A 72,089-nucleotide genomic window follows, 5' to 3' on the forward strand; every position below is an offset into this window, starting at 1 on the left:
CGAAGACGGGTCATTAAAAAGTTGACACTGGTCTATATTCGCTAGAGAATCTTTCACATATTTTAGCCAAGGAATTTGTAACCCCTTATCCCTTTGCAAGCAGTCTAACACAATTTCCCTGCTCAAGGATGCCTCCGGATTGGTCCAAATTCTAATCCATGCTATGATTGGCCTCAGCTTAGCATAGTCTGAAATGTATGGCATCCCCAGTTCAGCATGGGCAATTTCCGCAGAGGTGGTATGTGGGATATTTAGGATTCTGCGGAAAAATTTATCTTCCTGTTGTTGCAATTGCTTGCAGTCCCTGAAGCCCCATACCTCCGCACCATACAGGGCCTTTGCCGTGCTGACTGAGGCATATAGCGCCATTATTTGTTCTGGACACCAACGCCCCAGCCTTCGGGCAAAGCCTAATATGGCACCATTCGAAGAAACTAACTTGGTACAATGTTCCTCGAGCAGCTGGCTAAATTGAATGTCACCATCAAATAAGAGACCCAGGTAGGGAAAAGTCTTTACTTTACCCAGAGTATGTGACCCTATCTTAAACACACACTTATTGGCGGGTTTTTTGCCAGCCACCGTGACAAAGGATTTATTTAAATTGACAGATAGATCCAGATCAGCCATAAATTTAACAAATCCATCCACCAAAAGTGGTAAAGCCCTCGGGGTCCGGGCCAGCAGGACTGCGTCATCTGCATACAATAGTACTGGGATTTGACGCGGTCCTACTTTGGGGCAATCCACATCTAGGGCGGTGAGGGCACTCTCTAAAGCATTAATGTAGAGTGAAAAGAGAAAAGGGCCGAGTATGCACCCTTGCCTTACTCCTCCTGAGCATAGAAATTGGTCGGTACGCCCCCCCTCTGGGCTAAAACGGACCCTGGCAGTAGTGTTCCAATGCAACTCTTTCAAGATATTTATCAACCCCTTTTCAATGCCTAACTTATGCATCATGGCCCACAGTTTAGTCCTATTGACATTGTCAAAGGCCGCGGCCAGGTCCATGAATCCCATATAGACCGTGCCTTTGCTGGCTTTTGTATATTTAGCTGTTAGGAGGTACAAATTCAGGCACTGGTCACTAGTCAATAATAGTCCCACCAGAAGACACTTTGGGGGATATTCTCACGAACGTGCGATAATCATCGCCAAAATTGGTTAAAACAATCTTTCATATCGCCGTTTATTGCGGGAAAATAGCTCTGTGTTAACGTCCTATTCACAACACAGCAGCAATATGCGATAGTCTCCCGATAACACGTCAAATGTCCGTGACAAAAATCTAAACCTGAACATGAAAAAAGTTGCAATGGGCCCAACCGCGATAAAAAATGCAGAGATAAGCAGCGCCACGCCAGCAAGTCCCACAAGTCAGGTGGGAAAAATCAGTATAAAAGCGCCATCAAAAAGACAAACAAAACACATACGACTGCAAAGCACCATGGAGGTCGCTGGAGCAAATACAGAGGACAACCAGAACCCCAAAACCCCCACGGAAGACCACCCTGGGACCATCAATGGGGAGACAGTGGCTGGAGTTGGGGGACCGGACACTGCACAACATGACCTGAGCCAACAGCAACATGGTGAGTAATGACCAGGGACCGGGGGGACGGGTGGAGATGGGCTCAATGGCACACATGCACAGGTAAGTATAGCACATCTGCGGACAACCATTCCCAAGAGTCATAACTCCGACCAAGAGCCCAATTTACCCAAGTCTGCAATATCTCAGCATTGCATGAGCACAGAAGTGAAAGGCACACTCCCTGAAAGGGATAAGGGCTAGCCAAATCAGAGCTGAAGGGGCAACACACCCACAATGCAGCACACACACATAGGATTCAGAGCACCCCAACATTGACAAGAATGTGGTACAAACTGCAGCATTTTCACAACAGAACAGAGGACACAACTGCTGCCGCTTCCGTTTAGAACATGTCCATTCGCCTTTGGCATAGCAGGAAATTGTGAGATGACTATATACAACTACAACGTCAAATCCCTGATGGTGTAGAAATGCTAATTGTCCTGATTCAAATAGGCGTCTCCCCATAAACAGTCACAATATACATTGATATGCAGTCTGACAGTAATCTTGTACAATGTGTGAACATACATGTGAACACAATGTTAATCTGCATTTCCCCTTCACATTGCAGAAAGAGAATTAACATCTCCTGCAGAGCAGACCTAACTCCTCAGCACAGATGATGAAAAGGACCTCTCCAACATCTACATTGATGCACTCCAACAGCTCAGGGACAGCTCCGGCACCCCACCTCCAGGAGCAAGGCAGCCCAGCTGACTCCATGAGACCCCACCCCCTGCACAGACCACACAGCAGGAAGCCCCCACCACCACGACTGTCGTCTCCCAGGACCCCCACGACCAACACATGGCCTTCCAACGCCGTGTATTAGGGTGCCAAGAGGATATGTCAGACCACAAGTGGGTTGGGTAGGACCTCATAGCAGTCAAACTAGATGCCATAGGTGCATGTCTAAGACACCCACTGTCCGCTCTTTGCTCTGCAACAGCCATGGCTGACCTAGCTGGAGTCATGACTGTGAGCCAAGAACGACTGTCTAGTCAGAGCTGCCCTAGCGATATCAGCATGGAGTTGCATCACATGCGAATGATCATTGAGAACATGGAGTGGATGCAAGCCTCACAAACGGCTGCACACCAGTAAGATGTAGCTGTGATATTCCATGGACTGCAGATCCTCGTCATGGCAATGCCACCACAAGGTCTGGTGCAGATGAATTATGGTGCTACCACTCCATCCACATCTCCTGCCCCTGAAGTGTCAGTGCCACACAGTGCAGCAGACATTCCACCTCCGGCCCCTGATGTGCCACTGCCACACAGTGATGCAGACAAAACACCACCACCCGCATGTGAGGCACCTGACATATCAGAGGACGAAGATGATGATGAATCTGGCTTTGTGGTAAGAATAAAGTGGTAGCATTCATCTCCACCATATGGCCGGGTTTCAGCTTGGTTCTGCCCTCTGCATCATGCCCTGGAATAACACCTCCCACTGTCCCCTTATCCACTGAGCGACACTCACCTTGGACCTTGACACGGACTGCCATATTTGGTTTGGTCACCAATGACACTGCGGACTGTAGTCTTCCACTCCCTATGAACTTGTCAATCCCGAAAGGACTACGGCTGGCCTTCCACGGGCCAACAATGTAAAATGGGGTTTGCATGGCCCTGTTCTGGTCCAGCATCAACACTCCAATGAATGTGAATAAAACATTCCTAATTCACACAGATGTGTCATGGCTATGATCAATCAAGAATGAAAGTATGGATGAATGTAGGGACAGTGATTCCACAAAAAGGTACTCCCTGGGTAATGCTATCAATGTGCAGGTATGGCCGGGACCCAGAAAGGCATTGAGACACACATTTTCATTCAAATCAACACTTATCACAGTTGAATACAAGTGAAGGTCCGTTGACTTTATCAGCATATGCAGGTCAGTACGGGCAAGATAAGACCCCCAACATGCAGACCAATGCACCAGTATGTCAGAATGAGGAACGTTGCAAAGCACCGCTGTCCACTCCGGGGGAGTGCCTCACCTTCACAGGTGTGTGTTAAGCCTGTTGTTGACCACTCATGTATTCGGAGTCCAGGCGAAGGCAGCCATGTCTACTGTTGTCATGGGAAATGTGAGCAGATCTCCAGATGCAACAAGGTGTCCAACCAGGTGTTCCAATCTGTTGTGGCTGCAGTTGCGTAGTTACTCGTCCATGAAAGCGATTGCAGCTTCGTAGGCTAATATTTCCAACATGAGGTTGTTGTTGACTTCATCAAACAGGAAGGCAAGTCCATCTATTAGCAGGTCCGGACAGATGTACTGCGTCCACCCCCTTTCACCAAATTGCACTACAGGAAGTAGGGGAGCGGATCAATGTGGTCAGTGCACACGAGTATTTGTGCAATCTCCCATGTCAAGCTGCCAGCATGTATGCCAAGTATCAAGGCATCCCATAAACGGGTATCATGGTGGCACTCCTGGTCGTGTGCCAACAGGGGCGCACACACATGTCAAAATACAGTTCATCTACCATCCTGTTGGATAGGCAGACATCCATGCACCACTCGAATATGCACGATCGACAATGCAACACAGGATGAACGCAGGTGACGTTGGTAAGGCGGAAGCTTAGCCGGTAACTGATCCGCATCACTGCCAATGGCAGTGCCCCCAGTATACGCAGCATACGTGCACGGTATAGTTCCACGTGACAGGGGTTATGCCTGTGTCAGGGATGTTCTGCCATTGCATCAGTGGCTCTGGTTGAAGCGGCACTGTTCTAACCTGTGCCAGTTCTGTGGATAAAATGCCACAGCTCGGATAAATGAGTTGTTATAGTGTGCAACGGTTGTCCGCCTGGGATGGTATGGGAATAAGTGTGAAGGACATTCCATGCAAGATAACTTTGAGCAAGGACTTCTGTCTGTGGGGTGTGTATACGTTGTTACTTCCTTGGGCTGTGCTTAGTATGGGAGTCGTCATCAACTGCTATGGTATCTGTCAGGGGGTGCCGGGCACATGCAATTCTGAGGTCAGAGGTGCAGATGTGCTCCCGCCTGATAGTTATAACAAAGGAGCTTTCATCTATAATGTTAGTTTGTCATCTGCTTGCATTCAGGAAATGTAATGTGGCTTGTTGGGGGTGGGATGTAGGATGTGTGCAACTTTGGGATTCATGTTTGACATGTCGTATATGCGGCATATGAGCGGCATCACTGTGTGTTACGTTGCCTCACAGCTGCTTCTCCCTCCCCGAACCCATTTACTTGTGTGCTCTGCGCGATTGCATCACTTGCACTGCTACAGAACAGTATTGTCATGCCTGTCTGCGCACGTCCACAATCCTGAAAACTACACTGTGATGTTGGCCGTTGAAGGTGGTGGGCTATGTGAGTGTAGGCCTATGGTAAGGATAGGGCGGAAACAAATGTAGAGTACATGCCTGGCTGAACTGGCACTGCTATGGTGGCTAGGCATTTGGCTCATGCTGCAGCAATATGGATACACACAAAACTTGGCATGCATGATCCTGGACTCCGAGCGATATTGCGATCCTTCATTACTCCGTTCGTCCAAGCCCGCTCTCTGGTTGCATGCTACATTGCAACATTGTTGCATACAGGGGGGATAGCTTATCTACATGTCCAAGCTTTTACCCACTGCCTGAGGAGACATGGTTGTGTCCGCTGTCCACAGCGCAATGCAATGTGGTAGGGCCCTGGGCCATCATTCATACATAATGACCACACTGACACACTTGGATAGGTAGGGCAACTGGCTACGGGCACCTGCGCCCATCCCTTTTTTATAATAAGGATCAGGAGGTGATTGTGAGGCAGCCCTCAGGGAGTGGTTGGTGCTGGCAACAACTTGAACAGTGATCACTATTAGAGCGGAAACAGAAAATACCAACATAACACAAACAACTGTGAAGCATCATGGAGGTACCCAGAGCAAGTACTTGGAGAAGTGTGGCTCAATGGTTAGAGCAGCAGATCCTGATTCAGAGGTCTAGCAGGTCGACCAGGGTTCAATTCCCCGCCTCGGCGGGTCTTGGGCTCAAAATTCCACGGACCTGATAATTCTCGCCTCGGTGCCTATTCCAATCATGGAGTCCCACTCTGCAACTCTGGGCAATAGGTTGCTTAATCTCCACAACGGCCCCCACAACGCTAAGGATGCCTGGCCTCCACCTTGGGGGTGCCCAGGAGTGGACACCTCACAGGGAAAGCCAGGATGGGTTCCACAGCGGTATTCGTACAAGCGCCTTGAGACCCTTGCGGGTGAGTAGTGCGCTATACAAGTATCAATTTACAATTTTTTACAATTTACAGAGGTCACCCAATATTCAATCGGAAGGGGCCATGATTTGTGGTGCACAGAGGTAGGGGCACCAGAACTGAGGGTGCTCATGTGGAGAAATTGTCAATGATTGTGTCCCTTTGGGATATTCCTGCTGCAGCTGCAGTGGGGTGTGTTACATCTGCCACAACTTCATCATCATCGTCCCAGGTCTTCCACACTGCCTGAGGTGACATTGTTGCGCCCGCAGCAGGAAAACTCAATCATAAAGGGTCCATGGGTTGTGGTGCACAGAGTTAGTTGCACCTGTGGTGCTCAAGGGGTGCGCAGCCAGCGATGATGCGTTATCTGTGAAGGTCTGGAATGGATTTGATGTGTGTGAGCCCTGCTGACCGCAGTATGTAAATGTAAATGTAAATGTATTTATATAGCGCAAATCACCGACCCGGTATCTAAGCGCTTGCTTAGGGAACCCGTCCTGGTATTCCCCTGTGAGATACCCCGGAAGGGTATCCACAAGGTGAAAGCCAGGCATCCCACCGCGAGGGGCCGTAGTGGAGATTAAGCAAGCTATTGCCCAGAGTCGCAGAGTGTGACCCCGTGAGTTGAGTAGGCACCGGAGCGAGAATTGTCGAGTCTGTGGAATTTTTGAGCCCGAGACGGGGAATCGAACCCTGGTCCACGGTCGATCTCAGCTTCCTGGTCTGCCGCCTCTAACCACTGAGCCACGCTTCTCCACTCACTCCACACCTTCTCCAGTATAAGTTTCAGACAGAGGTCAGCAGGGGCTCACAGCCATGTTGCATTGGCTTGTTGTGTACAGAGTTAGTGGTACCTGAAGGGCTCAGGGGGTGCACAGCCAGCGATAATGCGCCATCCATGAAGGTCTGGAATGGATTATATATGTGTGAGCCCTGCTGACCGCAGTTTAGGCCGGTGGCTGAGGTCGGAATGATGTCGGAATTTGTAAAGCGCACAGCTACCTCCACCGGAGGTGTCCCGGCGCTGTCCGTATACCGCTTAGGAACCCTTCCTGTCTTTCCTGGGAAATGTCTACTCCTGGGCACCCCCCAGGTGCAGCCAGGCATCCCAGCGCTTTTGGGGCCATTGTGGAGACTAAGCAAGCTATTGCCCAGAGTTGCAGCGTGGGACCCATGATCAGAACAGGCACTGAGGCGAGAATATCCAGTCAGGGGAATTAATGAGCCGGACACCCGCCGAGGCGGGAATCGAACACGGGTCCCTGGCCAGAGCTCTGCATCAAGGTCTGCCTGCTCTAACCATTGAGCCACACTTCTCCTCAGGTCAGCAGGGGCCCACAGCCATGTGGTGTTGACTTGTAGTGCACAGAGTTAGTGTCAGCTGAAGCGCTCAGGGGGTGCGCAGCCAGCGATGATGCGTCATCCGGGCAGGCCGCACTGGGAGCAATGTCTTTTGCCTACTGAATTCTGCCTTAATAAGGCCACATGGCGTTGACTTGTGGTGCACAGCCTTAGTGGCAACTGTGGTGCTCATCGTGTGTGTAGCCTGCGATGATGCGTGGTCTGGGCAGGCCAGAATGGTAGCAAAGTCTGTTGACTACTGCACTGCGTCATCTGCAATTGCGTCTCGATCTTCATTGTGAGCCCTGCTGTATGCAGTGTAGGTCGAAGGCAGTAGTCATCACAGACATAACTCCGCAGTGCTGTGCCACTGGGTTCACTGGGGGCCTGTGTCAAGGAGGCTGGCAGTCATGGCAGCGGCCTCGTGGCAGGGTGAGGGCCGCCACCCTACCAGATGCGTTGGCCTTCCTAGAATTGAACAACGTCCAGAGCACCGGCCTATTTATTTACACTCCTGCGCTGGACTGGCATTCGCCAGATCAGCCCACTCTGCTTACAGGGGGGGATGACCCAGCTACATGACCGAGGTCTTCCCCACTGCCTGAGGTGAGATGGTTGTGTCCTCTGTCCACAACACTACAAGCACCAACAGTATATGTCCACATGGACAGGTCTGTGCTGTGCATACTGAGCCTGAGGTCTGTCCAGCACATCACCTGCACACTTGGCATTTTGTGTAAGCTTATTCATGGGTGACTTGCCTCCTTCAAACATACTTGGTTCCCACCTCTCCCCACATTCTGCTATTGTGTGGCTTAGGGGCCATGCTGTTTTCGGAACGTCCGCTGTCCTGTTCTGCGCTGGCTTGGTGGTAGTCAGAGGAGGTCCGGGGGGGCATAGGGGTGGTGGCAGTGGGTGTTGTGGCCCTCTTGGGTCTACAAGCTGCATGACCAGTGTCTCCATGACGTATTGGTCTTCAGATGTGGCTCTGGGCTGGGCTCCTTTTCATACTGCAGGTAGTCATCCTGCTTAACACCAGTAAAAGGCAGGTGTTAAATCCCTGCTGCTAACCCGCCTTATTGCCTGTTTTTGGATCGCATCCTAGATCTGGCTGGTCATTGAGAATATCGTGAAGTGGTGTTTTCATGTTTTTTTGCACGGGAGCTCCTACTCTGCATATCCTTAGCATTAGTTGTCGCTCTCATCCGTGGCAATGTTTTTTGCCGAAGCTATCGCTGAAAAACTGGTGATATCGGCAGTTTGCACCCGCACTAAAGTGCCAATAACTCAGCGATAAGTCCTTGAGAATATGTCCCTTTATGAGTAATTTTAGCTGGGATATAGTTTCCTAATCTCCCATTGCCAATTAATAAATCTATATTTCTTGAACCTTCGAGTGAAATCACGCCTCTTTTATTAACCTGATTATTGTTTGGAAACAAGGCAGGATGGATTTTAGTGCTTCGTCTTTTGAGGCATTAGCAAATAACTTTATACTTTGGGTAGAAACTTTGGCTTTCAAGTCACCAATCAGTATTAAATGCCTACAATATTCTCTTTCCGTGATAGTAGAGATGAAAACAAGTAGGTATTTTAATAAATAGGTAAACAAAAAGTCTGGGGGGATATAAGCATTTACAATAAGGAGAGTGCCTAAACTTTCATGTTCTTCCTTAAAATCTAACTTAACCTCCTGAATTAGATTAGAGATGTGGGGAATATCTTTATACGCCCACCTAGAGCTAGTTCAATGCAGTATAGCAATGCCTCCTTTCGCATGTCCTCTTTTCACTGGGAGCGCCAGGCAGCTTAGCACAACTTATTTTTCAATGGACCAATTCTTTACAATCCAAGACTTTTATATGCATTTTATGTCTGCTTCCTCTTCTTTCAGAAATAATAATTTTAGTGCATAAGCAGTCTGCATTCCAAGAGATTAATTTGAAGCCCTTACTAGGAATAATTCCTGTACTTTATCCCTAAAGAGCTATATGTATTAAGAGACCCCGCCACCCACCTCCAATTCCTATCTTTCTCATCAATAGTCAGTTATTGATTATTATCTTTCACAGCAGTCAATGATACTCTCCTTCCATCTTTTCGAGGGAGACCCGCATTGTATGTTTTCTCTCAAGGACAGGGATTTCTAGTGCAGAGAGGTCTAGATGAGTGATGGACTGGCCGTTATGGATAACTTTTTTAGAAGCTTTCCCTTCTTGGGGAATAAGAATATCAATGCCACAGCATCACAGTTCATTGCTATTTAAGATTATTAGATTGGCAGATGACCTTTGAGCAAAAGGTCACTATGGTCCCCCATAAACACCATGATTTTGAACTTGAACCAGTACAAGGTCACTACTCTGAACCATGTGGTGGTCAGGGATTTCATCGAAGCAGCCCAATATGAAGGATCTATTCATGTACAACTTTTGATCAAAAATAAAAGAAAATTCTAGAGAAAGAGGTGCTGAGAGCAGGTCATTAGTCTGGTAGTCTCCTACAGGCATATTCCCAATAGAATTGTACATTACATTACTGTCTAATGTAGAGGAAAATAATGCAGCATTAGGATTCAAATCACACAATGTCACCAATGTAGAACTGATGGATTGTCGCCTTGCGTAATCGAGGTTGAGTCACATAGGTTCCTCGGTGGCGACAGAGAACCCCTTATGATGGCTTCAGCTTGACCTTCTTTCCTCTTTAGAGTAGTCGAGACAGGATTCACAATTAAATTAGGGTCAAAGTGCAGTCATTTTAGTCTCCTTTTTTTATTCTGTGGATTTTTCCCCTTTTTTTTCTACTTGCGAGAAGATTTGCTTTTACTTTTGATTTCATTTTCCTCTGCTGCAGGTTGTTCAACTTTTGCAACCTTTCTTTTTAAAAAGATGGGACATTCCTTCCGTTCTGTGTTTGTTTTTTTTCCTTTTCTGAACATAGAAAGGACAATGGTGTAAGTAAAGGGTTCTCAAGTTCAAAAACTGCTGTAGCAAGATGGGCTGGTCTTCTTCAAATAGGTCAGCAATTTAATTGTCCTTGTTTTTCCTTCAGCCAAAGGGCGGACCTGCCTGAGTACCAACGTCCCTGTGACTATGATGTGAAATAGCTCATGTTTGGGTGAATTTAGTTTAATTCAAGTTACGGCACCGTGCTTGGGACAAAGAATCCCCAATAGAAGGATTGTTTTATATAAGGGAAGGGGGGGAACTTTACCATTTAGTGGTCTTTGGTCAGTGATGATAGATTGATCAAGGACAGTAGAGAAACCAGAATGTGATCAGAGTTATTTACAGATTTCTCCATTAGGGCCAGAATGGATGACAGGACTCTTTTCAGTCAGAACAAAGATTCGGACATCATTATTTTATTCTCTGGATGGTTATTTAGGAGATGAGGACTCAGGGACAAATCAGAGGTGACGGACCCCCTTGCATTAAATAGAGATATTCACTACGTGTACTAGTGAAGAGCTGCATCTTGATGGTAGGGCCAGAGATGGAATCTCTTATACTGTCTCGCAGGTGAAATGACAGTAAGATTTGGCTGAAGAGACTTTTCTGTTCCTTCCTTAACTTTTTCAGGGAGCGGTTCACACTTATTCTGCATACCAGCCACTCTGTTCAACCCTGTCTCTCTTTTAGAGTAGAAGGTGGAAATGGTGTTTAAGCATTTTAGCGTATTTATCTGTATCGACTTGTTCCTTAGAGGAATGGCATTTATTATTTTGCAAGCTCTTATATAAACCAATTTTCCTGAATGCATTTTTTTTGTAGTTATGACTTCACCTTTAGATGCTCTCTGTCACTTGCCCTGCATTGTTTTGTTAATTTCAACCTAGAATACAGAAAACCCAATTTCAACCACCCAATAGCACTCTACTACCTGGGAAAGGGAGAATTGGTCTATGGGAATGAATAGTTGTGCACCAACTTCAACACTTCAGCTCTTCTTGATGGCTCATATTCAACACAGGAAGGTAATCACCTCCTAATCCTATGAGTCAGAGATTAGAACAAGGAGCAAAAAAAGGGTAGCAGGAATAGTGCTGGGGCTACTGCTGCGGCTAGCTGCACCGACCTAGAGCCAGCTGCTTCTGCGGCAATGGCAGAATGGCATGAGAAGGATAGAGAGGCTGAAAACAGGCTTGATATGTTTAATTTGTAGCTCTAAAAAACCCAGGCTTGCGCCTTATTGGTCCTTTGGCCAAAGGCTGTTTTGCCAATTAAAAACTCAGCTCAGCACAGTTTGGGGCTTGACTCTAGTTCAGGTTCTTACACTCTGCACTTTAATGTACCTTCGCACATCACCCTCTTTCTCCCTCTCCTCTACCAGCCTCCTGACCACCTCTTGGGTGCTTAAAAAAAACGCAAAACCTCCTGCTCACAGAGAACGCTGCGTCTTCTCCTCCCTTCTTGATTCAGAAACAACCGGGGGTTACACGTTGCAGCGACTTTCCTGTTCTGTTCTGGTTTTGTGCTGCAGCTGTGTTTTATCGCTACTGTGACATAAAGTCGCCTAGCTGTAAAAGTGGGAGCACTTGCTGAAGCGTAACAATATGGAAATGTTCTGACAGTATGTGCTGTGCCTGGCCCTGAGTGCAGACAAGGAAGTCAAAAATTAGAGGCCAGCAGATACTTGAGGAGGCTTCATGAGAGGCAGAGTTTCCTTGCAGAAGCAGCAAGAGATATGAAACGCAGGGAGATGTGGGGGATTTTACTCTGCCGCTCCACTCACCGAGATGCTGGTGTTCTACACACCAAGATGCTGGTGTACCTGCCTTCCTCTTCAGTGTTTCAGTGTTCAGCAAACAGCAGACACTGCCATTCCGTATTCCACAGGCAACCCTCGGCAGCCACACCCTCACTGTAACCACTCCTTTGCTCCGCTGCTTGCCACCTCCATGCCGCCACCTCCTCGACTCCTCAACACTTTGACGAGGCACATCCAGAAGGTCAGAACCAGAACAGTGCAATCACTTTAGCTGAAACTCATTGTATGAAGTAATAGCAGAATGTTTTACATTGCAAAGGAAATAAAATAATGAAAGCTAAAATAAAGATTGTCTTTTTTGTCTCCCCCCCCAAAAAAAAAAATGTTGTTGCAAAAGTATAACAAAACACCATATTATTAGAAATCAGGGTAACAGAACATGTAGAAGTCCTTTTCCAAATACATTTTTGACCTGCAAAAAAAAGATAAAAAATTCATTGGAAAGATAAAACAGAATCCCAATTTTGGAAATCAGGAGAATTTCAACCATTAAACTGAGTATTGTATTTGATGATACTATCCTTTAAAGCTGAGGATACACAGGCAACGCAACTTGCAATAATGATCTGACTATTCATTATTATAGCCTTACAGCCCGCCGTAGCGGGCTATACCGACTAGGACACTTAGATCCAATGACAAAAAACTTTTGACGGTTCCCAGGATTCGTCAGGCACGTATGGGTGGCCGAAGTTTTTCTCTCCATGCGGCAAAATTATGGAACCGGCTCCCCGACCCCCTTCAGGAAACTGCTGAAGACCTTTCTCTTTCCATGAGTAGCGGAAAAGTTCTAGCTGTCCTAAATGTGCTGGGATGCCCTAGGGTAGCCATGCGCTATAGAAATGCGTCAAGATTAACAACGCAACTGTGGCTGACCAGGGTTTCGCACTATAAATTTCAATATTTGGGAAGTCAGTATGACGTTGTGCACATTAACATCCGGAGCTGGCCACAAAAAGCTCCACTGTCGAGACAGAAATCAAATTTTTAAAGCAAGGGATGGTGCACCAAAATTCAGTAGTCCAAACAGGCTGTTGAATTTTTCAAAAAAGTCCTTTATTATTTTCAATCTTTAAAAAGGCCATCAGCCAACGCGTTTCGTTCCGTACAAACTTCGTCAGGGCTAGAGAAACAGACCTGGTGACAAATGAGGATACCAAGCGTAGTTTGTATGGATTAAGACCTTCACATCAAGATCTCCCAATATATAGATGAAACGTATTATGAGAAATTCCTTAACGCTATTGGGCGTCACCGGGCAGGAGACTTTTTATTCCGGACACGAAAGGACCATGTATCAATTTAAGTAGCAAATGTAAGCCAAGTTACAATATTGTGCCGGGTGTGGATCAGTGGAACTGCTAGTTGAGTACGGATGTCATCCCTCATCAACTTTTAGAAAAGCATATAAAGAGCTGGCATAAAGAGGGGGTAGAAACTGTTGCTTTTAAGCACTCGCAGTGGTCAGAGACATGTGTAAAGACCTGAACCACTAATAGTAATCTCCCCAAAAAAACGGATCGTAATCTCCGTGAACACAGAGTCCGTATCTCCAAACCCGTTTTCTTCAAACGCTATAGAAATGCGTATTCGTTCATTCATTCATTCATACCGGCTATTAAAGGCCCTCTGCAGAGGGACTTTAAAAGCCGGTATAGCCCTGCCACTTGAGGGCAGAATGTTCTAACAAATAAAACAAAGCCTTCAGGGAGAGCGAGGGGATTGACATCCCCTCGGGCACCCTGAAGCCTTTGTTCCACAGCCAGAGCAAAGAAACATTAGAATGTTGGAGCTCCGGGCTTATACCAGCCATTATAAGCCCGGAGCACTCCATCGTTTTCAATGGAGCTACCAACATTCCAATCTAATAAGTTTTAACTCCATGCATGCAGTGCGTTTTTCCGCTGTGCGCTGGAAAATTCAAAAACCCACGGTTCATGACGAGCTCAGCTTGTCATGAGTGTACGAGAGGTGTTCCTCATGACGAGCTGAGCCCGTCATGAGCATCGAAGGGGTTAAAGAGGAATTAGGATTGATAGATTCTCTGAGAAAAGTACATGCTGCTCTTAAGACCTTTAGGTAGACATCAAACTGCACTCTGTATGGATATTTTTTATCACAGAAAATTTTGGAAAATATTCATCACATAGTATGCCTACTTCGTTTTCAGTCTATATTACTGTCCAAATTCATAAAATATTACATTAAAGTCACAAGCAAATTGGCTAGTGGAGAGAGTGACAGATAGCTCGCTATCAATTCAGACCTTAAGAAAATTAAGGTATGCACAAAATTGTTCTTCCAGGAGAATACAGGTACTTATTCACATGAGACACCATGGGAGACTTACAAAGCAACATAGAGGAGATGTCGTAGACTTTTCAATACACCTATAATAATTAGAAAGCAATAATTATAGACACTGCAAAATGCATTAAAACAGACAGAATGAAAACTAAACATTAAAAATAAATTAGATAAACCTTCAAAGCTGAGGAAGGCAAAAGAAAAAAAACACTTTTTATTTTGAAGGGATGTATTAAATTCAATTCGCAAACAGTCAGACAGCAGTCATACAAAGAAGGGGAAAGCATGAGGAAATTGCTAACATGGAAGAAAGGGCTTAATCTATATCTAACACTGTAACTCGAATTATGGGCCCTAATAACCCAGTTACTGAATCTAATAAAATAGTAATTTTGTAGACCATTTACAGAATATATATATGTATATGTAGTACTATTCATGCCGAGCTGTAAAATTACGAAAGCCATTTACCACTCCAGGCACAGTATTACAGCTTTGGATTTGTAAAGTACCATCCAAGCCTTCTGAAATGAATAAAAGCAACCCCTGGCACATGGTTCGCTATCACTACTGCTCTTCATAGAGGTTTAGATTTTTCCAGACAAATGAGAGCACCCGGTATAAGTCAAAACAATACCCTTGCAGGCATGAAGTGACACATACATTAAGCAAAAAAAGAAGCAGAGACCTCCAGGTAGTTCCAAAGTTAAAGACTTTACTGTAGAAAGGGCAAAATACTCTTTCTATCTCGGCGTGGATAGCACTGTGCTAATTCTATGCTTAAAAACTTTGATAGAAAAGCAGACATTTGAGGTGATCAAATTTAGAGTGTCGCTGGTGTTGAGGGTGCTCTATACAAGAGCTGCCGTCCACCTAAACTTGGGAACTACCCAGAGTTCTCTGCTACTTTTTTGCATAATTTATGCGTTACTCAATGCCTGCAAGGGTATATTTTTGACTTATACTGGGTGCTCCCTTCTGTCTGGACGAATCTAAACCTCTCGGAAGAGCTGATTAGAGAGATTAGAAATTAGGGTAACGGAAAATGTAGAAGTGCTATTCCAAATACATGTGCAACCTGCACAACAAAGATACAGAAGCTATTAGAAAGATAGAACAGCATCCCAATTTCGAAAATCAAGAGAATTTCCACAATCATTTTGAGTATTTCATTGTTAGCATTCTTCATATTCTCCACTATTCAATAAATCAATCAATCAAGGGTCATGTAGAGTGTGACTACTCACCCGTAAGGGTTTCCAGTATCTGGGGGTGGGTACTGCTAATCTGTCGAAGGCACTGTGGTTTAGCCAAAGAGCCAGGTCTTGAGGTCCTTCCTGAATTGAGGCAGTGACGGTGATTGCCTGAGTTGGAGAGACAGGGTATTCCAGGTCTTTGTTGCGAGGTAGGATAAGGATCTTCCTCCAACTATAGTCTTGCAGATACGGTGGATGGTGGCAAGAGCTAGTTGGGCAGAGTGGAGGTTTCTGTTGTGTGCGTGGAATGGGAGTCGGTTGTTGAGGTACACAGGTCCCACTTTTTGTAGGGCTATGTAGGCGTGTGTGGGGAGCTTGATTGATTCTTTTGTTGACTGCGAGCCAGTGAAGGTTCTTCTGGTAGCAGGTGAGGTGGCTGCAGTGGGGGATAACTGGTGTAGTTTGTGTTGCCGGAGTCTAGTCTGCTGCTGATGAGTGCCTGGATGACCATCTTTCTAGACTCTGTGGGGATCCAGTTGAAGATATTTTGGAGCAGGCATAGTGTGTGGAAGCAGGATAATGAGGTGGCATTGATCTGGTGGTTCATGGTGAGAGAGGAGTCCAGGATGATGGTGTGGTTTTGGGCAAGTTCTGTGGGAGGGTTCTAAGTGCTGGGGGCCACCATTAGTCATCCCAGGTGGAGGGAGTGGTGCCCAGGTTGAGGACCTCCGTCTTCTCTGGGTTCTGCTTAAGGCAGCTGTCCTTCATCCAGGTGGCGACAGCCTTCATCCCATTGTGGAAGATGTTCATGGCGACTGTGTGTACGTTGGTGAGGAAGAGAATCAGCTGCACAATATTGGGAAAGCTCTTCAATGAAGTACAATGCATGATCTCTGGTTTGCCATGTAACACATACAACTAACCAAAGAGGAAGGGGCATACCTTGGATTGTAGAAATCATTATCAAACAGCCTATTTATTCCATTTACCATGTTGATGTACCCCTTGACAATCACAATATTTGATACTTCAGAATAATCTTTATTTTATTTCAGGCAAATAAAATCACAAATGCAAACATAAGCAGATAAAAAACCAGTTACACATTATTAGCTCCAAAATACCATATATTCTATAGATTCATCCATGTAAGAATACACACAGTCATAGAGATAAAAGAAAAAAGTGATCATAATCTATATATATAAAAACAAATGTATGTCTGTCTGTCTGTCTATTTGTCCTTTATGCATTACTACACCATTCATCGGATCGCCATGAAACTTTGGGAAGTTGTTGAGTACACTCCCACTAAGGTTTCTGGCATAATTTTCTTAAAATATCGGCCCCCCAGGGCCCTCATAATCTTTCGAATACTGATGTACGCACAAGACAGAAAAACACAAAATTTTGTATCCACAAGCACTCGAACAAATAATTAGAGTTAAAACAGCCTTCATCCGATCGCCAGGAAACTTTGGGAAGTTGTTGAGTACACTCCCGCGAATGTTTCTGGCATACATTTTTTTTAAATATCCGCCCCCCCCCAGGGCCCTCATAATCTGTCGAATACTGATGTACGCACCACACGGAAAAACATCAAATCGTGTATCCACAGGCACTGGAATAAACAAATAGAATTAAAACACCATTCATCAGATTGCCATGAAACTTTGGGAAGTTGTTGAGTACACTCCCGCGAAGGTTTCTGGCATAATTTGTTTTTAAATATCGGCCCCCCAGGGCCCTCATAATCTTTTGAATACTGATGTACGCAGAAGACGGAAAAACAAAAAATCGTGTATGCACAAGCACTCAAATAAATAAATAGAATTAAAACAGCATTCATCTGATCGCCAGGTAACTTTGGGAAGTTGTTGAGTACACTCCTGCGAAGGTTTCTGGCATAAATAATTTTTAAATATCGGCCCCCCAGGCCCCTCATATTCTTTTGAATACTGATGTACGCACCAGATGCAAAAACAAAAAATCGTGTATCCACAAGCACTCGAATAAATAAATAGAATTAAAACGAAACTTTGAAATGTTTTCCATATTAAAATGAATAAGTTTCAATAAAAATGTAACAATGTAAATTGAATGTTATCATAACGAGTTTCCTTGAATTTCCTTGCTTCGGAGATCGCAGCAACGCGCAACGGTTAAGCTAGTGTAAGTTATTTATTACAATCAAAGCATGCCCTCACATTTTTTATTTGTTCCAGCTTTCTAAGGGAGTTCAACGTTAATACTTTTCCTCACTCTAAGGGGTGTCTGCAGGGCGGAAAAACAGCTTTTTTCGTCCGCGAGCTGCGGAAGTCACGTCCGTCATATTACGATAGGTTAACACAGGTCATTTCCGGTCCGCCGCGGAGCGCCGCGCACCTTCAACAAAGTGCGCCCAGCACCGCGGCGGTGACAGCCAATCCAGACACCCCGCCATGTGGAATGACGTCCGCCCCGCTCCACATATTAGGATGGCCAAAACAAGTCGATGCACCGCAGCGGACACCCCGCCTAGCCTGAGCTGGCGGAAACTGGATAGCGGAGCATAACAGACGATACCCGGCCCTGAACGCCATGAACCCAGCCCACCATATGCATCCGGTGATGTTCCTCCTCCAACACTGCCGCCAGATGGGCCGCCGCGGACGCCGCCGCAGGTAAGCAACTACATGACCATACAAACACAACACACAGGCATGCACAGGGTCCAAGCACCACACAGACACCCTGCCGGGGGTCACAACATATCCACAAGGACACACACACATCACCCACCTGACAACATGGCACCCCTCATCTTCCGCACACAAATCCTCCGTCGACCAGCAGCAACGTCCCGTACCCGGTCACGTCATCGCCGCGGTCCACACATGCGCAATATGCAGAAGACAGGGCCACTCCAAGGCATGGGCAGTGCACAAACACCACAGGGATACACCACCCCAAATCACACTGCAACACACCCCACCAAGTCACAGGTCAGGTGCACATCCCGTGCACTCCCATGCACACCAACAAGCACTGCAACAACAAGCACAATACACACTCACTGCACCACACAACACACAACCAGGTAGACAGACACTGCAGCAGTGGCTGACAAGGATCAAAAATCATCAGTGCCACACACACAGAAGGCATTCAATCCTAGCCAGCACATACACACACACACAAACACACACCCTGAGTGTAGCCACAAACACAACACACACACAGGGTTGCCACCAAAAATGCATGCACAACAACAACACACAAACACCACAGGAACACATACTGAACTCCAACACAAACATACACGCCCTGTCAGCCAAACTGGGGAAAGGCAAAGGGAACCATCACACAACATGAGCACAGAACATGAGCATTCAGGGACAAGACACACACACCAAAACACATATCACACAACCCAGGCTGCCATATCAAAGCAAACACAGAGGCACACTAAACACCAATCAACAAACACCACATGACAACAGGGAATGCACATCAGGTAATGGCAGGGCCACATACATACAGCACTGCATGCACAACAAGCAGTGTGTGTATAACAAGCACAAAAGCTGCACACAGACATGAATAACACAACCACATCACACACCCCACAAACATGCACAGCACAAATACCACAGGTACAATAGCCATCACAGATTACACCATCATCAGGTACAGTATGGACAGAAGACCCTGTCACCCCTGTGTAAAAATATGAGGCCTGCTAAGAGCTTGGCAATGTTGAAGTGAGACATAGACCATGGTGCACAGCCAATCAAATGCCAACACCAAAAGTACTTAATTCAGCAACGACACCGACAAAACACACAACAGGAGTAACTGTATTTATTCACATATTGCTAAGATGTAGCAGTACAACAATAGTAGTCAACAGCAAGGCACATAATGATGACCAAAAGCAAGATACTATGCACAGTTCAAATACAAACAGGGAGGCCACTGACCATTACACAGGTGAGACAGCAAGTACATGAGAGGCTGCACAGGGGAGAGTACAGCACAGCAGACCAACAGGGCCAGAGTCCATGGCAGGGGAGAGTACAGCACAGTAGACCAACAGGCCCAGAGTCCATGGCAGGTGAGACAGCAAGTACATGAGAGGCTGCACAGGGGAAAGTACAGCACAGCAGACCAACAGGCTCAGAGTCCATGGCAGGGGAGAGTACAGCACAGCAGACCAACAGGGCCACAGTCCATGGCAGGGGAGAGTACAGCACAGCAGACCAACAGGCCCAGAGTCCATGGCAGGTGAGACAGCAAGTACATGCGAGGCTGCACAGGGGAGAGTACAGCACAGGAGACCAACAGGGCCAGAGTCCATGGCAGGTGAGGCAGCAAGTCCGTGAGAGGCTGCACAGGGGAGAGTACAGCACAGCAGACCCACAGGCCCAGAGTCCATGGCAGGTGAGACAGCAAGTACATGAGAGGCTGCACAGGGGAGAGTACAGCACAGCAGAGCTACAGGGCCAGCAACACACCCAGGTCGCAAACAATGATCTTGACTAGCACACTTGTGTGGGGCACAGGCGCATGAGTGTGTTGACAACTCACTCCTGGCTGTCATGCGGACTGGGACCTGGCTGTGTTTTGTGGAAAGCAGGCCCACTTGACTGGGGTGACAGAGGCCCATGTGATGTGGTAATAACAGAGGGCCTGCAAGGTGGAGGGCTGTGTGGACCAGGTGGCACAGTGGCACGTGGAGGTGGAGTCATGCACACCCCTGACACAGTGTGAGTGGGAGAGGTTGGAGGGGTGCCCTTCCACTTTTTGGGAACATGCAATGGCTTCCCTGTCTTGAGGTTGATGGGAAGTGGTGGTGACACCTTCCCACTTCCCCCAGGGGTTGTGTCTACAGTGCCCTCCTGTCCCTTCTTGCCAGGACTGGTCACAACACTGCCCTCCTTTTCCTGAATCACTGGGCTGGTCACAACACTGCCCTCCTTTTCCTGAATCACTGGCCTGGACACAACACTTCCCTCCTTTGCCTTAATTACTGGGCTGGTCACAACACTGCCCTCCTTTTCCTGAATCACTGGCCTGGACACAACACTGCCCTCCTTTGCCTTAATCACTGGCCTGGACACAACACTGCCCTCCTTTGCTTTAATCACTGGCCTGGACACAACACTGCCCTCCTTTGCCTTAATCACTGGCCTGGACACAACACTGCGCTCCTTTGCCTTAATCACTGGGCTGGTCACAAAACGGCTCTCCTCTGCCTCAATGACTGGGTTGGTCACAACAGGGCTCGCCTCCACCTGCCTCGATGTACTTTGTTTTGGGGTTGATGTGGTTAGTGGTTGTGTCCCTGTGCTCTCCCCAGTTGTACCCATGACATGCCACACATCCTCTGTGGGCATAGGAGAGTCAATTTCTGGTGATGCCTCTGCAGCATGTGAGCCTGATGTCTGCCACAATGATCTTCTGGCCTTGGTCTGCTGTGACTTTCCCTTGTCTGTGCATATTGCGGGGGCCCTGCTCTTCTTTGGGGATGGAGTCTGTGGACGGGATGGTTTGGTTTGGGTCTGACATGTGCTCCTAGTGTTGTATCGTTTAGGTGACATAGGTGCCAAGTGGTCACTGTCATCTGATGTGGCCACTGAATGGGTGGTCGTCACAGGCACCTGAGCTGCAATGGGAGTATGTGCCTGTTGGAGGGCTGACTTGACTGTGGCTGACAATGCCTGGACTGTACGGTGTAGCACATCCACGTCAGAGTGTATGCCCTCCATGAATGCAATCACCTGGCCTAATTTGTTTTCGTGGGCACTGAAGGCATTGAGCAGGGCGTTCTGGCCTACTCAAAGTTGGTGCAGGAGCTCTACGCACTCTGCACTGAGGGCAGCAGGGGGGACAGGTGCAGGGGCAGCGGTGTCATGTGTGAATGTCACTCGTCCCCTCTTAGTAACACGGATACGGCCAGCACCAGAGAAAGTGGATGGGAGGCTGGGCACTGTCCGCTGGGTGTCAGATGCTGCAGCAGACTCCCCATCCCCTGTGCCTGCTAACATGGATGCATCCCCGCTGGCATCAGATGAAGTGGTACTCTGTGTCTCAGCCACGGATTCCTCCTGCATACTCATGTCACCCTCAGATGCGCTGGTGTGCTCAGTGTCACTTGGCTCAGTCTCACTTGGCTCCGCTGCTGCTGTCGTGCTGGTCTCGCCACCACTTGTTTCTGGATCATGTTCCGCCGTGGTGTCTTGCGATTCTGCATTAGTGAGAGAAACAGGGTTGTGTAAGTGTCATCATCGGGTCACACGATTTCAGATTGATGCAGCACAGTAGAGGCCTAGAGCTACATGGTAACCACCACACCCTGCAATCACTGTGCAGCTACACACTGTATAGACCAAAACAGTGCCTGTCATGCAGACAAACTGCCAGGAGTGAGGCATCAATCAATCAATCAATCATGGCATTTATAGAGCGCACTACTCACCCAGAGGGTCTCAAGGCGCTTGGGGGGCGGTGGGGGGCCGCTACTGCTCGAACATCCAGGTCTTGAGCTTCTTCCTGAAGGAGAGGTGATCTTGGGTCAGGCGGAGGTCGGTAGGGAGGGTGTTCCAGGTCTTGGCGGCCAGGTAGGAGAAGGACCTTCCTCCTGTTGTTGCTCTTCGGATGCGGGGGACGGCGGCGAGGGCGTGGTTGGTCGATCGGAGGTGGCGTTTGGGAACGTAGAAGTTGAGGCGGTTGTTGAGGTAGCTCGGGCCTTGGTCGTGTAGGGCTTTGTGTGCGTGGGTGAGGAGACGGAAGGTGATTCTTTTGTTGACGGGAAGCCAGTGCAGGTCTCTCAGGTGTCCGGAGATGTGGCTGCGTCGGGGGATGTCGAGGATGAGTCTGGCTGAGGTGTTCTGGATCCGCTGGAGTCTTTTCTGGAGCTTGGCGGTGGTTCCGGCGTAGAGGGCGTTGCCGTAGTCCAGTCGGCTGGTGACGAGGGCCTGGGTGACCGTCTTCCTGGTCTCGGTGGGGATCCACCGGAAAATCTTTCGTAGCATGCGCAGGATTTTGAAACAGGACGCGGAGACGGCGTTGACTTGTCTGGTCATGGAGAGGGAGGAGTCCATGATGAAGCCCAGGTTGCGTGCGTGGTCTGTCGGTTTGGGTGCGGTGCCCAAGGCGGGGGGCCACCAGGAGTCGTCCCAGGCGGAGGGCGAGGAGCCCAGGATGAGGACTTCCGTCTTGTCTGAGTTCAGTTTCAGGCGGCTGGTCGACATCCACTCGGCTACATCTTTCATCCCTTCGTGGAGGTTGGTTCTGGCGGCGGCGGGGTCGTTGGTCAGGGAGCGGATCAGCTGGGTGTCGTCGGCGTAGGAGATGATGTTGAGGTTGTGCTGGCATGCGATGGCCGCCAGGGGGCTCATGTAGACGTTGAAGAGGGTGGGGCTGAGCGAGGAGCCCTGAGGAACGCCGCAGATGACTTCCGTGGCTGCCGATCTGAACGGTGGTAGGCGGACTCTCTGTGTCCTTCCAGCGAGGAAGGAGATGATCCACTCCAGTGCCTTCTCCTGGATTCCGATGTCGCTGAGGCGCTGCACTAGGGTGCGGTGGCAAACAGTGTCGAACGCCGCGGAGAGGTCTAGGAGGATGAGGGCCGCTGTTTCACCGTTGTCCAGCAGGGCTCGGATGTCATCGGTGGCAGCGATGAGGGCGGTCTCGGTGCTGTGGTTGGCTCGGAAGCCTGACTGTGAGGGGTCGAGGGATCCATTCGTCTCGAGGAAGGTGGCCAGCTGCTTGTTGACGGTCTTCTCGATGACTTTGGCTGGGAACGGGAGGAGCGAGATGGGGCGGTAATTCTTGAGTTCGGTGGGGTCCGCTGTTGGTTTCTTTAGTAGAGCGCTGAGTTCGGCGTGCTTCCAGCTCTCAGGGAAGGTGGCTGTGTCGAAGGAGGTGTTGATGATGTCCCGCAGGTGGGGTGCGATGATGGCGTCGGCCTTGTTGAAGACGTGGTGGGGGCAGGGGTCGGTCGGAGATCCGGAGTGGATAGAGTTCATCGTGCAGATGGTGTCTTCTGTGTTGATCTGGGTCCAGGCGCTGAGGGTGGTGGTGGGGGGCGTTGGTGCGGTCGTGGGGAGCGTTGTTCGTGGGCTGAAGCTGTTGTGTATGTCAGCGATCTTGTTGTGGAAGTAGGAGGCGAGGGAGTTGCAGAGGTCTTGCGAAGGGGTGATGTCGTTGTTTCCGGCGTTGGGGTTGGAGAGCTCTTTCACGATGTTGAAGAGTTCCTTGCAGTTGTGTGCGTTGTTGTCCAATCGGTCCTTGAATGCTGTTTTCTTGGTGGTGTGGATCAGTTGATGGTGCTTCCGGGTAGCGAGCTTGAGGGTGGTCATGTTGTCCGGTGTTGGCTCCCTTCTCCAGGCTTTCTCGAGGGCTCGGCAGTTCTTTTTGGAGCTCTTGAGTTCGTCAGTGAACCATGGGGCCTTCTTGCTGCCGGGTCTGCTAGGTGGGGTCCTCAGTGGGGCAAGGTCGTCTGCGCAGTTGCTGATCCACTTCATGAGGTTATCGGCGGCCTGGCTGGGGTTCGCTGAGCTGGCGGGAGGGTGCTGGCTCAGGGAAGCGGCGAGCTGGTCTGCCGTGATCTTGTTCCAGTTTCTTCGAGCAACCTGTTGCTGGTGGTGGTGGATCGTGGTCCTTCTGAAGCTGAAGTGGACGCAGCTGTGGTCCGTCCAGTGGAGTCTGGTGGCGTGGCTGAAGATGATGTCCTTGCTGGATGAGAAGGCATGTTGATGCCACACAGCACTACACCCTGCCCGTGGATGGAGTGCCCACACCCCACATTGACCTGCCCCAAGGACATGATGTGGCCATAACACTCATCACCACTGACAGCCCTACAGGGAACCAGAGGGGACCACACACACCTGTTTTGACTACACATGCCACAATGCCAACTAGGCCATAGCAAGCACCACCGCATCTGATAGAGCCGACTCTCACCCAGTCCCATCCCATGCCCTCTGCCTCTCTTTGAATGATTTCTTTCTTGAGAAGATTGCAACCATCAAACTGAATATTCCTCCATCTTCTTCTCCTCCCCCCCACTCCCCTCCCTCCTCTAGTTTCCTCTCTTAACCACTTTCCTCCCATCTCTAAGGAGTCATTCCTTACTTTGCTCAAGAAAATTAAGTCAGGCTCCCCCACCGACTACGGACCGGCCCGGATTTTAAGGGAGCTGTTCTCCGGCAGTCCTGATCCCCCCTCTCCTTACTCAATTCCTCCATCTCGGAGGGCATATTCCCAGCTTCCTTTAAGTCTGCCACAGTGATCCCCATTCTGAAGAAACCTGGCTCTGATCCCACTCTCTCTACCAATTTCAGACCTATTTCTTTACTCCCTTATTTAGCCAAGATCATGGAGAGCCACATCACCTCCTGTCTCTCGACCTACATCGAGGACAACCACCTTCTGGCTTCCCACCAATCTGGTTTTCGCCCAGTCCAATCGATTGAGTCCGTGGTCCTCGCTGTTTTGGATGAACTGAAGAGTAAGGCTGACTCCAACTCCCCCCAAGCCTTGGTGCTCCTCGATCTGTCCGCTGCTTTTGACACGGTCGACCATTCCATCCTTCTCGACCGCGCCATGGCAGCGGGCATCCGGGGCTCTGCCTTCTCTTGGATCGCCTCTTTTCTTCAAGGTCGGACACAGGCAGTTCATCTCTCCAGTTTCTCTGCCCCCCTTCCCCGGTGCCCTGTGGGGTTCCCCAAGGTTCTTCTCTTTCCCCTCTTCTTTTTAACCTTTACATTTATCCACTTATTGTTTCTCTGTTAAACATGGAGGTCTCCGTATACAACTACGCTGATGACCTTCAGTTGGTTTTTGATCTTTCCCATGACTCTGACCCTGTTCTTAAACTCCATACCACACTGAACTTCAACGCTGGCTGGATGAATCACAATCATTTAAAGCTTAATCCGGACAAGACGGAGTTGGTCCTGACTGGTGGTTCTTCGAGCCCCTGGACCTCTGCCTTTTGGCCTTCCACCTTTGGCCCACCCCCGGTTCCTTCTGCCTCAGTTAGAACCCTGGGAATTAAAATCAGTCAGGACCTCTCCCCTCGTCCTCAGGTCAGCTCTGTTGTCTCATCTTGTTTTTTATCCCTCAGGATCATCAGAAAGATTTCTCGTTTTTTTCTTTTGATGCCCTGAAAATTATTGTTTTGGCCATGGTTCTCTCACGGGTGGACTATGGGAACTGCCTCTATGTGGGCATTCCCGCCTACAAGTTGCGGCGTCTCCAGTCCGTCCAGAACCAGGCTGCCCGCCTTATTTACAGGCTCCCCAAATTCTGTCACATCACCCCCTTATTGAGATCCCTCCATTGGCTTCCCATCTTGCAGAGGACCCTCTTCAAGATGGGTTGCATTGTTTTCATGGCTCGTGCTCGCACGGCCCCCATCTTTATCAACTCTATGATCCCTCACTTCCTCCCCTCCCATAACCTCCGTTCCTCTAGCCAAGCACTCTTAACTGTTCCCCGCTTTCGTAAGTCCAGAGTAGGCGGCACTAGATTTTCCATCCTCGCCCCCCGCTTCTGGAACAGTCTCCCTCTGACCATCAGGTCTATCCCTGTTTACCTGCATTTCTGCAAGGCCCTCAAAACACACCTGTTCTCCTCCGCTTTCCCATCTTATTCGCTCCAAGGTGTCTCACTCTGTTGGTACTGACTTAATCTCCTAGCGCCAGGAAGCCGCTTGGCTACAGAGCGCTCTATAAATATTTTAAACTCCAACTTCAATTTCTAAACTTCATGTGCCAATCTGGGTTCACATTGTCGTTGGATGTGTGGGCCTCAACCATCATGGTGCATGCAAAGTAGACAGACATGGTGTCACACTCATTAAGTGGACACTGCAGTTCGCCACAATATGGACTCCCCACACCATCCAAATGAAAAGTGACCATGTGGCCACAATAAATCTGTCAAGGATTGAGAAATGGAGGCAGGAGCAGCACAGTAAGGCCATGGTGGCCCAATGCCTCATACAGGCACACATCACAGTCGCCACTCACATCACATATCACAGCATGGCAACACACGCACATCACATGTGTCACCGCTGCCACAGGCCCTGTACACATGCATCCACTCCCAAACAAACTCTCTCTCCTCAGATACTCACCATCTCTGTCTTGCTGCTGATGCTCCTTCAGACGTGCATCCAGGTCTGGATTGGTCACTGCCAGTATGCGTCCCATCAGCGGAGTCATGGTGCGCCGTGCCAAACGCCCTGTGCGTGGTAGCATCCCCAAGGTTATCTCTGCCTCTTGCTTAGCCAGCCGGCTGATGTCGTACCACCTCTTGTGACAGTGTGTGTGTCGTCTGTTTGATATCCCCAGGGCTCGCACCTTTGCTGCTATGGCCCTCCACACAGCTTTACGTTGGTGTACCTTGAGCTGCAGGTATGAGAGTAAGGAAGGGGAAATGAACAGTTACACAATGTCAGATGTCAGCATCTATCGGTACAGCAGCCAGACACTGACTCAGGACTCACAGTAACCTCCCTCCCTCCAGAACTGGGGGTACCCTCACAAGGGCACTCTGCATGGCATAAACATTAGTGAATGCATGCACGCATTGTGGTTCCTAGTCTCCATGATATACACACAAATGCATGTTGCCTCCAAACAAATGCATCGACAGCAGTGTGTAAGTCAGAGATTGTACAGGGCACTGATGGGGCATATCTACTATTCAGTGTGAAGCAACTGTAGCAGGTAAGTCGGCTGATGTTCAACGTTTGGCTGTGCAGGCACTGAACCTACTCTGTGGGTCACACTGACTCTGACTACAGGGGCACCCTGAAATGTCCTCTCAAACATTCACTGTCCTGGCATCTAAATGGCTAACAACCATTGGGTCTGTATGCCTGACAATGTAACACACCCCACTCACACATAGGAGTACAGGCCTGGGAAAGAGTCACATTGCAACACACACACTCCCTCGACTTGGAGACAGCTTGTCTGTCAGTGTTTGTCATCAGCCTACATCCCCGGGCATATACTGCAGCATCACAACTACACGTCTGACACCACCCTGCCCTACAGATCCCTTCATGGTGACTTACCACAATATTGGGACCACCAAACAGCTGTGGGTACTGTGCCAGCACCTCGTCCACAAGGACATCCAGCTCCTCACTCGTGAATGGACTGGAGGCAGCAGGCTCTTGAGGCAGTAGCAGGAGAGGGTCCCAGGCAGCAGGCTCTTGAGGCAGCAGCAGGAGATGGTCCCAGGCAGCAGGCTCTTGAGGCTGCAGCAGGAGAGGGTCCCAGGCAGCAGGCTCTTGAGGCAGCAGCAGGAGATGGTCCCAGGCAGCAGGCTCTTGAGGCAGAAGCAGGAAAGGGTACCAGGCAGCAGGCTCTTGAGGCAGCAGCAGGAGAGGGTCCCAGGCAGCAGGCTCTTGAGGAGTGGAAATGTGAGGCTCACTCCCACAGATCTATAGCCCCCTGGGGTCGTTTGGAAGCTTAAAAGCTGCTACAATTGGTTGTCCGGGTCTGCCTTATTCAAAAGCATCCAATGACTGCCTCCGCGGTAGCGGAGCACACCTTCCGCGATTTTCAAATCTGCATCATGCCACCGCGATCATCGCTGCCATTGGCTGTATGCATTGCACCACGGCGGTGACGCACCGCGGGTGCCTAGGCTGCCCTACCGCGATGGTGCATCATTCAAAAGCATCCAATGACCGCCTCCACGGTAGCGGAGCACACCTACCGCGATTTTCAAATCCAGGCGGTAGGTACCGTGACTCATGCGGCGGAGCATACCCACTGCCGTATACACATGTCCATATGCCAATGGCTACCTAGGCTGGGTAGATGGTGGTGCTGGGGCACACCGCCGGGGCCAGGCGGTAGGTACCTTGACTCATGCGGCAGAGCATACCCACCGCCATATACACATGTCCATATGCCAATGGCTACCTAGGCTGGGTAGATGGTGGTGCTGGGGTCACACCGCCGGGGCCAGGTGGTAGGTACTGCGACTCATGCGACGGAGCCTACCCACCGCCATATACACATGTCCATATGCCAATGGCTACCTAGGCTGGGTAGCTGGTGGTGCTGGGGTCACACCGCCAGGGCCAGGCGGTAGGTACCACGACTCATGTGGCGGAGCATACCCACCACCATATACACATGTCCATATGCCAATGGCTACCTAGGCTGGGTAGATGGAGGTGCTTGGGTCACACCGCCTGGGCCAGGCGATAGGTACCGCGACTCATGCGGCGGAGCATACTGACCACCATATACACATGTCCATATTCCAATGGCTACCTAGGCTGGGTAGATGGTGGTGCTGGGGTCACACCGCCGGGGCCAGGCAGTGGGTACCGCGTTTTCTATTACTTAAAATTGCTCTGTCCGTCGTGGACACTGTATCAGTACCCAGCAGCAACATGGTGCAGGGCACAGCCTTGTACACACAATGCCCTTCTTCCATGTCAATCCCACACTTTGGTATGTGGTCCCTGCCATGTTATTTGTGCATTTGTTGATGATGATGCTTGACACTCTCGAGATGGCAACAATGATTTACATGTGATCAATGTGATGTGTGTCATTGCTGACCTTGACAAGGCTTGTGTCACTGTATGGTATGGTCCCAGACTGGTGCATTCAATCAGCTCGTGCACACAACAGACATTTTTCATGCTGCTGTGATGTATGTGTGTTTATTTCTATCTAGGACCCTAATTCAATATTCCTGATTTATGCCCTTATATGGCTATAATAAATAATATCCTTATAAAGGCATAAGAATCATATCCATATTTAGTAATAGCCCATGCAGTCCAAATACGGCAAGGCTACTCCCCTAGACTCCTAGAAAGTACAACGTGTTCTTTAAACAAACCAAACCTCCAGCAACCTGGGAATTCCCCTTGCTTTTGTTTTGATTTGTCCAAGAACTCCGGTGAGCACTGAAAGAACGGCCAGTTCTTAGTGACATCTTTATTGACGTCTTATGTCCAACCTTACGTCAAACCCGGCACCTTTCAGGTATAAATATACCAACGTTGCCTTAAACAAAGATACAGTGGTTTGGAGCAGAGCGGCTATCTACTTGCCCGAGAGCCCACGGACGCCGCCCCTCCCTTTTGACGCACTGAGAAAGACGCTGTCTTTTTCTCCAGCCGAGAAAATCCAGCTCCGGTGTTTCCAGCCACCCTTGCGGGTTGCCGGGATATCGAGTCCTGAGAAAGAGTTACCAGACTTCCTGCTTTTTATTACCCAGGTACGGAGCTGACTAAACCCTTAAAGAGAATTCTTGCTTCAGATTCTTGGCAAAACCAACTTAACTTAAACTGCAACTTACTTACTCCTTCCCACGTATTAGGCTTAGATCAGGTACACCGGGGTAGGCGTATTTAGAAGCACCAGTTGAGTACGTTAGTCAATGTATTTATGTATGTATATATTTTATCTATTTTAAAGTATCATATGGCTAAGAAACCATATCAATGCTTTTACAGTATTATTTTATAATACTCCTTTTACTGTACGCACTTTAATTTACTATAAGTATTGCAATTGTGGCAATTCATTTCTCTTGCATGAGAAGAAGACTGCTCAATAAATAACACCTTTTATTGAAAATGCCCATCTCTCTATTCTCTGCACTCTGGTGAAACTAAGAATGCATGATTGACTGAGTAAAATAGCTGTCTATTGTTTTCACACGACTCTCGAGATACACTCTTATTCTGAGGGAGCAAAGTTGTCATGTTTTATGGTTGTCAGAAGCTAATCCCTTCTTGTCTATCCAGGGAAGTTAAACTCCTCCTTGTTTATTCAAGAAAGTTTCTAGTGACCTTTGAGCTAGCTGGCAAAACGAATTAAGTCTAATATAGTCAGTAGAGACCTAGTCGACCTCAGTTCTACGTCTACACTGCTGTTTATATTATTCCAATGCGGAGAGCCTATTGGGAATATAGGAACTACACTACATGGCGCCCAACGTTTCGTAAGGCGATAATCTAACGCAAGACACTAGAGTAACTCAGTCGTGCTTTTTCACACAGACCCTTTTTCCCGTAAATACTCCAAAAGATGTCTGGAGTGGGTAAAAGGTTAAAATCCGCCAGAACTTAGTAGGATGAGAATCCTATGTATAGTTTTTGGTTTAGTCAACGTTGAAGGATACAGTGTTACAAAATATTGTGCACCTAATCTTTGTTTCCCTTGAAACTTGATCTGCAACAAAAAAACTTTCGGTCAGTAAAAATGGTAGAAAGTGAAGACGAAAGGAAGGCAGCTAGAATAGCAGCTCAACTCCTAGCGGATGACACAAGTCTCCAAGAAAATGACCCGAATGTTATAATCATTACGGTAAATGTAAGGAAAACTATAACTATTAAACTTATAGAAAATGGACTGACATCACGAGGTGGTACAGTCATATTCGTGGTAGAGGCCCTTGAATATCGGCAGACAGAGGTATTCTACTCATGGATAAACTTTCCTGCAGCAAACGCTGTAACACACAAATTCCACTATTATAAAATAGAGGAAACTCCGGATGAATACACTCCTTTCGAGGAGGTTGAAATCCCACTAAATTACCAAGAGCACCTGCTCTGGTTTAAAGGCGCCCTAAAACATCAAAATCACATCACCAGGCTCGGTCCACTAGGAAGACCAGAAGCCACGTGGCCGGTTCTAGCCAGTTACACACCACATCCAGACATTGATAAAATGTCAGACCGGGAACTTTTAGCTCAGCTAAAAATACTAATTAAAATACATAGACAATTAGTCCAATATGTAATGCGGACTTCAACGGTCCAACCAGCAATCAACATTCCACAGCTGACCCCTCATCAGGGGAACACAAACAAAATTACACCACAGAACATACAATCATGTCTTGGTAAAGTACCTACAAAACGGGAACAAATTCCATTCTGGTTGGCTCAGAAAATCACTCAAATAGAGGCAGTATTTCCTGATACTACGCCTACTGAGAAACACAGAATTCTCACTATCTGTCTTCCAATGGGGATTGCACCACATGTGGAGGACTGTGACACTTGGGGCACAGTCTTTGCTTCAATTTACACAAAAACACATGGTGTTCTGTCTATGGCGGTAATACCAGATGTGCTAAGACAGATTAAAAATGTATACTGTCCAGAACCTGCTTTAACTCGGCTCTATTGTTAGCCAACATAAAAGGAGAAGCAGCATCTGTGGCGATTTGCCAGAAATTGAAAGAAACAGATATAGCAGAACAACCATTTGAACTTGCCAGAATCATACAAAAATCCTATAAAGAACTAGGTAGAGATAGTTTGGGTGGGAAACCAGTAAAACCCCAACTACTTGAAAATCCTGAAAAAACATTTATTAAAAATAATCTAAACATTCCAAAAAAGAGTTGGGATGGAAATAAACAATCCACTCCCAGAGAAAAACGATTCCAGTCCAGAGGAAGGTCTCCTCAACGAAGAGATAGATTTCCAGAACGAGGTGACAAGTCTCCCCAGAGGGAGCCCTCTGAGAAAAGATACAACCTTAGAGATAGGGATAAATTGAGAAAACCTGATAGATATCAAGATATTGATACACGTCCTTCTCGATCTTTTCAGACTTCCTCACAGAAATCGGAAAGAAGAGGACGGTCAGAACACAGGGAAGAGCACGTCAAGTCCAAAGACAAGGAACCTGCTCATCAAAGTAAAAAGTTACAATTTCCAAGAAAGAAGGTAGCCAGTATTAAAATAATTAAACATGCAGAGGATACTGAGGACACAATTGAAAAATGGAGAGTGGGCCCAGACAATGCTAGACAGCGCAGCAGAAGTGACCATATCTCGCAAGATCTTGATGAATCTTCTGGAGACAGTGGACACGAATGAATACATTCAGGTGGAAACTGCAGATACCAGAGTTAGCAAACCTCATAAAATATACGAGATAACATTACGTATAGAGGGGGACAAGACTAGGAAAGTAAGGGGTCCCTTTTGGGATAACCTTTCGAAAGGCTATGACATCCTTTTAGCTGAAAAAGACTGGCCACCAGAGTTTGTCAGGGAGTGCCCTCCTGGCCAAGAAATGATTATGCCTGCCTTCTCAAATCATATTCCAATTCATAGAAAATATACATATGCAAGAAAATGGGCAGTGGCCCAAGCTCCTGCATTATATAAAAATCATGTAGGATGGGATGAGGACTCTCCTCCTCACAAAATCCAGTTAAAATGTCAACCCACTGCACAAAGGCAGTACCCAGTTAAACAAGAAGCTAAAAAGCAAGTCAGGGAGATCTTAGATCAACTTGAATACCAAGGGGTGATTGAAACATGCACCTCACACATGAACAATCCTTTGTTTCCTGTCTCCAAACCAGACGATTCATATCGTCTAGTTTTGGACTACAGACACCTTAACTCATGTTGCAAAACATTTGCAGTACAAAACTCACACAGTGCAGCACTAATGAATAACATCGTGCGCAAAAAATACAAAACGACATTAGACATCTTTAATGGATTCTTTTGTCAAAACATTGCACCTGAGAGCAGGTATTTGACCGCGTTTTCAATAATGGGGTCGCAAAAACACTTCTGTCGACTCCCACAGGGATTCAAGAATAGCCCAGGATTATTCTCAGCAAGGGTAACAGAGTTACTACAAATATATGATGATGAAGCATTATCGTATGTCGATGACATCTATCTCACAGATGATGACCTGGATACTCACTTGAAAAGAGTGAACACCATAATGCTTGGGTTCGCAGCTGAGGGTTACAAATTCAACTTTAAAAAGTCACGAATTGCCCATCTAACTGTCCTGTTTTTAGGATATGAATTATCAAGTGAAGGCAAAAGCCTAGCTGACAACTTCTTAGAGATGTGCGCTGTACTCCAAGCACCAAAAACGCTGCAGAACTTACAACCAATACTAGGTTTCCTAAATTTCGGAAGAACATACATTCTAAATTATGCAGAGAGAGTTAAACCTCTCTATGAATTAATAAAACCTGATTTCAAACCAATCATTTGGCCTCAGAAACACACAGAAATGTTAAGATCCTTGCAAACGGACATGTTAGCTAAAACAAAATTGCAAACTCGCGAAAACATAAGCAAACCTCGTAATCCGAGTCATCCCAGGAAGATGCGGATTCACGCACCTGACCTCTTCTAATGAGGGAGAAATGGTACCAATAGCTTACAAATCACACTTGTACACACAAGCTGAAATGAAATTCAGTTCTACAGAAAAAATTCTGATAGCGGTTCAAACTGCTGTAGCAAAAGAAAGAGCCCAAGCCCAAGGCAGAAGGATAACTGTTTTAACAGCAGAATCAGCCCTTGAGGCATTAACAAGCCCACGCAATTTGACTACCGTGGCATTAGATCCAAAATGGATACAATGGGAAAATTCTCTTGCTGCAGAAGACGTGAAGTACTATTTTGACCCGAAAATGAAAAAACTAAAAGATCTAAAATATGAAGAAGAATATCCCTTGCCAATCAAAATTCTGCCTCTAGAACAATACACATGTGTAATCTATATGGACAGATTTGTACAACACTACGATGCAGAGGAAAAATCCTACAACGCAGTGTGCCCGATTGTTAAAGGTTGCTGGCGCTTTGGTAAATTCAGACCATTAATTACCAAAACTGAATCACTCAGAAACTGTTCAACTCAGCGAGCTGAAATAAGATCTTTAAAGATGGCGCTTGAAAATGCCAATCGCGAATTCCCCACACTAATATTGTGCGATTCGCATTACTGCGTCAAATCTTACAATAATGACTTGCAGAACTGGGTTCAAAACGATTACAAAGATGACACAGGTGCCACAATAAAGCATAAAAAGCTTTGGGAACAGGTAGTTCTTTTGCAGAAAGAACTACAAAAGACTCACGTGATGCATACACTGAGTCATCAACGTGATGGCGTTCACATTGCAGGGAATTCATTGGCTCACAGAGCCACAGTGGAAGCAGCTCAACCGGCTTCCGTAGCCACAAAAAAGCGTTCAGATAAATACATAGACGGAGAAACTATGCTGGCGGTAAAAGCGTCTTTAAAAGGCAACTATGCAGCATTACCTCTGAACTATCCACTCAATTATACATACATAATTGATGCAAACTCCGTTCCTTTTGCTCGAATCCCTGGAGTGGGGGATAGAGTAATTCCAAATACGAACAGGAGAGTCTTTTTAATAGCAGACGCACATATGAGATTGGGTCTGAGACACCAGGAGATCCCGAAATCTCTAAAAGAATTACAATCAGAATACTGGTGGCCGGGGATGAGCCCGCAACATAACAAATTTGCAATGGGCTGTCCAAACTGCAACAGAGTTCGCAGTCCTGAACCGACCGGGGTATTGCCAGGACCCTTCTTTTAGAAAGCATAAGGCTATCTATACGCTGAAATCCAGTAGGAGAAATACGTCCCATTTATATTTAAGACTAAATTCACTTTATCGGCACATACGCAATTGGCATGCTACATTCTGACCAGGGTCCTGCTTTTAGCTCTCGAGCTTATAAGGAGGCCATGAGCAGCATGGGCATTGCATTGCAGTACTCTTGTCCATTCCATCCTGAGGGAAATGCGGTAGTGGAAAGAAAAAAACGGGACATAAAGCAATCTATAACGGCGAGGGTATTAGGTTCGGGTGATGGGTGGGTCCAACATTTAACAAGTGTCCAACGTAGTCTTAATAATCTGCCAAGAAATTCTTTAAAAGGTCTCAGTCCGTACGAACTATTGTTCGGTACTAGAATGCACATTCAGGGCCTTGATAGTCACACTTCAGTGGTAGAAGAAAAATGCTTTGATATCAAAGACCGTTTGGCTGTTTTACAGGACTTAAATGAAACAAGGCGAAACCTGAGCAACATAAAGTTAAAGCAAAAGCCAACAGCCACTGAAGAAAAAACACCTGTCCCAGCAAGACCTGTCTGGATTCCAAAGATTGGGGATCTGGTCAGAGAGAAGATCGCGGTAAAGAAGGAATTTGGGCCTTCTTACAGAAAAGCAGTACCTGTCTTAGCTGTCTGCGGAACAAGATCAGTTGTACTACCGCCCCTTGCTGGTAAAAAGGAGAACCGAGTTGTATCCATCGACCTGGTAAAACCACAATCATGTGGCCAATAATAAGTAGTAGGCCCAGTGGACTCCCAAGAAATAGCAGAACACCAACATTTGCTACAAAACAAGAGGTTCAAACTGAGAGACTAATCACATTTGATAAACCTGCAGTGAATTAAAAAGGACTATGCAACAAAGCCATGGAACTTATGCCTCTTGAAACCCAAAGTGCAACAGTTCATCAAGAAACACCAGTCTACAACGATGTAGCCTCAGACTATGCTAATAAAACAAAGAAAATCCAAAAGCAAATGAAAATCCGGAAGCAATTCCAACAATTGACAGAACTGCATCTGGCTACTTCATCAATTTCGATGACTTTTCTGATGATCCAAGTGAACATGAAGAAACGCCAGCAACAAAAACTTTCAAAGATAAAGTAACTGAACTCTTTCATCAACTCAAAGAAACCTATCTGATTTCTCCATGGATTGAATTTTGGATTGTGTTAGGTGTACTTTTCCTCCTGCTTTGGCTCATCATGGTTCTTTGTTTGGGAAAATTCATTGAAGGAAAATACAGTACAATGGACACAGCAAGTCAGAACATCAACTTGGTCCTAAAGCCTCACAAGTCATATCACATCGAGAAAAGAGAACTATCATCAGTGAACGTCACAGCCAATCCAATACCCAGTGGGGTAGCATGGGACAGAACTGAATTTGACATTTTTGGCCCGATTGAGCTCTTGAAATATCCACATCAGTTCAAGGTTTCATTAAGTGACTTTGTAACACCAAGTACTTTCTCTGCTGATTGGGACTTTGAAAATATTAATAATATGATGTCAGATTTCATAATGTCAGCCAAATTCACAGAACATGATTATTTACAGGGTTCATCAAATTATGAAGAAATGTTCTGCTATAATCACTTTGGTCATCACTATTTGCATAAATCTGCACAGCCTAGAAATGTTTTTAGTTATAATCAATGGGAACATTGTGCAACACCACCTAAAAGCAGCTCAAAAACATTCTATGACAAATTCCCATACTTCTCAGGGTTTAACACAAGTGATGCAGAAACTTTTTATTTTAAAATGTTAAATAAGAAAGGAACGAAAACTATGTTGACAAATACTAAATTGATCTATTCTGAAACATTTTATGAAAAAATGATTACATTTGATTTTGAATTCTGGAAAAACAACATTGAAACAAAAACCACCTGGGGTACAAAAGAATGGCAGGTCCAAGATTTAGAAGCATTGTTTAGAGCCTGCATGATCCCAGAACAAATAATATTCTTGAATGACACCATTCAACAGACAACCTGTCTTGGCCTAGCCAAAATTAAAGACTTAAACAAACCATCTATTCCGAAGCCCATACCGAATAGTAATAGCACTACTGATATGGAGATAGACGCATCCCATATTTTATACCAAAACAGAACACATCCTGATTGGAAAAAATGGTTGATCTGGCCCATAGACACAAATAACTGTCAAGATAGATTCCTGAACAAAATACAGGGGTTCAAAATGACCAGGCCAGACCCAAGATACTCCCAGAGACAACATCCAGGGATAGTTACAACATACAGCGTAGGGAAACTATGCCTCGATTGGCTACAAAAATCCACACTGGCAGAAATTAAGCAACACTTGACTTTACTTAAAGACAGTGCTGACTTGCGTGATTTCATTCTGGGACCACGCAAACAGCGTCAAAAACGTTTCATAGCGGCCGGTATATACGCTGCATACAATGCAGCTTGGAAAGTAATGCAAATTGAAACTGCAGAAAAAATACGATAAATTGATTGTATTAATTTGGAAAAATCACTTTCTGTTGCGGACAACGGGTTAACGACTCTGTCCTACAGAATATATTCACTGGACAGTATCGTATCATCTGCTATTGATATAATAGAGCAGGACTTACTAATGTTACCACATGGTCAGTCCCAATTACGTTCTATTGTACAGCTTGGCTGGACGTTGCAAAATCTGCGTTCAGGCTACGTACCATGGCGTTTAATCAACACAACGTCATTATTCTCTATCTTTAACCTTACTGATAAACAAATCAGTTTGGCACAAAAAGGAGCAGACTATACAATTCTGAGCATTGAAAAACTTGAGAGATTACCATTGACAATGTCAGAAAGACCAGTCATTGAATGGATAATACACAGAATAATTACAATCCCGATAACAACTTTCCAATTTAAATATTGCCAAGAGTATATACCAGCGGGCGAGTATGAAAGGTTGGGTAAAGGGTACATCAAGTCAACATGGAAATTACCTTATACACACACATGTTACAGTGAAAAGAAAAAGAATGTATTTCTTAGTGGTAAAAATTGTAAAAGATCACTAAGCGGTACACTTCTGTGTCAAGGTATTAACTTGCATGGAGCCTGCGAAGGGTCTTCTAATAACCTTTCATGTCACCTGCACGGCACTACTGCAACACAGATAGAGCCATTCTTTAGACAACTTTCTAACGGGAGCTATATTCTAATAAAAGACCACAGCTGTTGTGGCATGGTGCCAGGGAAAGCCTATCTTGTAAGCGTGAGTTCCATGGTCACCTGCTGTATGAAAGTATTGTATCCAAACAGCACTCCAGACATGGAGGCGGCATTATGGCCTTATTTGAATATCTCTTCTATTCAAATTGATACTTTAAGCAGAATGAAGTCTATTCTTTTACAGACAACTGTGCCTTTGACCTCGTCCAAGGAAACGTATGATCTGCAAGTTGCAAGGACAACGGCAGAGATACATTCCCTTTTATCAACAAATTGCCCCGCGCATTTCGTAGAAATGCTAAGCCAAATCCTAAACATGTCAGATACCAGTGGCATCAAACATGTATTTAGGACAATTTTTTCGGGACTGTTAACACCCTTCGAAACAGTTCTGGGCATTTTTCCCAATTTTGTCCATTCTGTCTTTGGCGGCCTACCTCTACTTTTGGGACTCGTAGCAGGAATTTTATTTTTGATTCTTCTGCTCCGATATGGCAAGCCAAGCCGCAGACAAGACTCCAGCAACGATGAAAGAAACGATCCTAGCAATGCGCTACCGGGACCGCATAACTAAAGTCCTTGAATTAGCCCGGCTAAGAGATCTGAATATGACCTGGTTTCTTTCATTCAGACCAATCTGGCAAAATTGCATCTTACCTGTGCTTCGATGTATGCTATGCAGAGAAGAATGTGTGTTGGACGTCTGTCTTACACTACCATCAGCAGTACCAATGGATACAGATACCTTGCTAGGTCCTGTAACGGCTCATGCATCGTGTTGTCCCCAGCAGCTACCCATTCTGATGACGGCATTCGTTGAGACTTCCCCACTACGAGTATGTGGCAGTGGAGTACGAGATGGGAGCAGCATCACACAGGTATAACCTTCTGTGATCATTGCTGATCCTGACATCGATGATAGCAATCATTCTCACACATGCACTGTTTCGGCATTTTCAAACTTGGTCGAACTTTCACCTGATGTCGTAGACCAATTTTTTGCGAGTCTGTCTGAACTGATGTTCTCCCCTAAACAGAAAGAATACCTTTTTGAGCAACAAGCACAAAGCGTTCCCTGAACTCTGAATTCGGCCTTCAGCTTTGAAAAACAAAAGCTACTGAAAACAATGAGAGCGAAATTATTTTTTCTCAATTCCAAAATATTTACCTTTTTCTGGCACATGTACTCTGCTTAAAGTAAAACTATTCTTAAAGAACAGAGCTTCTATTTTAGGAACTCTAGAGACAATATTTTACCTCAGCCTATAGCACATGTACAGCATTTGTATTAATATGTGATGGAATGGTCTTGACCTTCTTTTCTGTATTCAGAGCCATTTCATGTGTAAATTTCGCAATTCATTCAGCTGATATATATATGCATTTAACTGAATGATGACACTGCTTGAAAAGCGTACAGTACCAATACTCATTTTCATTTATTTACCATATACCATTTCAAATGCAAAGTATGTATTTTGGGGTGGGTTGGAAAACACATGCACCATTATATGTTTACTATTGCTTAGTTTTAGTAATGAGGGACATTAGATCGTGGAGTGGGTGTTGTATTTCTATCTAGGACCCTCATTCAATATTCCTGATTTATGCCCTTATATGGCTATAATAAATAATATCCTTATAAAGGCATAAGAATCATATCCATATTTAGTAATAGCCCATGCAGTCCAAATACGGCAAGGCTACTCCCCTAGACTCCTAGAAAGTACAACGTGTTCTTTAAACAAACCAAACCTCCAGCAACCTGGGAATTCCCCTTGCTTTTGTTTTGATTTGTCCAAGAACTCCTGTGAGCACTGAAAGAACGGCCAGTTCTTAGTGGCATCTTTATTGACGTCTTATGTCCAACCTTACGTCAAACCCGGCACCTTTCAGGTATAAATATACCAACGTTGCCTTAAGCAAAGACACAGTGGTTTGGAGCAGAGTGGCTATCTACTTGCCCGAGAGCCCACGGATGCCGCCCCTCCCTTTTGACGCACTGAGAAAGACGCTGTCTTTTTCTCCAGCCGAGAAAATCCAGCTCCGGTGTTTCCAGCCACTCTTGCGGGTTTGCCTGGATATCGAGTCCTGAGAAAGAGATACCAGACCTCCTGCTTTCTATTACCCAGGTACGGAGCTGACTAAACCCTTAAAGAGAATTCTTGCTTCAGATTCTTGGCAAAACCAACTTAACTTAAACTGCTACTTACTTACTCCTTCCCACGTATTAGGCTTAGGTCAGGTACACCGGGGTAGGCGTATTTAGAAGCACCAGTTGAGTATGTTAGTCAATGTATTTATGTATGTATATATTTTATCTATTTTAAAGTATCATATGGCTAAGAAACCATATCAATGCCTTTACAGTATTATTTTATAATACTCCTTTTACTGTACGCACTTTAATTTACTATAAGTATTGCAATTGTGGCAATTCATTTCTCTTGCATGAGAAGAAGACTGCTCAATAAATAACACCTTTTATTGAAAACGCCTGCCTCTCTATTCTCTGCACTCTGGTGAAACTAAGTATGCACGATTGACTGAGTAAAATAGCTGTCTATTGTTTTCACACGACTCTAGAGATACACTCTTATTCTGAGGGAGCAAAGTTGTCATATTTTATGGTTGTCAGAAGTTAATCCCTTCTTGTCTATCCAGGGAAGTTAAACTCCTCCTTGTTTATTCGAGAAAGATTCTAGTGACCTCTAAGCTAGCTGGCAAAACTAATTAAGTCTAATATAGTCAGTAGAGACCTAGTCGACCTCAGTCCTACATCTACACTGCTGTTTATATTATTCCAATGCGCAGAGCCTATTGGGAATATTGGAACTACACTACATGTGTGGACTGATGTATGCAGGCTTCACGTAATGCATAGAGCTGTGACAGGCACAGCAGATGGACATGGAAAAGTCATGTTTCTGCAAACACATTTGCGTATGTACCAGCAACTGGCGGGCACATGTGACATGTGTTATTTATTTATTTTATTTAAATTATTTATTTAAAACATTTATATAGCGTGGCTGTCACCTTGCAGGTATCCTGGCGCTGGAAGAAAATTACTCCTCAGGTGGAAAGTAGTGGGAAACTGAGAGCGGGTATCCAGAGTAAGTAGTTAAGGGAAAAGCCAGGTTTTGATACGCTTTCTGAAAGGAAGGAGTTGCGATGTTTGGCGAATGTCAAGGGGCAGTCTATTCCATAGTTTTGCAGCTGCAACTCTGAAGGATCTTCCCCCAGTCCTGACCTTGTTGAATCTTGGTTCTGTGACAAGGCAGGCTGAGGCTGAGCGGAGAGATCTGGCAGGGATGTACCAGGTGAACATAGCTTGCAAGGATCTGGGCCCGATTCCGTGCAGTGCTTTAAAAACAAGACAGAGTGCTTTGAAAGCCACTCGCGGCTTCAGAGGGAGCCAGTGCAGCTCGGCTAAGGCCGCTGTGGCCGAGGATCTCCTGGTCCAGCCAAGGGCTAATTTGGCAGCGGCCGTCTGAACCCTTTGGAGTCGGTCTAACAGTACAGCTGGGGACTCGAGCAGCAATGCGTTGCAATAGTCAAGGCGACTAAGAATAGTACACCTGACTATTAACGCTCGGGCCTGTGCGGGGAGGAGTGGCATAATCTTGCGTAAAGAGCGCAGTAAGGCCGAGCAGGTGGACACTGTTTTCGCAACCTGGGTTTCCATGCTAAGCTTGTTGTCCATCATGACACCCAGGTTGCGGACAGTGGTGACCGGCTGTGGTTTTTCCGGGGCTTCCGGGGGCCAAAATTCGGTTGGAAACAGGCGAGGAATCCGGCTTCCAGCGCAAAACAGAACCTCGGTTTTGGAGGAGTTAAATTGCAGGGAGTTTTTGTGCAGCCAACCGGCTGTGTCTCTCAGGCAGTCGTGAAACGATTCTAGAGGGATCGATTCTTCCCCCTCCCAAGAGAGGATGAGCTGGGTGTCATCCGCGTAGTTTATGGCTTTTAGTCTATGGGATTTTATTAACGTGACCAAAGGTTTAAGGTAAACGTTAAAAAGAATGGGGCTGATGGACGAGCCTTGGGGCACCCCATGGGGCACTGAGGAGAAGGCAAATTGAAATGGGGGAAGGGACACAGCCTGCTTCCTATCCCGCAGGTAGGACTGGAACCAGAGCAGGGCGGTGCCATCAACCCCAGCCTCCCTTAGTCTCTTCAGCAGAATCACATGATTGACCGTATCGAATGCGGCAGACAGGTCCAGTAAGATCAAAGCTACTGCCTGGCCCCTGTCTGCACGCATACGAAGATCCTCCATGGCCATGAGGACAGCTGTTTCGGTGCCGTGGGCTGGACGAAAGCCAAATTGAATGTCGTCCAGGATGTGATTCTGCTCCAGATGTTTAGAGAGACAAGAGCTCACCCAGCGCTCGGCAACTTTCGCCGGGAATGGTAAGAGAGAAATAGGCCGATAGTTCAGTAAACACTTGGGGTTCAAGGAGGGTTTCTTCAACAGCGGGGTGATAAGAGCCTGCTTCCAAGGAGTCGGAACAAATCCGCAACGCAGGGATTGGTTACAGATCCTGCAAAGGGTGCAGAAGAGTTCTGTTCCAAAAGCTTTCCATGTTTTAGGGGGCAAAGGGACGAGAGGGGAACCCGAAGTGATCCCATGCGCCAGTCTATCGAAATCCGCTTCCAAGATGGGGGGAAATTCCCGCAAACATACCATGGGTAGGTACCTTGGGTTCACCGGATCAGAGTCAGTGGAGACAGCCCCGGGGCCGTTGAGACTATCCAGTGAGGGGGAGGTATTCAGGTTATGGATAATGGTCTCAATTTTGTCCTTAAAGAACAGTGCGAGATTATCGCAGAGTGCTTGTGTAGGAGGGATTGTTTTTTTGGCACAGTCAGGGTGGAAGAGGTTGTTAAGAATCTGGAAAATGCTTTTGGAGCTATTGGCGGCATTAACTATAGTGGAGCAAAAGTAGGTAGATTTACTTTTAACAATTGCAGATTTGTATTCCAGGAGTTTATTTTTCCAAAGTAACTTATTTGTGTCGGAGTAACCCTGCCTCCATTTCCTCTCGGCCTGTTTACAGGCTAATTTGAGGGCTTTCAGAGAGTCGTCAAACCAGGGGGCTGATGCTCTGCACTTAGGTTTACATCTTTTTAAGGGAACATGGGAGTCAGTAGTTAAGGATATCCTCGTACAAAAGGCCTCGTAATTGTCCTCTACCGGATATGCGGGAGAAAAACTATCTTTCACGTGGAACACGGCACCAGTAGAACTCAGCTTTTCCAAAGCTTTCCAGTCTCTGTACAAAAATTCTGAAGAGGTGCTGTGTGCCGGCATGTGTTGTTCTGCTTGTGTGCATTCACATTGACCAATGTGTCAGTGGCACTTGGGTATGGTTAGTGGAGATGTGTGCTAACTGTGTGTATCATCAGGACACACATGTAAGCTGATGTGCAATACAGCTCTCAGGCAGTGTTTGTTTTAACATTACATAGTTGTTGCCATGTTCTGTGGACATCTCATGATGGTTGACCCTGACTTTTTCTATGGCATCTCGCAACTAGGAGAAAGCCAAATCTCCTACGTCACCTGACAGTGCTGGAGGACATGGAGAATGTTGCAATCATTCGCAAATTCCGCCTGGATAGACCAACACTGAAAGTCCTGTGTGATCTTCTGGAGCCCCACCTGCAGCCTTGACGTCACTATCCAACTGCTTTCACACCCACGTACAAGGTGATGGCACCCTTTACTTTTTCGCAACTGGTTCCTTCCAGGAGACCATGGCTAGCGCTGGAGGGATGTCGCAGCCCATGTTCAGCCAGGTGCTGAGGGATGTTCTTGCAGCCATGATGATATATAGGAATCGCTACATCCATTTTCCAAGGGGAGCAGAATTGGCCGGTATGAAGGGTGACTTCTATCCCCTTGGGCGCATCCCACATGTTGTAGGTGCCATCGATTGCACGCATGTAGGTCTGGTGGCTCCACAGGCAACAGAGCACATATATAGGAACAGAAAACATTTCCATTCAATCAATGTTCAGGTGGTGTGCCTTGCGGACATGACCATTTCACATGTGTGTGCAAAATTTCCAGGCTCTGCCCATGACTCGTACGTCATGAGGAGCAGCATTGTGCCCCGACTGATGGAAAATCTGCATCCCGAGCGTGCTTGGATTGTGGGTGAGTATGCCTACAGATTTGCGTGCTGCGTGTTACCTGATGCACTCTGACCGTGCAACATTGCAATGTGTGTTTGTCATTCACAGGTGACTCTGCATATCCCAGTAGGCCATGGCTGTTGAGCCGACTGAGGAATCCACAGAGCCCAGCTGACAACCGCTACAATGAGGCCCATGGCAGGACCCGACTTGTGATTGAGCGGACTTTTGGGCTGCTGAAGTCAAGATTCCGCTGCCTTGACAGGACAGGAGGTGCACTGTCATACTCGCCTGGGAAGGTGTGCAAGATCGTTGTGGCATGCTGTATGCTGCACAACCTGGCCATCCACAAGGGGATCCCCCTGCTCCTGGACGATGATGAGGAACCAAGACCTGCACCTGCTGTAGGACCTGCGTCCAGTGATGAGGACAGTGGAGAGGATGAAGGAGTAGACCTGCGGCAGCAACTCATTGAACGCTACTTCACTTGAACGTGAGTGACGAGGTACAATGTATAAATTGTCTGGTGTGGTTGCTGTTGTTGTGAAGGGCTATGCGCGGATGTAACAGACAGGCACACGTTCAGTCACCTGTGTGTGATTAAAGTGGCATTGACGTTCCATATGTGAACGTATGCAGGACCCTATTTGTTCACACCTACAGCCCATTGTCTAGTATGACTGTAGTGTCTTGTGTATGTTTTGTGTAGTGTTCTGCCTGTGATGCCACAATGTAACCAGTGACTGTTGTTCTGTTGTGTCTCCCTAGGTGCTACAGACGAATCCTGCACTACATACTGTACATCATTTGGACACATCATGGACATTGTCAACATTGTAAATATTGCACTAAAAACCATACAGCACATAAACTGGTGCATCAGGTATTTTATTTTGACAGTGTACATGTGATTTGTGCGGGAATATTTACATGACAGTGGGGAATGAGCAGTGAGTTGACAGTCCTGTTCAATGGAGGAGTAGAGTCCAGATGGATGTGGTGTCCCAGTCCAACAGACAGGTGCCATTGCCAAGGAAATGTGGGTAAAGACAGTCCAAACAGTCAATGCAGTAGGGAAGAGGGTTGTCATCACGACTGGCTCCGTGACTGGCGTGTGGCAGGTGCTTTGCCTCCGGAGACTCCCAGGCTCTTCTTTGGACGCCCCCTAGATCTTTTTGGCGGTGGGGGTCCTGCTGAATGGCCAGCGGCATGAGGGGACTTGTCCCTCTCTGTTGGCGCAGGGGAGGATGGTGCACTGTCATCCTGCGGCACAACAGGAAGGGACGGAGGTGGTGGTTGGGACACAGGCCTGTCCCTCTGCAATGCCACTTGCTGGCCCATGAGGTCCACCATCTGTCCAAGGCGGTTGTTGATGGACCTCATCAGCAGGATGAGCTCCCTTAAAAGTTCATCCGACTGGCCACTTTGTCCCTGGACCTCTTGGTATGCCTCCACTACTCTGGTGAAGTGGTCCAGGGATGGTGTCCACTCCTCCTGAGGTCTGGTGGTGACCCTGGCCCTCCCACCTGCTCTGCTGCCACGGACCTCGTGCCTCGCCACTGTGGGTCCATGCACTCTCTCCCTGCCCTCCACAGTTGTTGCTGTCGGCTGGTCATCCCCTGGGACAGGGAGGGTGCTGCAGGTGTTACTGGTGGTACTAGTGGTAGTGGCAGTGGCGGTGGTGACGGTGGTGGCTGCGGTGGAAGCAGAGGCCATGACAGCAGGGGTCTGCTGCGCTGTTGTTGCAGCAGACGTGGTGGTGGTGAGATTGGGGGACTGGGACCTCTGGGTCTGTGGCACACCAGAAGGGCCGGGCTGGAGCTCATCATCCAAACTGTCCTGGGTCTCTGCATCTGAGAGTCCATGTGCCGGAGGTGGAGACTGGCTCTGCTGGTCGTTGGTGTGGTCTCAGCAGTGAGTTCTTCATCACCTGTGGAGTAGATGGGGAATGGTCAGTGTTGGGCACTGTGCAAGTATTATCTAAGCTGCGTGTAATCAACTGTCTGTACACTACACAAATATGAAGTCAGCAGTAGTACAATTCATGCCAACACTGTGTGTAATTTCATAGTGCAGAGGAAGATTATTTACTCATACATGTTGGATGTCAATGCATTGCATGCAATTGTTGCTGCGTTTTGGGATGCAGGTCTCCCACACACACATCAGGAAGAGTTACGATAGCTACCTACCTGTTAGGTGAGGGGGAACAGTGCAATGGCTGCCACATGCTCCTGGCTCGGGGAGGCCTCCATGCTGCTGGGCTGTGGGGCAGGGGGCATGCTGGGAGTAGTGAAACAATCCTCACACACACACACACACTCCTCCATTACAGGATGGCTACCTACCTGTTAGGTGAGGGAAAACAGTGCAATGGCTGCCACATGCTCCTGGCTGGGGGAGGCCTCCATGCTTCTGGGCTGTGGGGCAGGGGGCATGCTGGGAGTAGTGAAACAGGCATCCCACCCACACACACTCCTCCATTACAGGATGGCTACCTACCTGTTAGGTGAGGGGGAACAGTGCAATGGCTGCCACATGCTCCTGGCTGGGGGAGGCCTCCATGCTGCTGGGCTGTGGGGCAGGGGCATGCTGGGAGTAGTGATACAATCCTCACACACACACACACTCCTCCATTAAAGTATGGCTACCTACCTGTTAGGTGAGGGGGAACAGTGCAATGGCTGCCACATGCTCCTGGCTAGGGGAGGCATCCAGGCTGCTGGGCTGTGGGGCAGGGGGCATGCTGGGAGTAGTGATACAATCCTCACACACACACACACACACACTCCTCCATTACAGGATGGCTACCTACCTGTTAGGTGAGGGGGAACAGTGCAATGGCTGCCACATGCTCCTGGCTGGGGAATGCCTCCATGCTGCTGGGCTGTGGGGCAGGGGGCATGCTGGGAGTAGTGAAACAGGTATCCCACCCACACACACTCCTCCATTACAGGATGGCTACCTACCTGTTAGGGGAGAGGGAACAGTGCAATGGCTGCCACATACTCCTGACTGGGGGAAGCCTCCATGCTGCTGGGCTGTGGGGCAGGGGGCATGCTAGGAGTAGTGATACAATCCTCACACACACACACACTCCTCCATTACAGGATGGATACATACCTGTTAGGTGAGGGGGAACAGTGCAATGGCTGCCACATGCTCCTGGCTGGGGGGGCCTCCATGCTGCTGGGCTGTGGAGCAGGGGGCATGCTGGGAGTAGTGATACAATCCTCACACACACACACACGTCTCCATTACAGGATGGCTACCTACCTGTTAGGTAAGGGGGAACAGTGCAATGGCTGCCACATGCTCCTGGCTAGGGGAGGCCTCCATGCTGCTGGGCTGTGGGGCAGGGGGCATGCTGGGAGTAGTGATACAATCCTCACACACACACACACTCCTTCATTACAGGATGGCTACCTACCTGTTAGGTGAGGGGGAACAGTGCAATGGCTGCCACATGCTCCTGGCTGGGGGAGGCCTCCATGCTGCTGGGCTGTGGGGCAGGTGGCATGCTGGGATTAGTAAAACAGGCATCCCACCCCCATACAAGTATCCATTGCAAGATGTCTGGCTACCTGTTGGGTAAAGGTGGACATTGTGATGGGGTTTGGGTTGTGCAAGGGAGTACTTGTCAGTGTGTTGTTTGGCATTTGTTTGTACTTACCAGGCTCCGCTTCCCTGGCTACTCCTGTGAGACTCTCAGGAAGCAGTATGGCAAGCACCTTCTCCTCCCATGGTGTGAATGTTTTCTGTGGGACGGGAGGGCCACTGCCAGTCACGTCCACCAGTGTCCAGTACTTACTCCTCCTCTCCTTGACAACCCTCTTGAGATCATGCCACCGCTTCATGATCTCCTTCCTGGATCTTGGGGTGGTCCCTACTGCATTTACTCTTTGGACTATAATTTCCCACATTTGGGTCCTTCTGGTTAATGGTGTCTGTTGGACCAGGCTTCCAAACAGTTGTGGCTCTACTCTCACGATCTCGTTGACCATGACTGTCAACTCACTCTCAGTGAATTTGAGCATTTTAGGTGAGGTCATGGTGTGTAGTGGTTGTGGGTGCTGGTGGGTGGGTGGTGGTTGTGATGTTGGTGTGTGAGGTCTGAGGTGTGCTGGGGGATTGTTGGTGCTGGTGTGATGGTGGTGGTGATGGTGGCGGTGTTTGTGTGTGTGTGCTGTGCTCTTTAGCCTCTCCTGTGAGATGTGGTGTATGGCCTTCTCTTCTGGAGTATTGCAAAGGATTGTGGTCAGTGAAGCTGGTGGTTTTGTACTCTGCTGTGTGGGTGTGGCCAAGAGGTATTTGGATGTCAGGTGTGTTGTGGGAGTTGCCCTGTCCTTGTATATTTTTCTTAGCAATGTTTATTGCTCTTTGTATTTCTTTCAAAGGGGGTGCATAGCTACATTGATTTGTTCAATGTTTGTCATCACTGCGGTGTTTTGGAATCGTCCGCCATTTTTTTCATGTTCATTCCGCTGCGGTGGCTATGCTGCAGCTCTTTCGCTATCTCTCCCATTCACTCCTGTGTGCAACCGCGGCGGTCGGAAACAGCAGTTACGACTGCGGGACACTCGGGGATATCATAATTTCCCGTGCTGTGTCTCTGCTTTACCTGTGGACGGTTTTGTCTTTTCCCCTGCTTTTCTGGCCGCCGCGGTCGGAGTTTTGGCATCACCGCACCCGTCGGGCGGGTTTATTTCAACTGCTACCGCCGCGGTCGGTATTTAGTGGCGGTTGATCCTAATTTGACTGCCGGTTTATCCGCGGTCCTGGCGGGCGGTTGTTTTCCGCCTCCATGGCAGTCGGGGTGATTTTCCGCCCGCTATCTAATGTGCCCCTAAGTATGTTTTTTTAAAAACAAACAACAACCCCAATACAGCAATCCCTCTCTAAAAGTTACAGATACAAAAAAGGTGATCGACATTGCCTCCAAACCTCCAAACATAAAAGGTGCAAAATCCACCTTGATCTCTCCTTTATATAAAATTTAAAGAAAAGAACTGCATGTATTGTTGATTGCGGTGACAAGTCATCGCAAGGACAACAACATAAATCTCTGGACCAGTTATTAATTTCTGGGTAGCTACTTAATCGATGGAAAATCCCAAATCTGAAGCTAGTTAAAACATATCTGTCATAGCCGCTTAAACTACATAAAAGATATGGTTGTATATCATATGTAGTTAAAATCAATTGATGCTGTACTACTGTTGGTTTATTTTTTCCCAAAGCAAATCTAATTGACTACATGTGGCTCATACATATTGTTTTAAGCTCCTTCCTAGAGATGGAGTTTGTTGTCTCTGGACAGTTATAATAATCTGGATGCCAAAGGTCGTACACAACATTTTTTATGTACTTCAGCCAAGTTATCTTGGTAGCATGGTCCAGCTTCATTGAGTCCTTAATTATTTTTTGATTCAAAGCTGTGCTACTGGAAGTCCATATTCTATGTCAGAGTAAAACTGGTTAGGCTTTAATAACATCTGCAATATATGAAATATCCAACTTGTTCCGGCAATTAAAAACAGGAGTACTAGCAGGTGCAGCTAAAATAAAGATGAAATAAACGTAGTATAAGAGGCGAGGGCATTTGTAAGCCCAACTGAGTACGGGCCATCAGCACTGCGTTGTCTGCGTAGAGAAGGGAGACTATTGGGAGTTTGTTAATATACAGTAGGTCCCTCGCGTTTTCCACCAGCACTTGTTCCAAGGTGTTTTTGTAAAGAGTAAAAAAGAATGGTGCCAGGACGTATCGAACCTTAGCAGTCGCCAAACAATACAATTGTCACAGGAACTGAACCAGAAGTGTATAACACAGTCAAAAGCGGCTGTAAGTTCTATAAATGCCAAATACAATTTCCCTACTTTAGCCTGAGTATATTTCCCTATTAAAATACTGAGATTAAGTGCCTGCTCCATAGTTCATAACCACTGCCTAAAACCATATTGCACATCTGTTAAAATATTAGTTTCCTCCGATCAGGTTTGAAGCCGATTTAAAACAATCCATCCTGCTACCTTCAACAAAGAATCCAATAAAGATATCGGACGGTAGCAGGCAAGATTCTCCCGATCTCTTTTTGTAAAAATCTGTATTATCATTGACTCTGACCAAGTGTTAATGAAGCCTTTCATACAGCAGGCTTGAAGAACCCTTGTTATCAACTGGGTCCAGAGTGGAAGGTTTGATTTAAACAAATCAATTGGCACCCCGTCTGGGCCGGGGGCCTACCCACTCTTACTAGCATTTATCGCCCCAATGACCTCCACATTTGTAGATTGGAGATCAACAGATGAAACACCATGGGGACCTCCCCCCTGCTGACTTGAACAAACTGTTTCACTTTCAGTGTGTTCCTCTAAATTATAGACACTTGAGAAAAAATCAACCCATTTCTTCTCATCTATGCAACCTCTATCAACGGGCTATTAGGCCTACTAAAAAACGCTGCATTTACTGCCCGCCAAAAAGAGGCACTGTCTTTACTCAGAGATAATTTATGTGCGCACATCATTTTACTATTTACTCAGAGAGGCTTCATGAAGAGTAGCCCATGCATTCTCTTTTAACTCCTTTCTTCATAATCTTCGTGCTTGGTTATATATCTTCCTGCACTCTCTAATTTCCTCCTTATCTCTTACTGCTTTATGTAAAGTCCCCTTTAACTCCTTGTATGCTTTGGTACAGTTTGTATCAAACCATCCCTGTCCCCAAGTATATGTACCCTTACTTTCCACCCTCAGCAAGGTTTGAATAACTGATGTTATTTGACAAAAATGATATTAATATACATATTAATATACATTTATGTGGGGTGGTTTCCCTCCAAACACGTTAAAATTGGGTTATAGGCCTTAGTTATAATTTGTTTAATTACCTCAACTGGGTCATGATTAGACCTTCACAAGGTGTATCCATTTATCTTTCCCAGTGATATATTCTTGGTCTATTTTTTAAATTATATTGTCGCTCTATCATAGTTGGAGGTGTAATGCTGATGCTTAATGGCAAATTATCACTCATTGCATTTTTATGGATTTTATAACTTGAGTTGTAATTAGCATAACAATTAGGGCCTATTATAAAATCTATTGTTGATTCTAGTCCCCTGCCTATAAAAGTGTGCTCAAAATCCACTCTAGGGGAACACAAACAGTTGTCAAAACCAACGTCATGTGAAAATAAGATCTCATTTAGTAAGTCCCCCCTATCACAATGCACAAAATGAATCAGGGGATCATCATCTTCCATTGTTAGACCGCATTTGCCAAGCCCACCTAGCGGGCTTAAGCCGATATTAAAATCACCTCCCCAGATGCTGATCAATTCACAATCCCTGGCTTTCTTTAATTTACACAAATCACGATTAAGCATCTTCAAAATGACCTCCAATTGTTCCTTTGGTACATTATTGTAGAAGTTATTTAAGACCAAAATACATTTTCAATCTGTGTGAATCAGAACTATTTGATAATAGATTTCAGATTTTAGCATTTCAATCTTTAATGCCCCAACCAAATTAGAAACATAAATACAAATTCTTCTTTTTGGTCTCCCATGTGTTGAGTGGACTGCTGGGGTGATACGTCTTAATTCCGTTTATATGGATTTCGTCCACAGTCCAAGTTTCTGGAAACACAAGATGTTACATTTCTCAATAAAATCCACCCAACTAGAGTTATTTAATTTGTTACACAGGCCAGCAACATTCCAGAAATGTACGCCAAAACTAACACTCTTGTGTGATCATAGACCTGAAACAACAAATTCCATCTGTTCTGAAGGTTCAGACATGGACTGCCCAACTCTACTTCTATTCTTGAACTTACCCAATTCCAGAGTATCACTAGGTATACATCTCCGCCCAAGATCCTGACTATCGGTTAGATGAGTACTCTCTGTTCAATTGTCTGTACATTATGCTGATCGGCCGGGCTAGGGTCATGGGTGGTCTGCGTGTCTGATCCCTTTCTTAACCCACTTTGATTTAGTTAGATTGGTTGTCAGTCATTAACGTCCTCTGATTGAAAGGGCACAAATCTATTCGAAACCTCAAAATTATAAATTGGGTAATCAAAAGCCTGAATAGCTGAATAATTTCCATTTTTCCTTGATAAAAAAAGCCCAATGGGAGAACATTAATTCTAGTGTGGGAGATATTTTTATCCCAGGCTCTGCAAAGGATTTCCCTTACCAAAGATGGCAGTCCGAATGAAAGGACAACACAGTCTCTTTGGAAACATTTCCGACTGTTTCCCACCCAGCCAATTCTCCTCACCAACTTGAATTCATTAAATATAGCACTGGTCAATCCAGTTCTACTTCCTAACCAACGTATGGCTTTATTCTGCAATGTAACCAAGGATTAATTTTCCCCTGGACAAAGAGCAGGTACATTGGCCAAAATTACAGTGAATGGTGTTGTGGCAGGAGGTAGATTTAAGTTATATGAACTATTTATACTTTCCATATGAGAGAAACGGGTCAGGGGCGCTCTTGGTGGTAAATCACACACTTGTCTCTCACCTTTGTGTTTTCCTAACCCTCCCATCCCCTTGTTAATATTCGGCTCACCCCTGAATGATGAACTATTATACAGGTTTGCTAGGCTTTTTAACTGGGGCCCAGACCCCTTACCCCTGTTCCTTTAATCAGCTTTCGGCATAGATGCAGATAATGTATCTTTTGAGCTCGAGTTAAGGAGTTTGGAGGGACCACTTATTAAATCCTGGTTCTGTATGATACCCTTTTGGTTTTCCAAGTTCTGGTTTTCATGCACTTTGTCCAGACTGGCCTCAATCTTGTCCAGCCTGTCTAACAGAGTACTAATAGACTCTTTTACAAACTTGGTTAAATCGGTTACTAAGTTAGACAAATTCCCGATCTCACTAAGCGGTATGTGACATTTATTCTTTGGTCGGGGGTATTTTCTACACTCAAACGTGTCTGAGTTTTGCCTTTTTTGCCCTGCTGTTTTTTTTAATTATTTTTGGACACTCTACACATAGTAATCTCAGGGCTCACTACTTTCTGTGATTTACAAAATCTTTTAGGGGGAGGTAAAGTTTCTTATTCCAAATCACTAATAGAGATGTTGTCAGAGACAACCTCAATACAGACATTTTTAGGTAGCTCTTCATTCATGTTTCCCAGGATGCGGTGTTTACCCACCTCCTTCTCAGCCACAGATTGAGCGTTATAATTAGTTAATGACCCCAAAGAATCCATGTTTAATGTTTCTTTCACTGAGGAAACCATTTAGATCACCTTTATCTGCTAGTTTAAACCACCAGTACTTTAACAGTGATCCGAATGATTCCCAATATCTACCAAATAGTATGCAATGTCAGACTGATATAGTCTTACACCAGAGCAGTCCCTCAGTTTGTGTATAATAGGTACGAATGTCTTACTCATATTTTCAGTCCCTGGAGCACACAATATCCTAAGTGAACTCCAAAACAATATCTTTAGCTTTAAGGCACAGGAACACAAAAAACCAAGGGGGGGCAAGGCTCGCTTTATGTGCCACCTGCGCGAGTTCTGTGATGCGTGCGGCTCCTTTCGCAACGCGCTCTGGGAGTTGCAGTCCTCAAAGGAAAAGTGCGGCGTGCTTTGTTGCTTCCCTCTGGAAGTAAAGTGCGGTGTGCTTAGAAGCTGGGGCAGGAGCGGGTTGTAGTGCTTCCCTCTAGAAGTAAAGTGTAGCGTGCGTAAAAGCAAGGGCAGGAGCGAGATACTTTCTTTTTTAACTTAATGAAAACTTGGATATATCATGCCCCAAACAAAGCAGTTGATGAAACCCTAAATTACTATGATTATGACTACAGATCATGCATCACAAAAACAAAAACACCTTTTTCTGTAGTTAAAGTTACCCAGCTTTAGACATGACTGGTATTCACACACAAAATATCCAGAAACTGTTTAAACGCTGGGAAGAAACTGGTTGAAAGAAAATAGCAAATTGATTAATCATTGGTAGACGGGGACAGCAAGCAAGCAAGAGAGTCTATCCATGAAGATGGCCCTCATTGAACATTTTAGGTGGGAAGCCCCCTCATGGATACTAGACATAGTTGTGCTTTTGAAATCCTTAAAAAGGGATAATGATTGTCAGCTTCTCTCTCCAATATATAGCCTTACATCATATCTGTACCATGAGTTGGGTTCATTTATTGCGGTTTCATTTGTATGTTTGTGAGCAAGCAGAAAATATACTCAGATTATAGATATATGCAGCCGACAATATCATCTACCTGTCAGAGGACAACCTTGGAACATGACCTGTAGTTCTCAAGTATAATTCATCCTATGAGTAAAGGCATATACATTCTTCAGGGGGGTGGAATGAGAACAGCTGAAGCAAGTGTTGCAGAATACAAAACAGAGACCTGATTGAGATATCATATTCATTGGCATAGAAGGACTAGATTCTGTCTGTGGTGCTGCAGTTACAGAAGAAGATTGAATAGTGTCTCAATAGTATAAGAGAGAAAGGAAATGCAGATGAATTCATGTGTTGAGACCTGCCACTAGGGGCCTAATTATGAGTCTGACAGTCTGAGGACTGCCAGACTTGTGGTGGTGTAGTGGTGGCGGTCCAGCCACTGCGCACCAGTGGTCCATCTGCCCTATCACGAGTTGGTTGGTTGGTTGGACCATAATTGGACCACTGACTCCACCAGGGAACCTCCGTTCCGTGGCATTGGCGTGGGGTCAGGGCCATTGTAAGATGCAGGTGTTGCTGCTGCAGCACCACCATGCATATTAGAAGTTTCAGTATCTCCAACATTTTCATGGGGGTGCTAAAAGGGCCCCTTGTGCCTCCTCAGCCTGGGGAGGCATGCAGGAGGCACAACTTGTGCCCCCCTGTGTGCAAGCATCCCATTTCCTGAATGGTATGGGCTTTACAGTCCATGCCATGCAGGAACCTGTGTGGTGTTCCCATTGCTCTGCCTTTTTCACAGGCACTGCAACTTTGAAAGAGGCACCAATGTGGGAACCTCCATGCCGCCTGCCCACCAGACCAAAAAATTGTTTGTATTCCGGCAGGCGGGCGGCAGCAACTCTTGCCAGTGTTGGGGGGCGATAGTGGTGGGCTGCCTGCCCACGCACCAACAAAAGTCATAATTGGGGCATTAGTTGGCAGAGACGTAGCAGATTGTAAGGACAGCTTCATCACTTATGTTTGGCCGCTGTTTTGTCTATGCTTGCTAAATGACTTTCAACATGGCCTATTGGGCATCCACAAAGCCTTCCTAAGCTTCTGTTGTAAGAGTCGAGAGAGCACAAAATACGCCATCTATTGAGTGTTGTATGCCTTGGCAGTACATTAAATGGGGCAGTAAAGAAATATTTTGCAATATGTGGCAATAAGACACATCTAGAGATGATCGCTGGTGAATAGATACCAGGTTTAGAGCAAATGATGGTAGTTGTTTACTGTAAAGAGCAGGCTATGTTCTTTTAGAGATGCACATGTCAGGGAGCGAATAGTAGTTTAATCCAGGCTTTTATTGGTACCCATGGAAAGAGGATTGTGATTAGGAGCTAGGAGTAAGACGAAAACATGGCTCACATATGGGGCCAGATGTAGGTAATCACATATTACCGATTCCTAAATACGGAATCGGTAAATGTGATGTAGCTAATGATTCGGTAAATTTTACCGAATCGGTAAGAATCGGTATTTACCGAATCGGTAAGTCCCATTCATTCCTATGGGCCTCGGGGAGAGATATTCTATAGGAGAGGACGTTAAAGGTAAAGTGGTACATTCCTATAGTGCTGCAACCACAAGAAACAAAGGGCCATATGTATCAAGCACTAATGCGTTCGCAAAGGCCGAAATTCTGCGAATTTTGGCCTTTGCGAACGCATTTTTGCTCTGCGGACGCATTTTTGCTAAATGGTATGTATCAAAGAAATCTGCCTGCAAAATAAGGAATCGTGAAATTTGTGATTCCTTATTTTGCGATTGCATTTAAGGAATTACAAATTTTGTGATTCCTTAAATGTAAGAAGCATAAAAAAGTGCTAATTGGCCTTAAGGAATCACAAATTACCACCATCTTCAAGTTGGTGGTAATTTGCGATTTCCTTGAAAAATTCACTTTTTTGCATTTTTCAAAGTGCAATGTGAAGCACATACATGCCCTTAGGGCATGTATGTGCGCCACATATGCACCCATGCTTATTTCACGGGTGCAACAGGGTGTCCTGTGGACACCCCTGCACCCTTGAAATTGCATTTTCAATTTTCGATTCGCTAATTGCTAATCGCAAATTGAGAATGTCTTCTCCATTCATTCCTTTTGGCCCATAGGAATGAATGGGGAGGTATTCCTTAATTGTGAATCGCAATTTGCGATTCGCAATTAAGGAAAATGTAGGATTCGCAAAATTTCTTGCAATTCCTACATACATAGCATTTTGCGATTCTCAAATAGCGATTCGCAAAAAATCGCTATTTGAGAATCGTAAAATGACTTCTTGATACATATGGCCCATAATTTAAGGTTAGATTTTCATTTGCTAAATAAAGAGAATGCAAATTATTTGCACTATTTATTTTTTTACACCTCTTTGTGTGAGGATTTTCCAAATATCGCACAATCTCTTTATTATGAGGGCAGAAAAATACCTCTCATAGGTATCCAGACTGTGTATGTGGCATTGGTGAAGTCTCTATAAAATACACAAAGGCTGAAACCAGATACTGTACATGTTAGGGAATACATAAGTGTAAAAGGTACATGTGATGTTCCTTTCAAGAGAAAACAATCTTCAAGCAAACAATTAAAAGAGGTGAAGCTACTCTGTTTTAATCGTCTATTCGCTGACAACTCAGGTGCGATGTCATAATTGGCGTACTACAAAGAGAAATGTTATAAGCCCAATGAAAATGTGTTTTTCTAATATAATGGGCATTCAATTTACACTCAGATATTTCAATTTCTGCAGACCAAGCCTCAATCAGTAGGAAAGCAATTAGTGTGTTAACATTAGAGACCTTGGGCCATATGTATGAAGCTGTTTTGCGATCGCAAACACTGCGAATCGCAAAAAAATGGTGTTTGCGATCACAAAACACAGCTTTGTTAGGTAAGAGACACATTCAGTACGCAAAATTGCTAAGCGCAAAATCAGCAATTAGCAAATTTGCAATTCATACTAATTAGCGATTTTTCTGCGAATTCGCAAAAGCTGGCTCAACAATAGTGAATATCGCAATTCTCGAGCACGCAATTTGTGAATTCGCAAAACAGGATGCATGAAAGTATCGCAATTTGCGATTTCACGAAATTCGCAATTTTGAGAATTGCAATTACCACCAAGGCTGAGCAGGTGGTAACCAGGTGCAAACTATTTAAGGAGGCCCACAATGCAACAGATTATTTCCACAATGGCTGGGCTGTATGTGATAACCAGGAGGCTGCGACTCAGAGCTGCTGCACAGAGGAGGAGACGCCAGGATAAAGGATCTTTCGTGCGAGCATAACCCTGTTCCAGCGGACTGAGGAGGAGATCCATACAAACTACAGGCTGGATGAAGAGAGCATCCTTGAATTAATTGAGGAGCTCTAACCTATACTTGAACAGCCCACATGCAGTACACACACCATCCCCACCCACATCCAGGTCCTGTGCTCACTGCACCTGTTGGCATCAGGTAGCTTTCAGGGGGGGTAGCCTCAGCAGGAGGGGTCTCACAGAGTGCATTGTCACTCTTTTCCCATGCGTTCCTTGATGCCATGGTACAGAGGCTGAATCACCATATCCACTTCCCCAGCACACCACAGACACTAGACCAGACCAAGCAGAAGTTCTATCAAATTGCATAATTTCCCCACGTAACTGGATGCATAGATGGGACACATGTCATCCTATCATCCCCCTCCCAGGAAGAGTATGTGTTATGTTATGTTAATGAAATTTATAGGAAGAGCATGATTATCCTTGGGTGTACTGGTGCTAGGTTCGACCTAACCGTAGATCGAAGCGGTTAGTGAGAAAACAACCAGGTCTTCAGACCCTTTCTAAAAGAGAGAAGATTATCAGCGTTTCTCAGATGAAACGGCAGTTCGTTCCAAGCCTTGGAAGTGCAGGTGACAAAGTTCTTTCCTTCCCAAATGGCTTTCTTCTGTTTAGGAATTGCAAATCCTACCATTCCCTGAGCATACAGGTGGTGTGTAATGCCAAGCACATCATCATCGTTATTGTAGCAAAATAGCCAGGCAGCACGCACAGCGCTTTCATCTTCCACCACAGTGGAATACACCATCGAACCACAAGTGGGGAGTTTGGTGAGGGATACCTACTAGGTAATTGCATTTGTACAAAGGACAAACTAGTAAAGGACAGCATTGGCAGGACAATGTTTAACCATATTCCTCCCATCTCACAGGTGACAGTGCGTATGCGGTCGATGATTTCATACTGACTCCCTACCAGGGTCCTGCCAACGCTGGGGAGCGGAGGTACAACAGTGCCCACATAGCAACCAGTTGTATGATTGAGCATACCTTCGGGATACTCAAGAGCAGATTCAGATGCCTACATAAGAGTGGAGGGAAACTACAATACAGCCCCCAGACCTGTTACAAGATAGTGGTAGAATGTGCCATGCTGCACAACATCGCCACCAGGAAAGCCACACCAGTGGAGCTCAGTGAATCGGATTCATCAGATGAGGAGGGGCCAGCACCAGGACGCATGCCAGTCGGTGAAATTGGTGCAGCTGCTGGGCGCCAGAGGCGAGATGAGATTACACAGAACTATTTCTAGGTAAGAAAATATGACAGAATGCTAAAAATCAGTTATGAGACTGTGTTTTATTTCCTTAACTTCAGTATAAATGACGGCACACAGCCTGTGTAGCACACAATGTATCGTCCAATGCCAAGCACATGTTAGGATCACAGTGCAATAAAACAATCAGGAGCAAGTGTCCATGTAAACTGGGTTGATGCACCCATCTCCTTGACCAAGTTTGTGCACCTCAAATGCAGCGCTGTTGGGTAGTAGCCCCTGGCTGGGGGTGCACAGTGCCCTCCTCACCTGTCCCCGAAGCACTACTGTGACGGCTACTACGGCGCCTCTCCAGGAGGGGTGATGCTGCTCCTGCTAGATTGTGCGTCCTCATCTGTTGGAGTGAGGACTCCTCGGCCAGTAGTGCAAGCTACCCACAGCTCATCCACAGCTGATGTGACCTGTACGAGGGCCCTTGCCACATCCTGGCTGTTGTGTGCCACCTCACGCTGCATACAGTTGCTGCGCCTTGACAGCACATTTGTTGCTGAGGACAGGCGGTTAACCGCCCGGGTGAAGAGATCTAGGCGCTGCATCTCCCTGCGCCTAGCAGCACGATCCGTCTTTTGTACTGCACAGAGTGCCTCCAAGACACCCGTCATGCCCATGAAGCCAACCCTGATTTGCCAATGTAATGAACTGATGTTTTTCGCCTGCAAGCACTGTACTTCCAACATGTGCCCCTCTAGCCCGCCGAAGACTGTGTCCTCTCCTGAGTCTGCTGCAATGATGGATGCACGTGCCCTGCGCCTGGATGGAACTGGCGAGATCAGATCAGCACGTGCTCGAGCACGGTGTTGTGGCTCTGGCTGTGCCGGGACTGGTTGGACATCACCATCGGTGTACTGGCCTTCATCCTCCAGTGGGGGCAGTGATGGAACTATATTCCACCTGAGGCATTTTGGAGGGATTCCTAGGCTGCTCTCCTCCTCCGTTTCCTCCTCTTGCCCTGTTGCCTCTGGGTTAGGGGATTTATCCTCTCCTCCACTGACTGTTCCCTGTGTTTCTGATGGTGCTGTTGATGTAAAAGCACACATTAGTTTTCTGTCCTGACTTGCCCTTTTCATGAATTACATTTCACTGTCTGTATTTTGCCTTTCCTGATGCGCACATACTGTTAGGGACTGGCTGGGTGTGAATGCACCACTGTAATGTACATGTGACTACATCTCCCATAATGCATTGCTGTGTGTGCTTGTGTACTGCACTGGACTTTTAGTTTTGTCTGTCCCTGGGTCACTCCTGGGTGTGTGGTGGTAGTAGGGGTGTATCAGGGGTGTGATGGCATGCTTCTTATCTTGTCTTGGTACCGGGTGGTCGGAGCTGTCCAGGTCTGCCACGCCCATTACACTCTCAGGAAGCAGGGTCCCCTCAACCAGTTCCTTTAGTGGTGTGGAGTCAGTGGCAGTAGAGGTCCCAGCACCAGTCTTCTTGGCCTGCTCCAACCTGCCAGCAACCTTCTCCTTGGAGCTCTGGTGCATATCGCATCAGTGCTTCCTTAGATCTTCCACGCTTCGGTGGGTGACGCCAACTGCGTTTACTTTGCGCTGGATATCAGCCCAAATCCTCCTCTTGCATGTCTCAGGCACCGCAGGGACTTCTTTTCGAAGAGGTGCTCATGGCTTATGACCATTTCCTGGATCTGGACCAGCTCAGTTTCAGAAAACTTTTGTTTCCTTGTTCTCTTTGTTTCCCCCTGCTGCTGTTTGTCCAGGCTGGCCATGTCTCCAGTGTCTGCCATTGTTTATTGCTCTGCAGAGTTCCCTCACCTCCGCTCCTACTCTCTCACTGTGCTTCAGAAACTCAGGTGCAGCATGAGTAGTCACACTTCCTGGTAGTGATGTCATCAAGCTGCACCTGAGTTTCCGATTCTCAAATTTGCGATTTTTGCAAAATTTTGATTTTTTGGAATAAGGAATCGCTATTTGACATGTCGCAATGAAAATAGCGATTTTTACGGAATCGCTATTTGTTTGCGATTTTTTTACATACCGTTTTGCGATTCTTAACTTGCGATTCACGAAAAATCGGTAATTGAGAATTGCAAAAGGGGATATTGATACATATGGCCCTAGTTTTCAATATTTTGCCATACGGCAGCGCTGCAAGCCTTCCTGCTGAGCTGCCCTGTGACTAAAGAAAAGGGCAGGAATGGCCCTTATAGATCCCTGTCCTCTTTCCCTGCGCTGGCACTCAATTGATTGCCATGCGCCACTGCAGGCACCTTTGCACCATGGTGCAAAAGTGTCTGCGTTGGAGGGATGATTGTTTTTGTGCAGAAAGGGAGGAGATTTGATGTGTGTTGCGAAATGCAGCACAAATAGGAAAAGGAAAAAACTGGGAGAAATTGTATTTCTCCTTGTTGCTCCTCCCCTTATGCCTCCCCAAGGATGAGTAGGCTTTTTCACGCTTTCTCAGATTTACAACTTGTTGTAGATCTGGGAATGTTTTCAAATGTCATGGGTGTTATGTGGGAACAACCACAGTAACACCCATTGCACGCCTCCACATCGTAGGGTGAGGCAGAGGAGTGAATTGCTCTGCGTTGCCTCACCCCATATTTACAAGTCCATGAAAAGCAACGCGGGGTGGCTTTATATGGCCTGTAGATATGGCTGTGTGCCTTTTGTGAAAAGTGGACATGCACCGGGCTCAGTGCTGGTTCTAAATAGGGTAGTGCACAAACTTTAGATACATAACCAACAATATGACAATCAATTTAGAAAAATATTTTTATTTTCATTATTTTAGTTTTAGGTTTTGTTCATATAAAAATACATATCAAAACAAGTTATACACCATTTATTTCAATCTATGAATGGTTGCACATTGTATCTCGTAGTTCATTGATAGTTGATAGATAACTTATCAGATTTCACAGTAAATTACACAATATTCATCACATTTGACTTCATTCTAACACTAAATGCAGCAACAACATTTTTATAGTCAACAAATTGTACATAAGAACCACTGGTAGTGATTTGCAGAATACCACTAAGCCCTGTGTGCCACCAGAATGTCACAAAAAGTGACGTGCCTGCGGTGCACAGGGCTTGTAAATGAGCCCCTGGGTGTTTAACATCGTGCCTGCTATAAACTGAAAGTGTAAACAATTCCCAACAGGTATCAATAGGAAGACAGTTCAAAGGGTGTATGCAATATGCATTACAATGAAAAGAAAAAGGAGTCACTGTAAATTTGAGAACAAACGGGTATTATTCACCATTTAGAAAGCTAGGCAGGTCTTTTGCAAAATCATACAGTTAAACAGCACTGTATACAATAAATGGGGTGACAACCCGGTGGCACTTGGTGCAAGTGATATATACATGAATATGTACAGTGAATAGTGACGGTGGTGCAAGTGCAGGGGTGAAAACAGCGTGGTCGGCGCGAAGTGACAGTGAAAAATACACAGAGTAATGGCTCCAGGGATTTAAGTAATAATCACTTAAAACAAGATTCAATTCCAGGAGTACAAAACAGGTAGGGCGCCATAAAATTAGGCTGTGTGGTCGACGGCGTTTCGATCCTCATCAATCGGGATCATCATCAGGACGGGGTTGTCGGGGAAAGAACACAGTGCTGTGGGGTAAGAGAGGACGAGTCAGGGAAGAACCTAAGGACTGACGGACGCGCGAGTGGCTAGCAGTAGGTAAGCTGCTGACTGGGATACGGCTAGGATTGCAGGTGGGCAACTAAGGCCGCTGTGGGAGATGCCAGGGTTCTAAGTAGGTTTATGGGTGGGCTGGAGCAGTGCGGCACGCGGCTGGCGACAGGACCTAGGAGTGGCGCTAAGGGAGACGCTACAATTGAAGGGAATAATGGGAGACGCTGCAGGTACAGGGATTCTGAGCAAGCTGTCTGGGGTCTCTGGTGGGTAGCAGAGGGCTAGCGTTAAATTCCGGGTTGGCGCTGCGGAGGGAGACTGGAAGATAAGCGCGGGCGCTAAACCAGCAAACTTTCTGGGGTCTCTGATGGGTGGCAGAGGGCTAGCGTTAAACCCGGGACTGGCGCTGCAGAGGAGGTCTAGAAGGTAAACGCGGGAGCTGTGCGGGAGGCAAAGAAGCAATAGCTTAATGCATGGCTCTTTTGTGGATGAACGGTAAACTTACAGATCCGCTGCTGTCAAAGTCGTGCAGTTGGAGGGGCTGGAAGCTAGGATCCGGAGCTGCACAAAAAGGTGTTTTGGTATTACAGAAGGCGGTAGATTGAGGAAAAATAAGTCGAGCCAAGGTGGCTTTGAATTTACCTGAATGCAGGGGAGACTTGAGTTGGCGGTGGAGATCTGCGTCTGGGAGAGGGAAAAGGGGGTCATTAACCACCAAGAAACTCTGGGAATGGAGTCGCGAACGGAGGTGGCGGGTGGGTGTACAAAGTGGCTTACCTGAATGAATCAGAGGTATGCCGGGTGGGTTAATCCAAGGTGTGGCTTCAAGCAATGAATGCGGGAGCGGAGCGCGGACAAAACAGCGCTGTTGAAGATAGCGGTGGGCGGGGGGCGGGGCGGGAGGCGAGACACTGCGTGCGCACTGAGGGGTAGGGGGAGTGGCTGCTGGTTACCGCGGCAACTCTAGTAACTAGGAAAAGGAAAGGAAAAGACGCGCGCATTCTCCTAACAGAGGCTGGTTGATATGGCAACCAAGGAAGCCGTGTCAGGGCGAGTTGCCAGGGTCTAAGATGGAGCGGGGCAGAGGTTAATAAGATGCAAGGAGATGCATCAAGGTTACTCGGTCATGTAAAGCGGACGATATGCCATCAGCAGTTCATAATTACTAGGAAATATATACATTTACATATACACACAGCCGGGGAAAATAATTAATTATAAGCAATGTAGAATACAGTGGCTGCAGACATTGAATCTCCTAGAGTCTGGCATTGGTACATGTAAACATCAATCAAAAAAACTTAAAATCGATGTGGAGAACAGCTGTATAAAGTTCAACCGTGTGCAAGCGGTAGGTGGCTGTTTACAAAAACAATGTTCCACATCAAGTCTTGGACAAGAGGGACTGCAGAGTCAACATACATGCAGGCCCAGACAAGCAACATTATCATATGTACAATTTCAGAATGCATGCCGGATTTGGTTATTGGAACATATGGGCATGAGAACTGAATGTGTGTACAAGGTAAAGGCAAGGGGTTTCAAGGATACCAAGGACTCAGGTTGCACTTCAGATGAGAATAGTATTGTTCCACTCATCAAAGGTGTTTAACCCATGGTTCACCGAGTCCACTCTCGAGATCCATTTACATTCTGCTCTGTTGAGGAGGGCGGTCATGTTGCCAGTCCATCTGAGATCTGTGTCCGCATGTGATTTTTCCAAGAAATGTGCAACTAGTGGAGCAGTTAGTACCTTGCAATTTATCCTACTTTTGTGTTGGATTATGCGTTGTTTCACCATTTGGGTGGTTTGGCCGATATAGAGTAGGTCACATGGACAACGGATGGCATAGACGACATTCTGGGTTTTGCAGTTAGAGTGGTGCGTGAGTTGATGGCTTTGGCCATTAAACCAGAATTCTTTGGTGTTTGCAGTCAGGTCACATACACTGCATGATTGGCATTTGAAATGTCCGATAACTGGCTCCAATCCCCATGCAGCGGTGATGGTGTGTTTTTCGGTTGAGGTGGTAGCCCATGTGATTGCGCGTACCAGGTGGTTGGCGATGTTATTGCCCCTTTGGTAAGAGAAAAGGGGGGGCTCGCGGAATTGTTCCTCACAGCGTAAAATCGGCCAGTTCTTCTTAATTATTTTGGACACTTTGTTGCTGTCCGGGCTGTATACCGACACGAAGGGAATTCGGGTCATGGTCTTCTTGTTGCTGTTGGGAACTAGTAGATCCTCGCGATGATTGTACCAGGCTCGCTTTTTGGCTTTGGTCACAAGGCGTCTGGGGTAGCCTCTGTTGGTTAATTTTGTGACCAGGATATCTGCTTCTCGAAAGTAGTCCTTACGCCATTTGCAATTACGGCGGATTCTTAAGAACTGTCCGTAGGGTAGGCCGTCTCGTAAGCCTCTAGGGTGGTAGCTTGAGTAGTGCAAAAGAGTATTGCGTTCTGTGGGTTTTCGAAAGAGGAGTGTACCCAGGGCACCGTCTTCGGCGTGAATGGTGACATCAAGAAATGGTAGATCATTCTTGGTCCATTCGCTGGTGAATTTTAAATGTTCCTGGGCAGTATTCAGCCAATTGACAAAAAGTACAAGGGTGTCCGATGTTCCATTCCAAATTAGTAGAATATCATCAATGTACCGGCGCCATAGATGGATTTGCGGCCGGTACAAATTGATGGGGTTGAGGATTAAGGATTTTTCCATCTCATGAACGAATAGAATCGCAAAATTCGGAGCGAAGCAAGCGCCCATGGATACTCCTTTCACTTGTAAGTAAAAGATGTTCTTGTACATGAAGTAGTTGTTCTGTAGGGCAACCCTTAGGAGATCCATGATGAAGTCAGATGGGACTCGGCTGGGTTGAGGTCTGGAGTTTAGGAGTTTTTTAATGACCTCGAGTCCTTCTTGGTGGGGGATATTTGTGTAGAGGGACTCGATGTCCATACTGACTAGTAGCTGGGATTCTTTGTCAAATGGTTGGTCTTCTATGGTGGTGATAAGATCCATCGTATCACGTATGTATGTATCTGTGATGGGCACAAATTCTTTAATGATCGCGTCCAGGTATTTACCAAGCGGTTCCAGTACTGATCCACAACCAGACACAATGGGGCGTCCAGGAGGATTCCTGGATTCCTGGCATCCTTATGTATTTTGGGGAGGACATACAGAACCGGGGTTCTGGGATGAGGACTGTTGAGATATTCAAATTCTTTCTTTGTAATAATGTTCCGATCCTTGGCTGTGGTCGTGATGGATAAGATCTTCTGTTTTATATCCGCCAAAGGGTCTTTAGATAAAACACGGTAATGTTCAGTGTTGGTGAGTTGTCGTTCGATCTCATGATCATATTGGGTGTTATTTAACACGACGATGCCTCCGCCTTTGTCCGCGGGTTTTATGACAATTTCGCTGTTGTTTTTAAGGGATATAAACTGAAAACATGGAGGACCTCATTTACAATGCCCCTGCACCTTTTAGTGACGGTCCAGCGATGCAGGCTGCAGGGCCATATCTACAAGGACTTGTAGATATAGACTAAGGCAATGCAGAGCAAGTTGCTGCGTTGCCTCACCCTGCTATGAAGAGGCATGCCATGGCCGGTACGGTGGGTGATCCCATGTTACACCAATGGCATTTGACACATTCCCATGTTTATGACAGGAATGCACCATATCTCATAGACACGGCGCATTCCTGAGATTTTCTGTTGATGTCATAGGGCAGTGCAGCAGGAAGGCTTGTGGCGCTGCCCTATGTCAACAGATTGTAAATGAGGCTCACAGCATGAAAGCTTCACCAATTGTGAAACTTATAAGTAAAGCGCATCTCTTCTGACAGCCTGTGGTCTATACTGCATTTACTACAGAAATACCAAGATAAAGTAGATACAACATGAACAGACAATCTTTAACAGATACCAATGGGCACAATTATTTAGGATGCATTCAACAATGCAGTGTGATGGGTTGGGACACCTTTTCATGCAGAAATTACAATAGCTCCATTTAGTGCAATGGCAGGAATACTTTAGCTAAATGTTCAGGGATAGGTTCCCTCCAAAATAAATATTCCATTTTACTGCGTGGCTCTAAATAACTTCAGCCAAAATGAATGCTGTATTTCGGCAATCCTCATGTTTTAAATCTGTTCGTTTCACTCATTACTGATAATATTGAATCAGTCGCATATTGCAAATAGATTTGGACAATCATTAAAATAAATTGCTTTTTTGATTACCAAACGCGTTTTCAACAATTTCTCAAGGTTTACTCTAAATGTTTCTGTTATTTCAAAAGAGCGGTACAGTGTACCAAACAAATTAATATTTTGATCAAATGTAGTCATTTTCATAGCAAAATACTACGTATGTAAATACAGATTTAATTATACATGTTCGTGCTCGCACACACACTTTTAAATGTCAAGTTGACTTGCCTTTCATGGATAAACATGCCTTATTAAATCAGAATAGTTGTTTCCTGTAAAGCTTTCTGTTCCCATAGCAACTGCTTGTTTTGACAGAGGGCTTGAGTTACAAGAGCATTTCTCAGAACTAAACTAACATTACTTATTGCAGTTTTATCATGAGAGATGCCAGTAACCATGTTAATGTGGCTGTAAAAACGTAGTTCAAAAACATAGATTGATAAAAAAAAGTACTTGTAGACCTGTAGATGTGTTTAGACACATTGGAGTAAATCTACAACTTTTGGGCATTCAGAAATATTCCCAATAATCCGCTTGGAAAGCTCCATTGGCCACAGATTTTTAGACCTACTACCGGGAATTTTGAGTGACAATTTCTTTTTCCCCTAATACGGTGGTATACACAGGATACGACTCTACATTGGGGAAATGCAGTCCAATATTCAAATACATATCTTTCTTTTTTTTTCTTAACCCCCTTTGCTGGAGTAAATCTCCCACCACTTCTGGAAATGGAAAGGGAAGGCGGGGTTTGCGAAACACACCATGAGTCTCTCATTCCTCCTACTCCTTGCTCCTTCGTTTTAGTTTACCACTGTGCCACTGTATGCAGTCATGGTTTAAAATTGAACAGTATTAAAAACAATACTTGGTATCTTTTTTTGGTTTCTTCAAACAAGTACGTGGAAAAAGGTTTTACAAATAAACGTGTGTTTATGCATAAAAGTATTTTTAAATTGGACCCATAGTTTTTGTATTTGAACAAACACAGGTTGGACTCATTAAGTATGTAATCGGTATTGTTCAAGCTATTGGGTATTATATAGATTATGAGAATAGCCACTGTGCATTCATGTGCTTCTGGGATCCATAGTATTTGAATGGGGTTGAGGGGGGAGGAGAGGGGGTATGGATAAACACGAGGTTTGGTTAGTTCTACCATCAAGGGGACTCTGGGAGTCAAATCAATGTCAGGCTCAAAGCCGGGCGGTGTGCAGTTCAGGAATAAGAGCTCTAATTGCATTAGGAAGAAGAAAAACCTTCTGTTGATGATTATCACGCTCCCCCTAAGTGGAAGCCCAGATGGCCCATTGCTCAAATGCCCGGGCAGAAGGTAAATGAGTGAATATTACCCCGAGGTGGTGCACACTCTCCACTTCGCTCAGTAGCCTCGATGTTATGATTGCTGCAGGTCCAGTGATAGGAAAATGTGCTTCAACAATTTTCCAAAGAAACATCCCTCAGAAAATGTGCTTGCATTTGATGTTTCCCTTCAGATTTTCTATAGTTCCTTCTGCCAGACACTTTGCACAGTCCATTTAAAACCTAATACATTTGAGGCAGGTGATACAGTGTTACCATTTGTCCATCCCATTCGGATTCTGAGTTACAGATTAAAGAGCATAACTTTGAGATATGTTTGACACATAATATGATAAAAGAGATTGAAGTCTTTATATAAGTATTGACAGAATCCTGCCGCAAAAGGTCGTTAGTCTGTGTCTTGTCAGTTACCATATTAATCTTGTTCAAAATGTGTGGATCAGGAGGAAAATCACACTCTTTCACACATCAAAACAAAGAGATAGACAATCCATCTTCCGATTTACTACCTACCAAACAACGTAGCAATGCAGTAGTTGGTCTTTTGACATTTCATAGATGTGTCATTTTTATTCATAAGCTGTATGCGTTTCTAGTATGAACCCTAAATACCTTTTTACCATTACTCTTTTGCTAATTAACAGACATGTTTCCCTGCAATTTTCATTAATTTATATTAAATGAAAATACCGTTTGTATTGTTTTCAGAAAAATTCCCCTGAAGAAGGGCCAACGCGGCCCAAAGTGCATTGGGCGTGGACCGGGAAGAATAATGAAATATGATTGTTCTATAAAGTTTTTTTCTGTGATTAAAACAGATAAAAATGCTCTGCGTGTACAAAGAGTTTATGTTTATGATTTTTTGGTGCTGATTTCTTTTGTGTTTAGCATCATAAAGATTGATTGATTAAGTGAATGTTTATGATTAAACAAGTATAATGTGAATCTAGCAACATTATTAGGCTACGCGGCGCAGAGGAAAAGTTTCTATACTTGACTAATGTTGTGATATAATTAATGGTATGGAGAGACAGCATGCCAGCCTCAGTAGCACGCCAACTTTAATTTTTTTAAGTAATTAAACGAGATTGAATAAAATATAGGAGTGCCCGTCCATCTCATATTAGAGTAAAACATCGACCACACTCTAGGGGGTCTCAAGTGACTAATGAGGTATTTTGCGGATTTTACTCCAAATAATGAGTTTCACTCAGATTGAGATGACCCAAAGGAACTAGTGTGGTGAATGACTCAAGGCCTCTCTGCTCTACTCTTATGTTTATTAACTCTGGGGTTACGGTAGTTATTGTACTTTATGTCATAACAAATTTATACAGCAGTGACCACAGAGTTCTCATTGAATACCAAAACAACAACGTTGAAAGTTTCTCACATGGCCCAAATATTTTTTTATTCTTATTTGAAAGTTAAACCCTTCATAGGCATCTAGTTTTGTAATTAGCTCAGCACAATTACTGGCATCTTAATTACCATCTATGGTGGTACTCAGTAAAGTTTAAAAAATGTACATTGCAAGCCTTCCTTGGGTTTCTAATATCCGTCTAGCTAAGTCTAGGCAAGCCTGTCATTAGGTAAATGAACAGGCTGTGACACTTCTCTAATAGCTTACTCCTTGTATTATTTCTATGTGTAATCATGTGTATAGGATCTTTCATCTCTGATACAAAACCTAGGTCAGTGACATTCAGTAATCGAAAACTAAATTTGCCTCGCAGTGCCGAGATAATCTTTCTGTTTCTTTTTCACTTGGTACCTCTCCCCAAGGTTAATACAAACAGGAAATTGAACATTTACACATTATCTGGTAGAGTTTAACAATTCTCTGCAGACTGAGCAGTCTGCCTGGTGCCTTCTTTAGGAACAGACTCAATTCTTACCTTATTTTGGTAACCCTCTCAAACAGAGGGCATTGCAAAAGAGGGCAACAACCTCACCATTGACTGCAGGCCTTGCACTTATATCTCTAAATGTGATTGTTGCAAAGTCATCCTGTGCCCTGGGCACCCCCCAACTTTTTGCTGACTGGTTCTGGTTGTAACTGACTATGACTGACCCTGTGCTCTGCCGAACCAGGCATACTGCCAGTGCTATGCTGAAAGTCACTTAGAATACAGTGAAAACACCTACATACACTAGGGTACGATATGGGTTGTGAGGTACTGGGTTTTTCAGAACCGGTACCGAACCGGTAACCCAGTGGTGTCAGGGAACACACCCAAAGACCTCGAGTACTTTCCTGATTTAGACCACAGAAACTCAGAGTCTTCTAGGTGAAGTCAAGGATCGATTTTATTGGCTGCAACCAAGGTAACAAGCGTCCTAGAAGTACAACACGCGGGATGTATATTCTCAGGAGACTGCTCAATCTTACAAAGTCAGGCTTCTCTTTTTATACATAATATTGTGCTTCAGGCAAACATTCTTCGAATTTACAGTATACTATTCACATATTTTCGTTAAAAAGGAAAAGCAGAGTCATGATGACAAGCCCATATTTCAGTTTGTCCAGCCCATCATTAAATTACCCGGCAAGGCCCAACATTTCATCAGATATCGATGGACCCCCAATAAAAACGGGCACCTCCCCATCATAAAGCAAGTGAGAGAGAAAAGAGCAGGGACAGGTGTGAGCAAGATTCGGCAGGGCATGTGTGCGATGAAAAAGGGTTTATGGCCTGTTGTGCCTTGATGCTATCTTGTTCGGCCACTGGGAGAGGAACTGACCAAACAGGTTCGGCCTGGGGCAATGGTTTCAACCTGCCCAGGTCAGAGAAAAGTCAATTAAGGTGTACGTGTCCTTTGGAATCGAATTTAGCTGTATCATAAGCCTATGTAAAGGGCAACTCACAAAATGGCTGCCGTACACAAAATGGAAGCCAAGGGTTCAAGACGAAAATGACGATTTCGAGGTGAAATCGTCACTCGAATATGACGAAAATGCTTGTACATAGTGTACTAGCCATTCTCGGTATTTTAGGTTTAAAGCATTTTATTAAGACATAAAAACACGGGGGAAGGGAATTAGGAGGTCAAGTTTACATACAGTACATAAGGAGACATGTTGCAGCGATTCTGGTGGAAAGTGGGGAGGTCGGCAGTCCCGGAGGGGGAAAAAGGCAAATGCTGTAAGGCAAGAAAGCCGTGCGAATAACCCTCCAATAGTCCCCAACCTCCCAATCAAAGCTAAGCATGAGTAGCGACCCGCAACACAGCATAAACAACACAGTCCCTCCAAGCCCCCCATCCCCAGAAAAAAAGAAAGAAAAAGAAGAAAACAATACCCCAACATCCCCGTCCAATAGCCCGTTATAGAAACATTGTCCCCAGCCACCCACCCCCAGCCCCCAGTCCCCCCGATCCCATCCCTCTCAATCCGCTGGAGCCGCCGGCGGCGTCAGCCTAAGAAGGCGCAGGTACCTCGGACATGTGATCTCTCGAAATTCCGTGGACAACAGTGCCAAGAAAGGGTGCCAGAGCTCCTCGAACTGATCAACATTACCAGCCACCGTGAGCGACATCTTCTCCATACCCAGTACCTGCCAGAGTCTGTGTAACCAGCCAGTGATAGAGGGGGCAGTGGGGGTGCGCCAGTGCACAAGGATATTTTGAACCGCTGAGCCTAGCGCAATAGCAATCTGCCTACCCCTGCGGGACTTCAGCGGGTACATCAAGTCGTTGGGGAGGCCTAGCAGGACATACGCCGGGAGGCGCGGGAGTTCAACCTCGAAGTGCCTGTCCACCTCATCTAAGACCTCCTTCCAATAAGCAAATAGTATCGGGCACCCCCAGAGAATGTGCGATAGAGTACCCTCTTGTCCGCAGCCTCGCCAGCAACCCTTG

Source organism: Lissotriton helveticus, chromosome 2_2, assembly GCF_964261635.1.
Source record: "Lissotriton helveticus chromosome 2_2, aLisHel1.1, whole genome shotgun sequence".
Classification (NCBI taxonomy): domain Eukaryota; kingdom Metazoa; phylum Chordata; class Amphibia; order Caudata; family Salamandridae; genus Lissotriton; species Lissotriton helveticus.